General features: G+C 40.5%; 1 protein-coding gene across 1 annotated transcript; it reads left to right on the top strand.

The window, feature by feature from the left end:
* The first annotated feature begins 12,582 nt into the window (after positions 1–12,582).
* sptlc3.S (serine palmitoyltransferase, long chain base subunit 3 S homeolog) lies at positions 12,583–68,718 on the top strand. The gene is given in 12 exon segments (NM_001096459.1): positions 12,583–12,784; positions 33,253–33,444; positions 33,960–34,114; positions 36,679–36,827; positions 40,930–41,054; positions 43,938–44,031; positions 53,010–53,115; positions 57,156–57,375; positions 58,847–58,973; positions 63,074–63,209; positions 64,594–64,723; positions 68,238–68,718. Coding segments are annotated over 12 exon segments (1,653 nt in total). The 5' UTR covers positions 12,583–12,679; the 3' UTR covers positions 68,352–68,718.
* Positions 68,719–72,089: the final 3,371 nt, after the last annotated feature.

Raw genomic sequence — 72,089 nt, 5'->3', positions numbered from 1 at the left:
TTTTAGTGAAAACGTTCGAATTTCACGTTTTTTTTGTGAAAACGGGCAAATGTCACGATTTTTTCGTGAAAAAACTTTCCAATTTCATGATTTTTCCTGAAATTTGCTGTTTTGTGAATTTCCCGCAAAATTTTTTCGGCCAAGCGAACTGGAACGTAGAGGGTGTTATTTATCAAAGTCCGAATTTATCTCAATATTTTCTGAAAAAAACTCCGACCAAATCCGCAAGGGTTTTTTGGGCTTATTTATTAATACTCTTTCCTGAAAATTTTGTTTGCGTATTTTTTGATTTTTTTCATCCGATTTTTTTGGATTTTACACCCGAAAACTCGGAATTTTGCCCAAAAACCCGGAAAACTTCAGGGTATTGCCAAAAACCCAGCGCACGTCAAAAAATCATTGGGACTTCTCCCATTGACATATATGCAACCTTGACAGGTCTGAGATGCCGGATTTTCTGATTTGGACTTTTCCATCCTCGGGGTTTAATAAATTTCCGAAAAATTCGTGATTTTTTTTAAAGTCCGATTTTATAAAAAAAAAAATTCGGAGATTAGTAAATAACCCCCAGAGTGTCAGAAATTGATGGTGTGCTTTATTGTTTGAGTTTGTTTTTGTAAACATTTCATGTAGAGTAAACCTCACATGTACTGTAAATACTGTAAATAGAAGTATTTGTAGTGCCTCGTAGTTCTGATTGTAACATTAATACTGAATAAATCAAGAACAAAGATGTAACTGGAGCTGCAGTGGGTCGGTTACAGAAAACCCGTGACCATATGGACAGTTGAGGGGTACCCTGCAGGACAAACAAACCCCCAAACAAATTCACTAATTTGTTTTTTTTTTTTAAAAAAAACTAGAATTTAAAAGGTCAATGGGAGATGTCCTTGGGAAAATGTAGAGTTTTTTTTTTTAATTTAAACTTTCCGAAGGTTTTTTTGGCTTGTGAACTCACAAATGTATTAAAGTTTTTTTCCATGATTTTATTCCATCCAGTTTTTTATTTTTGGATTTTTTAATAAACACACATTCAAGTTTTTTTTAAAATGTGAGTTTATTTGAAGCTTGAAAAAAATTACACAAATTTAGAATTTTGATGAATAAGCCTCCAAGGAGAGTGCCCCGTAGTGCCCATTCACATAGGTCTTCTGCCCAGGGCCTGGCTCTGCTCTGCACTTTATGCCAAAAAAGGCCAGAGAGGAAGGCAGTGTGTGAAGGTTTATAAAAACAATAAAGTAGATACCAGTTTTTTTGCACTTTGGACACTGCCTTACTAGTTCTAAAAGACTTCCATGAGTGAGTGGAATACCAAGGTTTCCTTTGCATATTGTGTCTATAGACACTTGTAACACCATTTTGGGCTATTTAGACTAAAGAGTAGGGTCGGACTGGGCCAGCGGGACACCGGGAAAAAACCTGGTCTCTGATGAAGTGCAGTTACACGAAACGCGTCAGACCTCAAGCTTTTTACCAATTATCTGACGACCAAGTGATTCCTTGAGTGATCCGAAGAGTGCGCTGTCCAGGATTTTGGTGTGTGCAGTATTTTGACTTGCCCTTTAAGCTGTGAGTCTAACTTCTCCCAAGGGACCTGTTATCTTATATTGTTACAATTACTTATTTGCTTATCTCAAAATTGTTACAAAAGTATCTTATCTGAACCTCATGGCTGTTCTGGGCTCTCTGCCAAAAGCCAATTAAGTTCAAAACAATGTTTCTTTTTTTTTTTAGCTTTTTAGTGCCGAGAAAATCGTGACTTTCCACTACAAACACGGGTCTGCAGGTTGACCTGTCAAAAGCGGGACTGTACCGCTGAAAAGGGGACAGTTGGGAGGTGTGATTTTAACCTCGAACGCCCTTAAAAAAACAGGCTGTCTGGGTCAAAAAAAGGTGGCAACTCTAAGCCGATTGTAGGAAATCTATTGACGGGAGAAATCCTTTGGGGAGACAAGCGATACTTCTTGGTGGAGCCTGTAGATCAGACTCAGCTCAGGGGGTAAATCAAGGGGTAATTTGCGACCTTCTAGGAACAGGAAGTCCATCTGCAGGGAATTCTGGGATACAGGAAGTGACCTGTGCAGCCAGTGTGAGGTAGGTAATGATGACATACATGTTGACAAACAGACAACTATTGTAACAAAGGGTATCCCTAAGCCCAAGGCCCGGATCTAGGGTGGCAGGATTTTAGGGGACGGCATGCTGCCCAACCACACCCACATTTGTTCAGAAATACTGGGAATGCGCAGTAGCTAAAATAGTTTTTTGAAAATTTGATCGAAAAAAAGGGAGGGGACGGGGGTGACGAAGGTCATCGGGCCTAGGGGTGCCCGCTATGTAAATCCAGCCCTGCCTAACACAGAAGTAACTCCAATGTTCTGCTCTAAGACCACTCTTCTGCCTGTAGCAGCCATCTTTGGCTTCGGGTAGAGCCCTCCACTTCTCAGATGCCGCCAAGTCTTAATATGGGAGAACCAGGGAGAGAGTTCTGGGCGAGTGTACTGATAGGACGGGGGAGCAGTTGTGTAGAAAAGAACAGGCCGCATCAAACCAGATGGGCAGGGCAGCCATCAGGGGGTGACAGGGGGGAGAGTTGTAGGGGGCCCCGAGGGTAAGGGGGCCTGGCCACGGCACACTTACTTGATTAGCCGGGCCCCTCATCTTTCTGAGAGCTGCTGACTTCAGAAGGCATGGACGTTTAAGGGGCCCTGGCCACCAATTTTCTTATAATGTGGGGGGAGGGGGGCCCTGGCCACCAATTTTTTTTTCTCATGTGGGGTCCTAGCCACCAATATTTATTAATGGGGGCCCCTGGCCACAAATGTTTTTTTATGGGGGGCCCTGACCACCAATATCTTTTTATTAACATGTGGGAACACTAGCCACCAATATTTGTTTTATTTTTTTACTGTGTGGTGGGGAGGGTGGACCTGTAGGCGGGGCTTGCGGTGGGCGCAGCCCAGGGGGCCCAGGAAATTTTGTCGTACGGGGCCCTGCGATTTCTGATGGCGGTCCTGCAGACGGGTAACGCAGTTCAAAGGCAGGTAACAGTAGCAAGGTCCCAGGCTGAGGTCTTACACAGGAATAATCAGCGCTGTATCAATATCAGGAAACAGAAAACAGGCAGTGGTCAGTACAGGCAGCAGCTGGCAGAATCAGGGACAGGCAAGGGTCGAAACACAAGAATCGGGATCAATAATCAATATTGAGAGCACCCAGGAACTATAGAGAACCTTTACTTTGGGCAGTGAATACTAGCCCCAGGCCCCTTTAAATATTTTGAATTCCGTACCCTTGCGCGATGACATCACATGGGCCTCCGAGTAGGGTTGCCACCTTTTTTAAAAAAAAATTACCGGCCAGTGATGGGGGCGGTAACGCTGTGATGTAAAAAGGGGCGGAGCCACATGTAAATGGGTGGACGTGACATAAAAGGGGCAGAGCCGTGTGTGTCGTGATGCAAAAGGGGTGGGCCCCATGGCGAGAGGGGCATCAGACAAAGGAGAGGTACATTTCTGCCGGAGGTCCAAGGGCTTTTGTTATAGGTATTACAAATTACCGGCAGCTAGTACATTTGTAATACCAGCCCTGGCCCTGGCAGGTATTTTACAAGCTAGGCCGGTAAAATCCCGGCCGGGTGGCAACCCTAGCTCTGAGTAATGCCGAGTTCACCCGAGCCACGCGCAACCCAGAAGCGGCAAAATACAGGTACTTTTATTACATTTAGATACTATCATGAAAGTGGAGATTTGGGAAACCCTTAAAGGTGACACAAATACATCTATAAGGAAGTCTTGGGGAGACAAGTGATGCTTCTTGGTGGAGCCAGTAGCTCAGACTCAGCTCAGGGGGTAAATCAAGGGGTACTTTGCCACCTTCTGGGAACAGGAAGTCCATCTGCAGGGAATTCTGGGATACAGGAAGTGACCTGTGCAGCCAGTGTGAGGTAGGTAATGATGACATACATGCTGACAAACAGACAGCTTTAAAGTGGAGATTAAGGTGACACAAATACATCTATAAGGAAGTTATGTAGAGGATGATTCATAGATTCCAGATTGCCAGTCTAGGCCTGCTCATAAACCATAATGTCACGCCCCTGTCTGGAATGTTAGTTGTTGGTTCCTAGGTCCCTTGCCTGTAGCAACCAGCTAAATAGTCTCAATGTCAAAATACATTATAATTGCAAGGAACATAAGCTTTAAAGAAAACCAAGGACTGTACCTTGAAGATAGCCTGCTTTCTGGTTGCCAGGTTTTAAGACCCTAGCAACCAGATATTGTTTAAAGTTTTTGTTCGGATAGAGTTGCTGCAAAGTTATATATTATGCAAGCCTACCAGATTCAAACGTTTCAACTTTAATCTTCTTGTAACTGCTTGAAAAAAGAGTAGGGATCCACTATTTTGAATTCGGCCGAACCCCCCGAATCCTTCGTGAAAGATTTGGCCGAATACTAAACCAAATCTAAATCCTAATTTGCATATGCAAATCAGGGGAGGGACAACAATATTTTTACTTCCTTGTTTTGTGACCAAAAGTTGAATCCTGCTGAAAAAATCTGAATACTGACCGAATACTGAAACAAAAGTGACTAGTTTCACTTCGTCGGAAAAATTTTGAATTCCCAAAAGGAGAAAATTTCGCAAAACTCTAATTTTGACACCTGCGTCAATTCATTTCAATGTTGACGCTCATGTCAATTTTGACGCCGGCATTAAAGTTAATGGGAGTCCGAATAGTTTTGACGCGCGACGGTTTTGGCACAATCGACTTTTCCGAAATTTTTTTGATGCCGGCAAATTTTCAAAGGAGTTTCGGCGGCAAAACTTGGAAGTTCATTCGCCAATGACTAAAAGTGACACTTTACATCACTCCCCAGATCTATTCTGACCTCCCCAACAAGCCTTTTCTGTCAGTTTACGCACATGACATTTACATTCATGAATGAACTTTCAAGTGTTTGATCATGGCCAGTCGTTCCGCAGAAAACCCACAGCAAGACAAGTCTCCCAAATCCCCTCGGGGGGCCCTAACTGAATTAGACTAATTGCTTTTTGGTTGCTCTGGGTAACTGGACTGCTGCATAATTGAACCGATGTTCACAATCCCAGTGCTTTTATGCATTCATTACAATACACTCACTAAACGGAGGCAAAACAAAAACAACTAAAGGGAAAAAAAAGGAGGGGCAGCTTTCCTTTAAACAAAGCTGCTGGTGGTGACAGGTAAAGGAAAGACTATTAACAGACACTAATCCCTGCCCACAAAATACCAACACTCAAACCTGGGGCATCAGTCATGGCCTCCCTTCCCTGGGATAACAAGAAGTGCAGGTTTTCATTTCACTCGCTAATGACACATAAGAAAACATTCTTGTTCTTTTGGCATTTACTTCTGGCACCCTAAATATTCCCATTTCAATGGAAACTGCAGTTGTACAGGGTAGAATCCTGCGCAGAACCAATTTCTAAGACCAGGACCCGACCCCAACCTGCAGCCCACGACCCGAACCGCAACCCGCATATTTACCCACTTTGATCCGCTACCTGACCCGAACCCGCAACTGCCTTATCTGCAACCCGACCCGCAACCCACCGACCACCATCAAACAGGGAGTGATGTTGCTGCAAACTGGAAGGGACGTCATCAAAAGTGGGCGGGGACAGAAATACTCCTTTTAAATAACTTTAAAAGGAGTAAAATATAGACAATATTACATAAGATAAGAAATTTAGATGAGACCCACAACTAGGGTTGCCACCCAGCTGGTATTTTACCGGCCTAGCCAGTAAAACACCTGTCAAGGCCGGGGCGGTATTACAAATTTACCGGCAATGTAGCAGCCGGTAAATCTGTAATACTCCTTACAAAAGCCCTCGGCCGCCCCCAACCCGCTCAAAATGTAACTTTTTTTTCTGTCCTCAGGCCAAACGTGCGTTTAGGCCCGCCCCTTACGTCACATCACTCCCCTTTCTACATCATGCCCTGCCCCCTTTTACGGCATGGCCCGCCCATTTGCTCCCGCCCCCACCACCAGCCGGTAAGCATAGTTTTAAAAGTGGCAACCCTACCCGCAGACCGCGACCCGCGCCTATACCTGCACCTGAAAATCCTCCCCTCATTCCGCAGGGTACCCGACCCACTTCAGGACTCTAAGGGAGCAACTCCATGGGCAATTTCAGCGCGATCCGACGGGCTGTGCAAAAACACAGGCGTCAAGTCGGATGCAACGGCAATAAGGTAAGCGATAGAAATGTCGGATGAAGTCGCAGGATTCATCCAATGTGGCACGACTGTCAGATGCAGACGCAGCGTGCAACTTCTGCATCCGACAGTTGTGTCGCGTCAGATGAACGATGCAACATCATCCGACATTCCTATTGCTTAACTTACTACCGTCGCATCCGTCTTGACGCCTGCGTTTTTGCGCAGCAAGTCGGATCAGGCCGAAATCGCCCATGGAGTTCCTCCCAAACACAGGAACACCACCAGGAATCATGTGGCTCATGTTACTAAGTTGGCGGAACCTTTTGCCCAAAGGCCCCCGATTATTAGTCCGTTGGTCTCTGGGCCCCTGTGTGTGGCCACTGCACACACAATCACACTGCTGATCAGCCCAGGTCATAGCTATTATGCCGAAATCTAGTAACTATTTGTGAAACGTTAGCAACTTGGTTGAGGTAAAACGAATTACCTGCCTAGATTTCAATTATATAGTGACCCCTTCAGGACCAGTTTATCCTAATAACTGTACAGCGTGTAACTGATTTTAGGTCTATTTAAGCACAAAAGGCTCAATGTCCAGCTATAGGCCTAGAGCTTGTGTTACATTGGACTCTAGCACACCAGGAAGGGCCTTTGATATATGGAAGAAATGAAGGCATGGTGTAGTGCAACTACAACTCCCATCTGCTACTGTGCATGAAAAACAAATACAAGGGCGCCAGAAGGTTCTTGCAACAAAAATAGATCAGTTTATTTGTCCAAGACAAATGATTCACAGGTTTATTACTCATATCATATTCTCAGAGGCCAGTGGTAGAGACAACATCACATTCAGTCATTTCCCCATAGAAGTCTGGATCACCTCAGGGAAATCCTCTTTCCCCGATTCCCTCTCCACTGGGATCCCTACATGACAGGCAATATGACCTGATACCTCCAAAACTGTCACTCCCATGTTGGAGCTCAGAACTGCTCTTTTTAGCTCAACCCTAACTGACTTACACTGAGTTTACTGGTACTGCCACTATCTAATGCCTCATTCATGGGGCCCTGTACCCCGACTTTAACTGGGCCCAGCCCAAAGCAGACATCCACCCTGTTCCTACGATGGAAGGCAAAGAGGAAGTGTCACTCCTTTCCAAGTTCTATAACAAAGTGAGAATCCATATGCAAATGATCTTAGACACATTCCCTTTCACCCAACAACTAAGGGAACTTAAAGGGGAACTATTGTGAAAATTAAAATGGAATATAAGCTTCCTCATACTGAAGTAAGAAACTTTCTAAATACAATCAATTAAATAGTCTGCATTGTTTCTAAAATAATCAAGTTTATCGTCACTATTCCTCTCAGCATCTGTTTCTCTTCATTCTGTCTTCATGCAGCAGTTGGGTGTCAGATATTCATTGACAGTTAGATCCAATATATCTAATAGGGGGGCTTCCTTTCCTAGCAGATGAATTAGAGCTCACTCAAATAACTGATTCCAGTACAAACAAAATCTAACAAAATAACTGCCTTTTGCACAAATCCTGCATGTAGAGAGACATGATGTCTGGTGATTTTAATAGAGTGACCTCTAATACATCTGAATGAAGAGAAACAGAGGCTGAGAGAGGAATAGTGAATATAAACTTGATTATTTCAGAAACAATGCAGAATATTTTATTGATTGTATTTAGAAATGTTCATATTTCAGGATGCTGAAGCTAATATAGAATAAAATAAATAATGTAAAGAATAAGTATACAAAGTGCTTTTCAGAGCAGGCTTGCTACTTATATTAAATGAGAAGTTGAGAACTAAAGCTTAAGGCCAATGGCAGATGGAGCATTGGCTGCATATTATTTTCAGGCTGAGAGAAGCGAATCTGCTCCGTGCCCCAACTCCACTGATTTGAACCATTTCAGCTTGCGTGTAATGACACGCAGAAGAGTGGAAATAGGCCTGAAAATCCTGCTTTTGCATATTTGGGCTGATCTCTGCTCACTGCTTGTGACCTCACACATACGGATCGTATTCAGGCTAATCTTATTCAATGGAGATGGGGCACAAAATAGTTCAGCCTGAAAATGATATACAGGCTGAGTACAGTGGAACCAATGCTCTGTCTGCCATTGGCTTAACAAAGAATTAGGCTGGAGATGCTGCTCCTTATCTATTAGGCTTTTATACCAGCTCCAGGCCACCACAACCCCTTAGCAGTGAAGGACTGTGTCTCTGTAGATGCCTACATAAGCTCCCCAGAACCAGTGTCCATTATATATTATATAAAAGTCACCATATTTTCTGCTTGATGGTCTCAATTGTCCCTAAGCGTAGCATCTTAACAGCAGCCTAGAGCACACTGAGCATGTGCAGAGTCACTGACACTCATGACATGGCCGGTCAAGATTATTGTTATAGGGCTGCTGAAACTGTGGACTGGTATAGAAAGTTAAGTATTTAAAATGTCTTGCCATACTCATTTTTAGGCTTAAGGTCACTTTTAATGTTCTATTTTCAGTAGTTTCTTAATTAGTTTATACTTAGTTAGCTCCAGTGTCGGACTGGCTCATCGGGATACCAGGAAAACTCCTGGTGGGCCCAGATGGCAGTGGGCTCTCTGGCATCTAAACATTTGGCCATTTCTCTATTCCTTTAAAGGAGAAGGAAAGGTTAAAACTAAGTAAGCCTTATCAGAAAGGTCCATCTAAATATACCAGTAAACCCCCAAAGTAATGCTGCTCTGAGTCCTCTGTCAAAAGAAACATCACATTTCTTTCCTTCTATTGTGTACTCATGGGCTTCTGTATCAGACTTCCTGCCTTCAGCTTAAGCCTCATTGCCCTGGGCAAGAGCATGCTCAGTTTGCTCCTCTCCTCCCACCCCTCCCTTCTCTACTGTAATCTGAGCCCAGAGCAGGGAGAGACTCAGGCAGGAAGTGATGTCACACCACATTAATACTGCAGCTCCTATTCTAAACAAACAGAGAGTTTCTAGAGCTTTTTACTCAGGTATGGTAAAGTATTCTACAGAATAAATATAGTATTATAGATTGCAGTATTGTGGCTAATCTATTGGCAATAAACTGCTTTAGTAGCTTTCCTTCTCCTTTAAGGGGCTTAATTATGGAAAAATAGCATATAGTATATAGAGATAAAAGACTAGGAGAATAAAGAAGTTAAACGAGAAGAGGAGGAATAATAGTTTAGAAAGTGGGTCCATTGTCTAAGGCAGGGGTCCCCAACCTTTTTCACCCGTGAGCAACATTCAGTTTTAAAAAGAGTTGGGGAGCAACACAAGCACGAAAAATGTTCCTGGGTGGTGCCAAATAAGGGCTGTGATTGGCTATTGGTAGCCCCTATGTGGACTGGCAGCCTACAGGAAGTTCTATTTGGCAGTACATCTAGTTTTTAAGCAACAAAAACTTGCCTCGAAGCCTGGAATTCAAAAATAAGCACCTGCTTTGAAGCCACTGAGAGCAACATCCAAGGGGTTGGAGAGCAACATGTTACTCATGAGCTACTGGTTGGGGATCTCTGGTCTGTTTTCTGGTTGGGCCCCTGGCATCCCAGTTCGACACTGGTTGGCTCAGTAGCGCCCTTCCAGAATCAGACTGTCAATGACCCTAGGCTTAACTAACAGTGCGCAGTCAGTACCGCCACTCACTCTTAATCTAATTGTTGGCCCTAAGGCCAAATGATTGGATCACAAAAACCAGAATAGAGGCTGTTGGAGCAAGGACTACATAAACGAGGTGAAGCAGTCCTGATTTTTGGCCAGATACCAGTGGGGTAGCCCTGTTTGAGGGCCCCATACACGGGCAACTTGGTCTAAAGCACTCCATAGCTTACATATGCCTGTGTAGGTGCTCTGAAGCACTGACCAAATCAGCCTGCTGTAGACTTTAAAGGAATTGTTCCGTATAAAAATAAAAACTGGGTAAATAGACAGGCCGTGCAAAATAAAAAATGTATCTAATATAGTTAGTTAGGCAAAAATGTAATGTAAAAAGGCTGGAGTGAGTGGATGTGTAACATAATAGCCAGAACACTACTTCCTGCTGTTCAGCTCTCTTGCTTTCCACTGATTGGTTACCAGGCAGTAACCAATCAGAGACTTGAGGAGGCCACATGGGTCATAACTGTTGCGTTTGAATGTGAGCTGAATGCTGAGGATCAATTGCAAACTCACTGAACAGTTATGTCCCATGTGGCCCCCCTTATAGTCACTGACTAACTCAGAGTTAGAGAGCTGAAAAGCAGGAAGTAGTGTTCTGGCTATTATGTTACACATCCAGTCACTCCAGTCTTTATACATTACATTTTTTGCTAACTAACTAAATAAGAAACATGTTTTATTTTGCACACTCTATCTATTTCGCCAGTTTTATTTTTACACTGAACTGTTCCTTTAAAGTAAATTGTCAGACAATATGGCTGGATAAGTGGCAGTAGCCTAATAAAAGCATCAGTAAGTGTTTTAAGACTGCTATCACCTGATCTACACTGACATCAGCACTTGTCAGGTGATTTACATAAAAATCTGAAGCCGCTGCTTCGGGCACTTTGCAATGACATTTTTGTACTGCTGTAACAGGCAGTTTCTGAAGTAGCGCAGTCCAGGGTCAGACTGGGAAAACCTGGTGGGCCCTGGAGACCCAAACACACACCCTGTGAAAATAATAAAGTACATGTAGGGGAGATGGAGGGGGGTTATAGCTGCTGTGGGGCCAGGAGAGGAAGAAGGGGGTTATGGCTGGGTCGGGGGTTGTGCAGGCCCCTGAGGAGGCAGCAGGGTGGGCACCAGACCCCCCAGTCTGACTATGGGGCAAATTTACTAAAGGGCGAATTGACTAACGCTGGCGAAAATTTTCAGTGTGATGTCATTTTGGGACTTAGTCGATTTACTAACGGGTGCTGGCGTAAATTCACTAGCGAAGGAGATAGACTCTAGCGCTACTTTGCACTCTAACGCCAGACAAATATTCGCTCTGGCGAATGGACGTAACTTCGCAAATTCACTAAGATGCGGATTTTACTGAACGTTACCTCTTGCGCCAGACTTGCCTTCGCCACCTCAGACCAGGCGAAGTGCAAAAAACGCTGGCGACTTTTCAGTTTTTCAGGGTGATAGGCTGCAAATCGTAAAAAAATTTTAGGGTACCCGGCTTCCCCCCTACATTTCCTAACATATGGCACATAAACTATACAGTGGGCTCATGTGTAGGGCAATATAACAACTTTATTTTATTTTATTAAGGTTCCCTGGACTTGTGTAATGTAATGTATTTGCTGCAACATATACGTCCATTCAACTTTAACTTCCCGCTGTATGCAAATTAGCCAACGCTAGCGCAACTTTGCTTTCCTTACCGGATTAACGCTAGCAAAACTTCGCCATCGTTCGGCGCCCTGGACGTAACTTTAACATTTAAGTGAATCAGCGTTGTCCTGGCGAATTTTCACCTGGCGAAGTGTAGCGATCGGCGCCCTGGACGCAACTTTGACATTTTAGTGAATTAGCGTTTTCCTGGTGAATTTTCGCCTGGCGAAGTGTAGCGATGTGAGCGAAGACGTTGCTGGCGAATTTCCGGAGGTTAGTGAATTTGCCCCTATGGCCCAGTCTGCCACTGTCCTAAAACCGCTAATATCTCAGGAAGCACTAAAAGCAGAAAATGAATGTAAATTGCAGAAGTGATTAAAAGCAGTGCCCTGAGTTGTTTTTACATTCGTTTTTCTAGTTATTTTAGTTCCCCCTCACCATCTTTGTGAGCAGCAGAAGTTTATTTCCCCTTTCCCTGCACTATAGGGGTGTGACGCAGGCCCGGACTGGCAATCTGTGGGTTCTGGCAAATGCCAGAGGGGCTGCTATAAAGTGCCATAGAAAGTCAGTATTTAATGGGCTGGTGGGGTCTGTTTTGGCCTCTGTGTAGGCTGATTGGGCCTCTTTGTACCTGAAATGCCAGAGCCTATTTTGACTCTCAGTCCAGCCCTGGGTGTGAGACTGCCAGGAGGAAAGAGACAGTAGGAGAAACTTGAATAAACTTGATGGAGACGGTAGAGAAATGTCAGCAGCTCCGGTGGATGGGGGTTAATGGCAGCAGCAGCAGCACAGACAGGGCTAGTTAATGACTTGCGCCTAAACCCCGGCCCGGCTGTGCCATGCATGAGGAGGGGACAGATAAACAGATAAAGGGCTTGGTGCCATTCTAGGCCGGTCCCGTTGCCATGCACTCTGGCTTCCCAAGCGCTTTGCTGTGCAAAGGTGACAGTTGTAGGTGTGTGATGTGTATTATAAGCAAAGTGCAGCCCCATGAGTTCCTCCCTCTCCCCAGGCCGCCCCTCCTTCCCCTGGATAACCTGACAGACTGGTTACTGGATACCTGTGGCTGCTGCTGCACCTACTACTTGATCACCTTGTGCTTCTTATGACTACTCCATCCAGCTAAACTTCCCTGTCGCTTCCCCATGGCCGAGCCCCGGATCTCCCACTGCAATGGAACCCACTCAGGACACAGGGAACCTCTAAAGAACGGACTGCACAAGAAGAACGGGCTCTGCAAGGCAGCGCAGGTAACGTTTCTGCATTTCTACCTTCTTCAGCCTTGGACTTGTCCACTGGGACACTCTCTCTCACTTGCTGTGCTGAACTAAGTGCTTTGTCACAGGGTTCTTGGAGTTGTAGAGCTGCAGCAGGTGGCTGCTTGTGGGAGTTGTAGTTCAGTAAGGTTAGGGTGACTGTAGGATGAGCAAGCTCACCTGTGTTATCATCACATTACTATAATGTCACTGACTAGATGAAGTCTTTCTGCTCTGCATCAGGGATGTTCTTCTCTATCATTTGTATGTACTTAGTAATTCTAGTATTAGTTATGTACAGCCAACTAGAATCATAATCATATACACCGGATGGCCAGGGACGGGTTTATACACAGGGCTAGGGTTGCCACCTTTGCTGATGATTAAACCCGAACACGGGGGGCGGGCAGATAGTTCTGGGGATGGGGCAGTGATGTAGGAATAGACTTGATGACATCAGAAGCGGGCACAATGATGTTGGTGGAGTTCTGACACCGGCGTGAGGCTATTGCATCATTTAGATGAAACTGGCTGGATTCTATCCAGTTTTTGCAATGTTTTAAAGGAGAAGGAAAGCTACTGAAGCAGTTTATTGCCAATAGATTAGCCACAATAGTGCAAGATATAACACTATATTTATTCTGCAGAATGCTTTAACATACACGAGTAAACAGCTCTAGAAGCTCTCACTGTTTGTTTAGGATAGCAGCTGCCATATTGGCTTGCTGTGACATCACTTCCTGCCTGAGTCTCTCCCTGCTCACTCATAGCTCTGGGCTCAGATTACAGCAGAGAAGGGGGAGGGGGAGAGGAACAAACTGAGCATGCTCAAGCCCTAGCCCTGGAGGATTAAGCTGAAAACAGGAAGTCTGATACAGAAGCCCATGAGTACACAATAGAAGGAAAGAAATGTGCTGTTTCTTTTGACAGAGGACTCAGAGCAGCATTACTTTGAGGGGTTACTGGTGTATTTATATAGTTTTAGCCTGTCCTTCTCCTTTAATGTGTTGATGCCCAGTCCAAAACCACACAGGTGGCAACCCTATCTCTATGTGAAGCTATATTCTGCTTCATGAATAAGCCCGGTCCTTTAATTACAGGTATATCACTGCATGCAAAGAGAAGGAGAGTCGCATCAAAGGAACCTGACAGTAAATGAAGGTTGAACAGTGACTTTAATGTCAGAGGCATAAGACATCTCATTCAGGGACAGCAGTCCTATAGGCCTATATATAATTGCAGCTTTACTTACCCTTTAACAGATAAACAGATATATTTAGATACACTGTAAATACTGTATGTGGCTTACTTATGCACATGTTGCTGTGAAATAGCCATATATGCTGGGGGCTGTAGTTTGATGTAAAGTAAGATGTTGCATTACAATATACAAGTATAGGATATGGAAACCCATTATCCAGAAGTATGGGAAGGCCAGCTCCCATAGACACCATTTTAAGCAAGTAATTCAAGTGATTTTCTTTTTCTCTGTAATAATAAAACGCCAACTTGTACATGAACCCAATTAAACTGCATGATGTTAGCACTCTTATTAAGATCTAAATTACAGAAATACCCCTTATCCAGAAAGCCTCAGGCCCCAAGTATTCCGGATAACAGATCCTATACCTGTGTATAGTTTTCATCCACTTACTGTAGTGGAATGGCAGTTGCTCTCTCTTCTATAAGCCCAGGCCTGGGATTGTATCTCTAGTCATAGTAATGTTCTTGTTCTGCCAGGGCAATACCCCACACCTCCCAATCACATTCATTACAATGTCATTTGCCTTCTGTGAAAAAACGAGGAAGTGAATGATTTTCACAATCACACAAGCGCGACATTACGGGGCACATTTATCAAGGGTCGAATTTCGAATTCATTCGATTTTTTTTTTAAACTTCTCGAAATTCGACTGGGGGGTTATTTATTATATGAAAAAAAAATCGAATGTCTAAAACTCGGACGAATTTTAACAACTTGAAAACTCAAACTGAATTCAAATCTAATTCGATTAAACTTGATTTGATTTGAGTTTTCACTTCAAACATGTCCAAATTGGTCCCTATACCTCTCCCATTGCCTTATACAAGAATTCGTCAGGTTTTAGGTGGCGGATAGTCAAATGAGAGTTTTTAAAGGGCCAAAGTATGATAAATCTCGTAATTCGAATTCGAAATTAAAACTCGAATCGAGTATGGATAATTCACAATTCGAATTTGAGAGTTTTGATCATGAAAAAAATTCGAATTCAAATTTTCAATTCGACCCTTAATAAATCTGCCCCTACATGTTGGGGCACATTTACCTAGGGTCGAATATCGAGGGTTAAATAACCCTCGATATTCGACCGTCGAAGTAAAATCCTTCTATTTCGAATATCGAAGTCGAAGTATTTACCGCTATTCCTACGATCAAATGATCGAAGTAATTATCGTTCGATCAAACGATTTTTCGATCAGAAAATTGTTAGGAAGCCTATGAGGACCTCGGTAGGTTTTAGGTGGCGAACTAGGGGGGTCGAAGAATTTTTTAAAGAGACAGTACTTCGACTATCGAATGGTCGAATAGTCGAACGATTATAGTTCTAATCGTTCGATTCAAAGTCGAAGGTCGTAGCTATATTCGACCATTCGAAATTTGAACTATTTTTCCTCTTTTCCTTCACTCGAACTAAGTAAATGGGCCCCCTTGTGTTACTGCATTATCTCATGCTGGCTTTTTCATATGGATTATAATGAAGAAAAAACATTGAGGCCTGGATAATCCAGTGCTTGGAGAGCTGGATCGCAAAGCCGGGGGAAAATCATTTTGACACACGCTCCTATGTTTATTGTTAGTGTTATATTTTATTTCCAGAGTGGATAGATACTGCTATTGCCAAAAAACTAGGGATGAACCAAATCCAGGATCCTAATTTGCATATGCGGGGAGGGAAATTGCGTGACTTTTTGTCACAAAACAAGGAAGTAAAAAATGTTTTCCCACAACTAATTTGCATATGCAAATTAGGATTCGGTTCGGTATTTGGCCGAAGGATTCGGGGGCTCGGCAGAATCCAAAATAGTGAATTCAGTGCATCCCTACAAATTGTTGAACAACCCTTGGCAAGGTTCACTCATCTTATTGGTTCAAAGGCTCGATACGGTGTTCCCCTCACTCTGAACTTGGGGAAGGTGCACAGATCCCCTAGGCTGACAAGTGAGGAATTTCAAGGGCTGATCATAAACGAGAGAATCTTTTTGCCCAATTCGGTGAATGATGGGCCAACAGTATTTTCCAACCTTCCAGACTGTTACCTGAACAAGTCTTGATCAGAGAAGGCATTGCTTTGGCCTAATTCACGGCCAGTAGGTTGTCCAGCTGTAGATGAACATCGCTAGATTTCTACCTGAATTTGGCACTTCACGAACAGCTTAACTGCTAAATTGTGATTTTATTGCCAGGCAACATGTTTCAATCTTGTGAGGCTCTTTGTCAAGTGATCATTGAAGGCTCTGATTGTCCATAAATGCAAATATGGTTGTCAGTGCTTCCTCCTAGGATTAACTGTTTACTTTCCATTTTCCAATTGCATCAAGAGTCATTACTGACCTTTACAAGCCCTATGTTCACTCTGCTTTCTCAACAATTCATGAAAATGATTTCCAACTAAATTAACCAAATGTTGTTCCATTAATTGTCCGTTGGGCTTGTGAAAGCAGTGCCCTTGTTACCCACAATGCACCCAGGCGAGTATCTGCACAGTCCCGTTCAGACAGACCAGCTTGGATACATGTTTTCCAGTGTAAGGAGCACTCACCCTGGTGGTCTAGTGGGCCGGTGGGGACGCCTGCCGCGTGGTACTTCTTCTGCCTAATGCTGGTATCACTAGGGCGTGTGACATCATCACACTGTGTGGCGCCAAATTCAAATATTTAAAGGGGCTTTGAGCTCAAACTCATTGCCCGTTGTTAGGTCTAACTTTTTAGTTCCTGGGTGTGATTCTTGTCCTATTTGATTCCTTTTTTGACCCTTGCCTGCCTGACTATTCTGAACTCTACCAGAATTGACCCTTGCCTGCCTTTCTATCCATTGAACGCTGCCTGTACTGACCCCAGCCTGCCCGACTACGCTTTTCATCTATTCCCTGAACTGTTACCTTCCATCCAAAACCTCAGTAACGACCATGCCTTCTCTTATTAAGACCCGGCGGCATTTGAGTAGCTGAGGGCTCCTCCCGAGGCCAAAGGTGGCTGCTACAGGCAGAAGATTGAGCCAAGACCGGAAGCCTAGCACTTGTTCTGGATTTAGGATGCCGATCGTGACACCCGGCTTTGTGGGGCTTCATTGTAAAGGAACAGATTACTCCATTCTAAAAGGGGACCTGATTTATATAGTGTGAGTAAAGTTTATTTTGCTTGACTAACATCATAAAATAGGATTTGGAATAATTTCTTAGGGTAACAGGTCCCCTTTAAGGTGGCCATAGACGTAACAATTACGATCTTTGCAGGAAAGATTGTTCGTTTCAATACACACGTGTAGAGCTGAATGGTCAGATATACATATAGAAACAATAGAATTCTACCTGTATCTGATGATTCAGCTCTAACAATGGCCGATGTTTGGGTGCCTTCAAAGGCGCCCGTTCAAAATTTTGACGAGCTGAACAATATCCAAATCTTCTGTCAATATCTCCCACCATACACGCACTGACTGTCGTACTGAAATTTGTTTTGTACGATATTATCGGTGCATCTATGGCGCCTTTAGTATGAGGATTTTAGAGGGTTCCATTACCAGCACTAAGCATTGTCCTTTTATACGGTCATGGGATTTCTCAGTGATGTCAGAATTAGGGATGAGCGATATTTTGGCGTCTTTCGTCAGGAAAAAGCGCCCGTAGACTCAAGACTCTGTTGCGAATTTTCATAGGAAGTGAAATGGATCAGATTCGCCCATCACTAGTGCATTATTCCCTATACATATGCTGCTTGTATTATACAAAATCTAGTAAAGGCCCTCGGCCTGGTGCAGGCCCGGACTGGCAATCTGTGGGTTCTGGCAAATGCCAGAGGGGCTGCTATAAGATGCCATAGAAAGTCAGTATTTAGTGGGCTGGTGGAGGCTTTTTGGGCCTCTGTGTGGGCTGATTGGGCCTCTGTGTATCTGAAATGCCAGGGCCTATTTTAATTCTCAGTCCGGACCTGGCCTGGTGTACCGATAGTTAACCATTAAATGCAGCTTGTAAATAAATACTCGGTTGACATTTTAGCTTTTTGCCTATGGTGCAGCAGGGGTTAGATTTGTCCCTTATTGCTGGTGGCACTGAATTGCTGTGGGACTTGCCTTAAACTGCTCTGGGGTCCTCATGAGTGTCGCCGCATTCCCTTCCATTTCTTGATGGCGCTGGGTTATTTTAGCTGCCGTTTGCTGTATGGAGTAACCAGACATATTGCTGCACTACCTGAGAATCTACAATTCACAGGTTTAAGAATTGCTTTTATATGTATTTAAATGAGATGCATCTGATCCAGTCAGGGCCGTCATTAGAAATCACGGGGCCCCGTGGCTTCAGGACTTCAACTTCGGCTCCTTTTGTAACTTCGGGTCTTTTTACGGCTTCAGGACTTCAGTGGCTTAGGAATGGCTTTGCTGCTGTCAAGGGGGGCCTGGCTATTTCGAAAGGTGCAGCACAGCCAAGCCCCCCTTTAGGCCCGGGCCTGGTACAACAGTACCCCCTGTGCCTCCCTGGATCCAGTTCTGGCACTGCTTCTAGTAAGGGCACACGCTCAGATTCGGGGAGTCTAGTCGCCCAGCAGCAAATCTCCTCTTCTTCGGGGCAAACTGCCTCCCACCAGCTAGAATGTAAATCGCTGATGGGATGGCACTCAGTCGCCCGAAATTTCCTCGTCAGACAACTGCAGGCGACTGTAAAACGAAGTGTCCGAGTGCCATCCTGCTGGCGATTTACATTGTAGCCGGTGGGAGGCAGTTTGGGGAGATTAGTCGCCCCGAAGAAGAGATTTATCGCCGGGCGACTATTCTCCCCAAGTCTGAGCGTGTGCCCTGACCCTTAAAAGGGGAAATGGTCAGATGAAAGTAATGTTGCATGATGGGATATGACTGATCTTGGTTTTTATCCTGCATTTGCACATTATTATCTAATGGCTTTGGAAGTTAAAGGAAGTAATCTTTTACTGATTAACTTCATTGTATCCTAATGTTGATATTGATCTTACCCATCTGGTTTCTGGTTAACTAAGTGCTATAAAAAATAGAACTACCTTATAATACTCCAGCAATGTTAGTTATTAAAACTTAATGTAAATGTGAGAGGAATCTATCAAATTGTAGATATTTTCCTGATAAGTTGCTTTAATTATTAGTCTCGTACAAAAATATCTGTTAATTTATAGCAAAATACTATGGCAAATAAAGCAATGTATTCTGTATCTTGTATATGTTTAACATACGACAGAAACATCTTGTAAGAGAAATGTATTTTATTAAACAGCGCAGGACAGTGATATTGAAAGCACTTTCAGTTTAAAGCTTCTTCAACAAAATTGTGGGAGAATTCTTTTTGTTAAAAGGGAATAATCGTGAGCATGCGCTGAATAGTACATGTAAGTGCCGACAATTGCACAGAATACGGGAACAGCTGCCAAGGCAGAGTCAGTCGGGGGGGCCCATTAGGGCCGCTGCATCAGGGCCCCTTCCATCAACAGTGCACAACAATTCTGACGCGCGACAAATTTGTTTTCTCGCAGCAAATTTTTCCCACGATGAATTTTCGCAGACGTTTTGCAAAAACATTCACGGGCGGGGAAGTGTGGAATGATAGACTGGAATATGAATAGGAAAAGGCAAGTGATTAAAAGGAACAATAAAATTGCAGCCCCAGCTTTTTGGTTGCTGGGGTCAGTGACCCCCTCCATTAAAACGCAATTGAAAAAGACATTCTATAACAGAGGTCCCCAACCTTTTTTTACTCGTGAGCCACATTCAAATGTAAAAAGAGTTGAGAAATAGTAATGGGTGAATTTGTCGCTCCGCCAAGAAATTTGCGAAATGGGAGGAAAATTTGGGAAACATGCCGGCAACTTTTTACGCACATTAAAGTCAATGGGAGCCCAGCAGCTAAACTGACGCCAGCATCGGAATTGTCGTCGGCGTCAAAAAACTTTCTGGAATTCGCTGTGAATTCGCGCCTGTAGATTAAATTTACCCATCACTATTGAGGAGCAACACAAGCATGAAAAACTTCACTGGGGTACCAAATAAGGACTTGGCTATTTAGTAGCCCTTATGTGGACTGGCAGCCTACAGGAGGCTCTTTTTGGCACTAAACCTAGATTTATGCAATTAAAACTTGCCTCTAAGCCTGGAATTTAAAAATAAGCAACTGATTTAAGGCCACTGGGAGCAACATCCAAGGGGTCGGGGTCGGAGAGCAACATGTTCGTAGTCAGAGATTACTGTTCTATAGTGATGGGCAAATTTATTCGCCAGGCATGGACTTGGGTCGAATTTCCACATTTCCCCGACAGCAAATGTTTTCGCGAAACTGCAGCTACAGTTCGTAGACGAAAAACTCACCGCAACAAAAACAAATTGTGGCACTTAAAATTGTGACGCATCAAGATTATTCGCCCATTGCATTTGGACAAAATAGTCACTCTTATAAAAATTGTCGGACGTATAGAAATTGTCGCACATATAAAAATTTCCGAATTTCATTACATTTCTTTATTCAAAGCACTGTTTTTGGGCGGGGTCCAGCCTGTAACCAAAGTAGAGCTACTAATAATGGTAAGTTTTACTAACACATTCTAAGATCAGATCCAAATCCAAATGCAGAGCCCTGTTCTCACATTTCTTATTGAAAGTGAAATTGTATTGAGTTAACAATGTTTGTTGTTCTTCGCTTGAGACCTTTGTCAAGATAAACGTTATAGAAGTGGAACATTTATGAGATGCCTGTATATCTGTTTATAAGGATATGCGTTTTAATATCCCTGTCAAACAACGTGATGTTTCAGGAGATTGTTTGAAACCTGGTTTCGTTGGTATCGGATAAGCTGAGATTTATGGCCTGAGAGCAAACAGACTGAGGTGCCAGATACATAACAAGCACAGCGCAGACAGAATGACACCTGGAGGCAGATTTATCAAGGGTCGAATTGTAAATTCAAATTTTTTTAGGTTTTTTTTAAAAAAAAATTAACTTTTTTTAAAAAATCTGAGATTTATCATACTCTGGCCCTTTAAGAACTCAAATTCGACTATTCGCCAAAAAAAACCTGACGAATTGCTGTTTAAGTCAATGGGAGACGTCCTGGGATCCATTTGGATTTGTTGGCAGCTTTCCTGACTTTCGAGTTTTTCCGGAGAATTCGATTCGAGTTTTCACCCGAGTTGAATTCGGTTTTTTAATACATTTCGATTGGTCAAGTTTTGAGTTTATGGGAGTTTTTACAAACTCACATAAATTTGAAATCCGGTCCAAGGTTTAGTTCAGCATTATCCGTGTTTTATAAAACCAAGATTTCTCCCTGTTTGTAAATAAAGTAGAAATGATTCATTGCAGATAATCATGGTGCCAAGCCCTGCGTCCACTGATTTGCTTTGTCCAACTATCTGAGCATTTATGGGCTCTAGAGAAGGCAAAGCAAAAAGCTGGGAATACATGCGTTGATTTGGCACGGCCGGATCAGGGGGAGCTGCTCCCATGAGGCAAGAAACTCGCAAGTTTCCAGGTTCGGCACATATTTAAAGGAAAACTATACCCCTGAACAATGTAGGTCTCTATAAAAAGATATTGCATATAACAGCTCATATGTAAAACCCTGCTTCATGTAAATAAACCATTTTCATAATAATATACTTTTTTAGCAGTATGTACCATTGGGTAATCATAAATAGAAAATTGCCATTTTAAAAAATAAGGGCCGCCCCCTGGGATCATAGGATTCATTGTTTACACAAAAAAACATACATGTAAGGTCACATGAGCCAATTAACAGAGTTGTGTCTTTTGCTTCCACACTTCTTCCTGTTACAGTTAGAGCTGCAGTATTTCTGGTCAGGTGGTCATTTCCTGTTACAGTTAGAGCTGCAGTATTTCTGGTCATGTGATCTCTTCCTGTTACAGTTAGAGCTGCAGTATTTCTGGTCAGGTGATCTCTTCCTGTTACAGTTAGAGCTGCAGTATTTCTGGTCATGTGATCTCTTCCTGTTACAGTTAGAGCTGCAGTATTTCTGGTCAGGTGATCTCTTCCTGTTACAGTTAGAGCTGCAGTATTTCTGGTCAGGTGATCTCTTCCTGTTACAGTTAGAGCTGCAGTATTTCTGGTCAGGTGGTCATTTCCTGTTACAGTTAGAGCTGCAGTATTTCTGGTCATGTGATCTCTTCCTGTTACAGTTAGAGCTGCAGTATTTCTGGTCAGGTGATCTCTTCCTGTTACAGTTAGAGCTGCAGTATTTCTGGTCAGGTGATCTCTCCCTGTTACAGTTAGAGCTGCAGTATTTCTGGTCAGGTGATCTCTTCCCATTACAGTTAGAGCTGCAGTATTTCTGGTCAGGTGATCTCTTCCTGTTACAGTTAGAGCTGCAGTATTTCTGGTCAGGTGATCACATCCTGTTACAGTTAGAGCTGCAGTATTTCTGGTCAGGTGATGTCTTCCTGTTACAGTTAGAGCTGCAGTATTTCTGGTCAGGTGATCTCTTCCTGTTACAGTTAGAGCTGCAGTATTTCTGGTCAGGTGATCTCTTCCTGTTACAGTTAGAGCTGCAGTATTTCTGGTCAGGTGATCGCTTCCTGTTACAGTTAGAGCTGCAGTATTTCTGGTCAGGTGGTCTCTTCCTGTTACAGTTAGAGCTGCAGTATTTCTGGTCAGGTGATGTCTTCCTGTTACAGTTAGAGCTGCAGTATTTCTGGTCAGGTGATCTCTTCCCGTTACAGTTAGAGCTGCAGTATTTCTGGTCAGGTGATCAATTCCTGTTACAGTTAGAGCAGCAGTATTTCTGGTCAGGTGATCTCTTCCTATTACAGTTAGAGCTGCAGTATTTCTGGTCAGGTGATCTCTGAGGCAGCAGACAGACAATCACGAAATGGTGGTTTAATGCAAGAGATGTAAAAGGGCAAAATTTACTTAAATACTGTATATATATATATATACCAGTTTGGTAAGATTCTTTAATATGTCACTTAGGGGCAGATTTATCAATGGTTGAGGTGAAATTTTGAATGAAACAAATTCGAATTTCAAGCTATTTTTTGTGTACTTCGACTAGGGAATAGTCCAAATTCAATTTGAATTTGAAAAAAATTCAAAAATTCGAATATTGAAATTTATCATGTACTATCTCTCTAAAAAGTCGACTTCGACCATTCGCCATCTAAAACCTGCAGAATTGCTGTTTTAGCCTATGGGGGACCTCCTAGAACATATTTGGAGTCAATTGGGGAAAAACTTCTAATCAAATTTGAATTTGGCCGAATACGGACCTATTCGATCGAAAACTGACCTATTTCACCAAAAAAAACTTGGACTCAATTTCAGTTGGTCTTTTTTAATTCGAATATCGAAGTTTTTTCAATTCGAAATTCGACCCTTGATAAATATGCCCCTTAATATGATATAAACTATCTGTTGCTCAAGTATTAATCTTGGGGGTATAGTTTTCCTTTAAATCAGAATTTTGTGTTCTTTGCCTGAATGAATGGGACAATAGAAAGGCAGCCACCCTTTTTGGTTTATTGTATAGCCTGAATCTAGGCCTGCAAGTGGTTTCCTTATCCTGGGGGGTTGGCATCCTCCAAAAAAGAGACCGACTGACGTACATTAACATTCCTCCCAACATTATGGCAATAGAAATAGGGACAAAAAATTTGTGACCACGCCGATTTGTGTGGCCACACTACCTTATTACCATATTCATTTCACAAAATTTGGCAGGTTATGAAAGTTTGAACACATTTCTGTGGTTTTTACAGTTTTACTAATGAAGGTGAATTGCCCTTTAAGCTGTGAGTCTCAGTTTCCCTAAGAGACCTGCTTATCTTAAATTGTTACAATTGTATCTTTGTTGATCTTAAATTGTTACAAAAGTATCTAAGTATCTATTCTGGGCTTTCTTCCAAAAACCAGAGGTTTAAGAAACTTTGTATCTTTTTCTGTCTGTTCAGTGCAGGAGATCAAAGAGAAAGTCGGGACATTTCAGTAACAAACCTGGGACTGTATTGCTGAGCTGGTAACTGTTAGTTTCATTAGTATTTAATTGTCCCTTGTGCTTTCATGAAATCACCTTATTGATTTGTTAGTTAATGAAGTCCTGTTGAGATTCCATACTTCACTATAGCGCATGTTCAGCGGTCCGGTTAAAAGTTGCCTGCTGTTTTTAAGTTCTTTTTAAAATTATTTGAAACTTTTTCAGGTTTTGAAAAGTGCCCACAGAAGGTACTCTTTGTGCCCAAATACACAACCATCACAGTACAAGTATAGGACCCCTTATCCAGAAAACCCCTTATCCAGAAAGCTCCAAATTACAGAAAGGCTGTCTCCCACAGACTCCCATTTTATTAAAATAATCCAAAATTTTAAAAATGATTTCCTTTTTCTTTTAGGGATGCACCGAATCCAGAATTCGGCCGAGTCCCCAAATCCTTTGTTAAAGATTTGGCCTAATACCGAACCGAATCCTAATTTGCATATGCAGGAAAGGAAAAAGTGGAAAAAATTATTCTTTTGTGACAAAAAGTCACGTGATTTCCCTACCCCCCCCCCTAATTTATATATGCAAATTCTGATTTGGTTTGGCCATGCACAAGGATGAGGCCAAATCCTGCTGAAAAAGGCCAAATCCTGGCTGGATCCAAAACCGAATCCTGGATTTGGTGCATCCCGATTTTCTTTATAATAATAAAACAGTATCTTATATATAGGGATGCATTGAATCCAGGATTCGGTTCGGGATTCGGGCTTTTTTAGCAGGATTCAGATTCGGTCGAACCAAATCTGAATCCTAATTTGCATATGTAAATTAGGGGTGGGTAGCGAAATCATATGATTTTTCATCAGAAAATAAGAATTTTTTCCACTTTTTCCTTTCCTGCCCGGATTTGGTTCAGTATTCGGTCCAATCTACCACAAAAATATCACCCTTATGTGTAATATATCCTTCATATTTGATAATCTGTCATTCAATCTTTTTAGCACACAGCGTTTTATCCACTGCCTTCTATAAATTGGTCTCGCTTTTTTGTACCAAAGCTTATGGGTACATGGATTTCCTGTTGTCTTTTTCTTACAGAAAAATAAGAAAAAACTTCATCATACAGGTATGGGATCCGTTATCCAGAAACCAGTTATCCAGAAAGCTCAGAATTACTTAATGGATGTCTGCCATAGACTCCATTTTACCCAAATAATCCATATATTTTAAATTTTTTCTGTAATAATAAAACAGTATCTTGTACTTGATCCCAACTAAGATATAATTAATCCTTATTGGAAGCAAAACCAGCCTATTGGTTTTTTTTAATGTTTAAAGGATTTTCTAGTAGACTTAAGGTAGGAAGATCCAAATTACAGAAATATCCATTATCCAGGAGACCCCAGGTCGTGAACATTCTGGATAACAGACCCCGTACCTGTATACATAGTTTCAAACATTTTGACACAAAAGCCTATGTTCACTTGAGCCACAGTGAATGGATCTGTATGAGAGTGCTCTTCCCCAGGATATTGATAATATTGATCATTTCTTATCGAGGAACATTCCATTTGTAGGCAACATTGTCACAAGCTTTGTTTTAGTGCTGCTACTTCTTGTCTTTGTACAATGCTTTGGTTGGAGCACGTATAGCCAAGCTTTAGACCAGGCCAAACCAGTTTTCTAAATGTCATAAATGCATTTGTCATTAAAAAATCGTTGGGTACTTTCAATCCTGTTGGTCTAATTCTCTTTTCCCAACTCTCAGAGTAGCACCACAAGGATTTGGCACCTAAGACAAGGTTGGTGATATGTGGCTCGTCCTCCGCCCCATATGATTATCCATTGTAGACCCAGAACAGAAAGGCAAGGAGAGACAAGGAGCTGCAATATAAGACCTGTTTGGGAATGTCTATTTTTAGTAAATAAATGACCTGCTCTGTTCCTACCAGTTCATACTAAATCCACAAAGCTGTAGCTAGAGAAAACAGAAATGTCTCACACTTCACATACTAACAGGTCATAGACATATTTTCTCCCAAGTATAATGTGGCCAAATAGTGCAACCAAGCTTTCCTTCTGTGGTTTTTATGTCCAGTACTGTTCATTTCTGTACTTAACATCTGCCTTATGTACACAGTAACTACAGGGCTCTTGATGTGCCTGGTTCTTTCTAGCTCATGTAGAATGGCCTGCTAGTAGGGGCCATGTATCAGGACATCTCTGGGCCACCCATGCACAGCCTCTCTCTCACGGTAAGTGCAACTAATTTGCACTGCACAAATCTTTGCACCATGAACCAGACAGCAATGGGCACAAATATAAGCACAAGGTGCATTGTGGGCAACATTTTGGTCCCTCGTCACCTTTTAGTAAATGATCCCTACTGATATGCAAATAAGTGGAAGAAAGGCAGACATAAAAGTTTGATTAACCTGCAAACGACCATGTTAAGGTACAAAATTCTGAATTGCTTTGTAGCACAAAAGGACATTCAAGCTTGAAGATCAGTTCAAGAAAATATGGGATAAACACTCATTTATTATCCAAAATATTCTCTGGACAATGGCAATATGAGCAGTGTCGGACTGGCCCACAGGGATACCAGGAAAACTCCCGGTGGGCCCAGGTGTCAGTGGGTCCTCCTGCTTCTAAACATTTGGCCTATTTTATGGCCATTCCCTATTTCTATTAGAATAAAGAGGTTAAATAGATGGAATAATAGATTATAGTATGTAAAGAAAAGAGAATAGGAGAATAGAGGTTGAGTGAGGAGAGGAAGAAAATAATAATTTGAGTGGGCCCCTGGTTTAAAGGTTTTTGGGTGGGCCCCTGGTCTAAGGGTTTTTGGTGGGCCCCTGGTGTCCCAGTCCGACACTGAATATGAGAGCCACAACAATGATTATATATATGTGTAAGTGTCTTATGAGGAAAGGGTCTGACCAGAGTGTGCTTCTATCTAAAAGAAGTGGCTACAGCAGCGATCCCCAAACAGTGGCTCATGGGCAACATGTTCCTCACCAACCCCTTGGATGTTGCTTTCTGTTGCCTCAACGGAGGTGCTTATTTTTGAATTCCAGTCTTGGAGACAAGGTTTGGTGCATAAAAACCAGGTGTACTGCCAAACAAAGTCTCCTGTAGGCTCTTAGTCCACACAGCGGCTACCAAGTAGCCAATCACAGCCCTTATTTGGCATCCCCCGGGACTGTCTTCATGCTTGTGTTGTTCCCCATTTTTTGTACATTTCAATGTGGCTCAAGGATAAAAAAAAGTTGGTTAGCCCTGAGGTAGAGGCTCAGGGTGAGGTTTGGTAGAACCTTAATTGTTCTTCTGGAAGCCCTGTCTGAAGGTCAATTAGGGGGTAATTTAGGGTAGATGTGGATTTTCTGTCCTAGATATTCATAGAAGCAATATCTGAAACCTTGTTAATGGGCGAGGGAAATCTCCCTTTAAATTCCCAGTTCTTTGTAATTAAATATTTTAGTCACAATCTGCCTGTAAAGCATTAGACAGTTGTGTTGTGTAAGCCATTATTGTGACAGCTCTGCTGAAGACATCGCATTAAACAGCTTCTGAAATGAACTGAATATTCAGTGCTATGGAAATCAGTTCTGTGTTGTGGATCCTTGTCAGGCTTTCTTTGTACCTTCCAATGCTAAAAACTCCTTGTCCTGTAAGCACATACAGTAATAATGCTGAAGCTGAAACTAGAGGAAAGTGCACCGACTAGCCAAACGGCTGAAAAATACTCCCTCGTTAAAGTGTCAAGTAACAACTGGAGGGGAAAAGGAAAACATCCAAATGACAGAACTCTTCCTTGAGGCATTTACTATTTAATCAAGCAAAATGGATCCACACGTGATTGTACAACACATGGTGCACCAATAACAGTGTGTCTGGCTTTTGCACCTTGTAACATATAATTGCACCTTGACGCAGCAATAGGCAAAGCGTAAGGGTTATAGAACACCAGGCAATTTCCAGGTTTATTAACTAGCTAATCTCATTAGTTAAACCCATTACTAACCGTCCTGGTGAAGTTACTTTTATTTGTGAATTTATGATGAAAACTGATTTACAGCAGTGGTTGTTGGATTTTTTTTAATTCAAGCCCCCAAGGTCCAACCTTTGGACATAAGAAAATTGCAGATGTAGGGAAACCCACTGGTAACAATTGCTCGCAATATCCAACCAGGTTGGTAACACAGACCACCACCATTCAGGTGACCAAAAAGCAGTACCGGCAACCATGCATGCTCAGATGTTTGGGTTATCAGTTTGATCAGCATATTGGGCAAACAATTATGTCTTAAAGACCCCCAGTACTACGAAAAAGCAAATCTCTTTAACAAAAAGGAAAACAATTAAAATCTTAAATAAAGATAAAGGTTTTACAATCAGATTGATATGAGTAAAGTTGGCCATACACTCCAAGAACCATTTAGCAGATCAAAGCCCAGTTTGGCCAATCACACATTGGACGTAATTGGGCTGATTTGTTTGTTGGCCGAGGGGGGATAGATAGCGGTCAGGTAGGCCCTTCTGTGGGCCAATAAGCTGTCAATTTAAGGTGGCCATAGACTCAAAGATCCGCTCGTTTGGCGACATCGACAAACGAGCGGATCTTTCCCCGATATGCCACTAACGGCATGGCTATATCGGGGGTAATTCGAACGTTCGGCCATATGGACAAATGATCGAATTACGATGCGCCAAGGGGCTCCGACGGGTCGGTCAGTTAAAAATCCAACCTTCCCGATCGATATCGTGGCCAGATATAGATCGGGAAGACCCGTCGGAAGCCCCCATACACGGGCAGATAAGCTGTCAAATTGGTCCAAACGACCGATATCGGCAGCTTTATCTGCCCGTGTATGGCCACCATTAGTCTGAGAGGTCCATGTCAGCAGCTTTTATTGTGTATGGGCCCTTATAATAGAATTGAAGGTAAAAATGTCTATGTACACCAGTGTTTCTGTTATTCCATGGCATTGTCGCTTTATCTGAAATGTTATGCGTTGTACCTGTTGCTCGCTGCTGTCATGCGACTGCAAACTTTACAAAGCTTTCTGCGCTGTGTTTGAATATAAATATTTGGAAACATATGACAGACTCGCTCACCCCTTGCTTTGAGAGTGGTGTTTCCCTCTCATTGTGTAAGTACATTACACAATGAAGTAGTGTGTTTGTCATTCTCTTCATTCCAGAGATTAGGGGAGGTGGCTCCTTCTAACTGTAAATCCATTACCACTAACAATAATGCCTGGTGAACCCTTGTGGTAATTCTTCTGTCTTGACTATACTGATTTCTATATAGAAACCTATATGGGAGGCCCTAAGCCAATCAGAATACTGCTAGTTATCTTCAATAACCTGAAAGAAGCATTGTTCATATATAGTGAATAGTGTATAGGGGTCGGTGTCCAATTCTGGTTGGCAATGTCCAAATCGTGCGCACCGGCGTTCAATTTGAACGCAGCGGCGTCAGATTCGGAAGCGCTGCGTCAAATTCGGACGTGCTGCATCAAATTCGGACGTGCCGCATCAAATTCAAACGCGCCGCATCAAATTCGTTATAAACTCGTCACAACGCGCCATTTATAAGGTTATAATTTACAGTCTGGTCCCATAGGGAAATGTAGATTATAATTTTATTAATGTAGGTTAACTATGTCAGAAAAAGTTAGTGATATTATTGTCCATGTTGCTTGTTTTAGATAAGGGAAAGTTAGGGTGAGATGTCCATTTTCTCTCCTAGATACACCTGAAAGCCCAACTAGAAGGTCAGTTAGGTTGAAGTTGAAGAGTTGAAGTAAAAACATATTTGCTGTCCAAGATATTTTTGGAACTATGTCTGAAAGACAGATATGCTGCACTTTCTCTATATCTGTAATCTAATTATGAGCCCTGACAAAAGGTTGGACCTCCAAAAGGGGTGTGTGAGGCCTTGTTAAAACCTCCTCCTGATATTAAGACTCAGAGGTGATCACTATTTATTACTTTTGTTCCCAGGGGACTTTTAGGCCAGGGGTGATATGGAACCTTCAGGTTTGGAGTGATGCAGTCAACTATTTATTACTTTTGTTTACTAGAACTTTTGGATTAGGAGTCATGCTGTCAACTATTCGTTAATTTTGTTTACTTGAACCTTTGGGTTGGGAGTGATGCTGTCAACTCTTTGTTACTTTTGTTTATTTGAACCTTTGGATTGGGAATAATGCAGTCAACTATTCATTACTTTTGTTTACTTGAACCTTTGGGTTGGGAGTGATGCAGTCAACTATTTATTACTTTTGTTTACTGGAACCTTTGGATTAGGAGTCATGCTATCAACTATTCGTTAATTTTGTTTACTTGAACCTTTGGGTTGGGAGTGATGCTGTCAACTCTTTGTTACTTTTGTTTATTTGAACCTTTGGATTGGGAATAATGCAGTCAACTATTTATTACTTTTGTTTACTGGAACCTTTGGATTAGGAGTGATGCTGTCAACTATTTGTTAATTTTGTTTACTTGAACCTTTGGGTTGGGAGTGATGCTTGTCACTCTTGTTCTTTTGTTTATTTGAACCTTTGGATTGGGAATAATGCAGTCAACTATTCATTACTTTTGTTTACTTGAACCTTTGGGTTGGGAGTGATGCAGTCAACTATTCGTTACTTTTGTTTACTTGAACCTTTGGGTTGGGAGTGATGCTGTCAACTATTTGTTACTTTTGTTTACTTGAACCTTTGGATTGGGAATGATGCAGTCAACTATTCTGTACTTTTGTTGCTTGAACCTTTGGGTTGGGAGTGATGCTGTCAACTACTTGTTACTTTTGTTCAATTGAACCTTTGGGTTGGGAGTGAGGAAGTCAACTATTCGTTACTTTTGTTTACTTGAACCTTTGGCTTGGGAGTGATGCAGTCAACTATTTGTTACTTTTGTTCACTTGAACCTTTGGGTTGGGAGTGATGCAGTCAACTATTTGTTACTTTTGTTTACTTGAACCTTTGGGTTGGGAGTGATGCAGTCAACTATTTGTTACTTTTGTTTACTTGAACCTTTGGGTTGGGAGTGATGCAGTCAACTATTCATTACTTTTGTTTACTTGAACCTTTGGGTTGGGAGTGATGCAGTCAACTATTCGTTACTTTTGTTTACTTGAACCTTTGGGTTGGGAGTGATGCAGTCAACTATTCGTTACTTTTGTTTACTTGAACCTTTGGGTTGGGAGTGATGCAGTCAACTATTCGTTACTTATGTTTACTTGAACCTTTGGGTTGGGAGTAATGCAGTCAACTATTCTTTTACTTTTGTTTACTTGAACCTTTGGGTTGGGAGTGATTGCAGTCAACTATTCGTTATTTTGTTTACTTGAACCTTTGGGTGGGAGTAATGCAGTCAACTATTCGTTACTTTTGTTTACTTGAACCTTTGGGTTGGGAGTGATGCAGTCAACTATTCTTACTTTTGTTTACTTGAACCTTTGGGTTGGGAGTGATGCAGTCAACTATTCGTTACTTTTGTTTACTTGAACCTTTGGGTTGGGAGTGATGCAGTCAACTATTCGTTACTTTTGTTTACTTGAACCTTTGGGTTGGGAGTGATGCAGTCAACTATTCTTTACTTTTGTTCACTTGAACCTTTGGGTTGGGAGTAATGCAGTCAACTATTCGTTACTTTTGTTTACTTTAACCTTTGGGTTGGGAGTAATGCAGTCAACGATTCGTTACTTTTGTTCACTTGAACCTTTGGGTTGGGAGTAATGCAGTCAACTATTCATTACTTTTGTTCACTTGAACCTTTGGGTTGGGAGTGATGCTGTCAGCATTTGTTACTTTTGTTCCCTTGACAACTTTTTCACCTCTTTAATGATAATGAGTCATAGGATTGTTGGTTTGATGTGTTTTGTCTAGTGGCTTTACCAACCAGACTTTCTAGTTCTACAAGTAACAGACCTACAGTAGCTCATGAATGGTTACAAATTAGATTTATATTTCCCACCTGGTAAGATTAACTGTCATCACCATTGGAACGTCTTAAAGAAATCAGGTTGTTTTTATAGTCATTTTAAAAGGAATTATGTTACTTTTTGAAGTTGGTGGCTACCTGGTCCTGCATGATATTTGTTAAAAATCATACTTTTAATCCTAGTTCCTAGGATTGGTTTACTATAACCTGTATTCAAGTGCCTTTTATAGTAGGAGGACATATGAATATATGAACTTTCCTTTTAATTTAATATGCCAGTTTTGAACCAGTGTCTTAAACCCAATACATTTGCTATCAGTTACATTATATCCTGCTACCCTAGGGCCCAAGTGGATCTAGACAGAGGGATTATACATCTACAATATTCATTTTTGAAAACCCAGAAGACACTTCACACACACGTAGCAGAATATCTAAGGAAAAAGTAGTGTGTCCTCATGGTCAAACAGATCACTTGACCAAGAGGAGATTCAGCTTTTATGGAACATTATTCCTGTTCACCTAAAATTTACAGAAGGGTAGTGGACATGGCACTGCTGGTTTTAGTAACGAATGCCAATTTGGTAGCTGCCTACAGTTTAATTCAGTTGTTAATAACAATAGATAATTTAGCTTATAATGAATTTGATATTAATGCTCTAAACTGCAGATCTCACTTAATCACTGATTCATTAAAGGGATACTGTCATGGGGGAAAAAAAATTCAAAACGCATCAGTTAATAGCGCTGCTCCAGCAGAATTCTGCACTGAAATCCATTTCTCAAAAGAGCAAACACATTTTTTTATATTTAATTTTGAAATCTGACATGGGGCTAAACATATAGTCAGTTTCCCAGCTGCCCCCAATCATGTGACTGGTGCTCTGATAAACGTCAGTCACTCTTTACTACTGTACTACTACTACTCACCCCCTCCCTTTCCCCCCCAGCAGCCTAACAACAGAACAATGGGAAGGTAACCAGATAGCAGCTCCCTAACACAAGATAACAGCTGCCTGGTAGATCTAAGAACAGCACTCAATAGTAAAATCCAGGTCCCACTAAGACACATTCAGTTACATTGAGTAGGAGAAACAACAGCCTGCCAGAAAGCAGTTCCATTCTAAAGTGCTGGCTCTTTCTGAAAGCACATGACCAGGCAAAATGACCTGAGATGCACCTACACACCAATATTACAAATAAAAAATACGCTTGTTGGTTCAGGAATGACATTTTATATTGTAGAGTGAATTATTTGCAGTGTAATGACAGAATCCCTTTGTTTGAACCATTTTTCCGCTTGCAGCACAATGGAACAGCAAATGACACCCTATACAAGAAGCCATTTTTGGAATCGTTTGAAGAAGCCCCAATGTATGTTGCTGTGCTCACCTATATAGGATTTGGAGTTGTGACGTTGTTTGGCTACCTGCGAGACTTTATGAGAGCGTGGGGTCTCGAAAAATGTCACATGGCTGAAGAAAGAAAAGAGCAAAAAGTAAGGATTCATTGTTGCTTTTAACTACTTTGATAGTCATGTTTTCACATTCAACATATGTTATAATTTGTGTAGAGGGTTGATGTTTTTAGGAGAACGCTATTGAGTCTGACCAAAGGGTCATCCGTTACTGCACATATTGCTTATAGATATCGTGATATATTTACAGTATTTCTTTTATTTGGTAGCAGAGATATATGTAGAAGTATTGAGATGAAGAAAGCTATTCTGGCCTTTTAGGGTTCAGTATATAGTGATAGAGTGTATATTAAGGAGAGAGGCTAGAGAAGCCTCATGCATCAGCCTGGGGTTCTTTTTGTATAATTTTCCAGTGTCCTAGGCATCCTGGGCTGGTGCATTTTTTGAAGAAGAGGAGAACAACTTACGTGTCCTATTCTATCAGTTTGTCTGTAAGCCATTTGTTATGTACCCTTTTGTACAGTGCTATAAACACGTTGGCCATGCTAATGTTCCTTTCATATGCCTTTTTAATAAGAATTTTCTCTGTAATGTAGGACTTTGTGCCTCTGTATCAAGATTTTGAAAACTTTTATACAAGAAACCTTTATATGCGGGTGCGAGATAGCTGGAACCGTCCCATCTGCAGTGTCCCTGGACCTCAGTTTGACCTAATGGAGCGCGTGACAGACGACTATAACTGGACGTACAGGTGAATGATAATAATGATCAGAAAAAAATATTTGTTCAGTATAGCTATGCTTGTGCTTATATGATATGTTAGCACCTGAATTGATGTGTAAATTATGTGTAAATATGTATAGAATATGTGTATATGACTATGTAAACTTGTTTGTAACTTGTTGTAATATAAGCTTTGTCACTGGATATACAGGTATGAAACCCGTTTTCCAGAAAGCTCCGAATTATGGAAAGGCCGTCTCCCATAGACTCCATTTTTTTAAAATAATCTAAATTTTAAAAAAAATATTTCCTTTTTCTCTGTAACAGTAGCTTGTACTTGATCCAGACTAAGATATAATTAATCCTTATTGGAGGCAAAACCAGCCTATTGGGTTTATTTAATGTTTTTATGATTTTCTAGTAGACTTAAAGGGGACCCGGCACCCCAAAAAATTATTCAGAATCCTATTTTAACAAATTAGTCAAGCAAAATGAACTTTCATTACACTATATAGTTTATTTGAATCTTGTTTTCTTCAGTCTGGGAACTCATAATTATAACAAGCAGGCAGCAGCCATTTTGTGGACACTGTATTAATTGTATTATCTCAGAATCTTGTTTGTGCACCAGAATGGGGGACCTGATGTCCATCCCCATGTCCTGGTTACACAATTAAATGGTGAAGAGAACGGGGGAATGTGGGGAGAGCAGTGACATGTAGGAAGTGCTGAATGGAAAGTGAAAGTAATTGCCTAAGGCATAGAGGAGGGGCAGGCAATATTTGATTGACAGCTGAGATTTTTAAATGAGCTTACAACAGCTATGAATGCTTTAATAAAAAATAGAAATTGGATTTAACGTTTAATTTGAAAAGGACTTTTATTATACAGATTTTTGTGTCTGGGTGACAGGTCCACTTTAAGGTATAAAGAGCCAAATTACGGGAAGATACGTTATCTGGAAAGTCCCAGGCATTCTGGACAACAGGTCCCATGCCTGTAGTTCCTTTAAATTCTGTGTATTACTTTTCTGTCATTAGCCCAAGACTAAAGGCCCCACTAAATGCCCCATGTAGGCACAAACACGTAAGGATTTTTCTTGCACTACGGGTGCTATAACATTTTAATAAATAATTAAGCAGCAGAACTTGACTCTGGTCCATTTTGTGCCGGCTGAATTTTCATGGTTTGAGCAAGAAAAAAAAACTGGTGTCAACCTTACCAGTAAAATATATTCTCAGATAAAGCCGAAACCACTGATTTAAGCTTCCATTTGAGAAACATATAGAATTCTACAATTCTCTAATGCAAAGCTGCACATATTGATCAGCACTGAAGCCATTTTATTAAAGGTTCTGGAGGCCCAATGAATAAACAGCATGTTCCTATTTTGTTATAGTTATTCTGTCCCCTGGTAGAACACAGACACACCCTGCTGATATCAAAAAGCCTGACATTTCCACATGGGAGTTGCCGCAAATAAAAACCCCACTGACCGTACAGTCAGCATAAGTGTTTGTATCAGGAGGAAACACGTTTTTTTATAACCTGCTGTACGATTTGGCCTCCTACCTGGAAAGAAGAAAGAAGCTTAAAGGGGAACTCCACACAAACATAACTTTAGCTTTGTGAAAAGTAAACATAATTTCAAGCAACATTGCAATATACATCAGTTAAAAAACATTAAACATTTTCATGATTTGTAATGGTTTCTGACAGTTGCCTAAGCCCAGCCCCCTGCTCTCCTGCTGAGCTGTCTGACTACTTTGCTGAGCTGTCTGACTACTGTTACTTTGTATCAACAGCCATCTGTCCTCAGCCTGCATCCTCCAAACCCCACAATTCCCTGTACATGTGATTTCAATAAGGAAAGGATCGTCCCAGTGCAATGCATTGTGGGTTATGTAGTTCCTGCATGCTGTCTGTAAGCTGTGGAGAAGTTGTTACAATTTGTAACATCAGTGTTTAGTCCCTCCTTCCCTGCCAGGATTTCAAATGATGCAGAAAGAGAAGAAATGTTAAACAGTTGGATTTTTAGCAGAGAAAATGCCATTTATTCAGACTTTTTGAAGAAACTGGTAACTGTGATGGGTATATTAGGGGTTTCTGTGCCTCTTTATCAAATTTTGGTTAGGAAGCCGGAGTTCCCCTTTAAGTAAAATACCAAAGCTAATGAAATGTTGTGAAGGATATTGCTGTTCCCATGCATGTTTCTCTGAGCTAAGATAAGTTCTATGATCACACTTGGTTTTATCACAGAGAAGCAGATCTCATGCCCATGACGTGGTATTACCACTTTGTATGGCAAAGATGTTGACTTCTAAAGACGAGATAAGTAATACCAATGGCTTGGGCTTGTGTAGAGAAGTTCAGCCTTTGGGGGTTCAGTAGCAATGAAGATACCCGTACAACCATGTCCTAACTTGAAGAACGCTTGAAAACTGATATGAGTAATTCCGCTGGTACAATATAGCACCTGTGTTGTTCAAAATACATCATGGTGTGTGCCTGGATGTGTTTTTTATTCTGTCCCTTCAATTACAGACTAAATGTGTAATAAAATGTATTTATTTCCACCTATGCCCTATTTAGGTTCACAGGAAGAGTAATTAAAGACGTCGTGAACATGGGCTCTTATAACTACCTTGGCTTTGCCGAGAATGACCCCGAGTCTCTAGTTCTGGTGAAGGATACGATACAAAGTTATGGAGTTGGAGTCTGTAGCACCAGACAAGAGATGGGTATGAAGACTTCTCTCTAGTAATTACCATGGTCTCTGTATTATTATTTCATTAGAGTGGTTAATATAACAGAGAACTGATGCATAGAAACAAATGTACTAATATCTGTGTGTACAGGAGCATATAATAGAGGCATAGAATAAACAGACACACCATTCATATATACATGTCTACAGATTCAGTTTTTACATCATGTGATAAATATACTTGCTATAATATTACATAAGGAGAAAAACTCTGTGGTATTCCAGCAATTTCCCAATAACCAATTTACAGATATGCATTAGGGATGGGCGAATTTATTCACCAGGTGCGAATTTGCAGCGAATTTCCACTTTTCGCCGCCGGCAAATAAATTTGCGAATTTGGTGCGGAAATTCAAAGTGTTTTGATGCCGGCTACAGATTCGGCACCGCCGACAATTCAGACGCCGGCAACAATTAACGACGCCCATTGACTTTAATTGACGCCGGCATCAAAATCATCGTTTTGTGAATTTTCCGCCCCGTTTCGTGAATTTTGCGGGAAATTTGCGAAATTCAGGGCGAAATTCGAGGCAAAACGGGACAAATTAGCCCATCACTAATATACATACTAATACATAGAGAGAGACAATCAACTTGCAGTGATACAGACAGGTCATAACTAGTGATGCGCGAATTTTGCAAGAAAATTTTTGAATCTTGAAAATTGATGCCCACGTCAATTTTGACGCCACGTTAAAGTCAATGGGCTTCCAAATAGTGTTGACGCGCAGCGATTTTGATGTGAGTGACTTTTTTGGACACGCATACAAAATTTTTTGACAGATTTTCACAAAAGTTAAGCGTATTTATTTGCCCGTGGCGAAACGTGGACATTCACTGCAAATTCGCACCAGGCAAATTTATTTGCCCATTACTGTTCATAACAGTGTTTTTTTAGTTTATAAGAAACATTTATTATTGCTACTGATAAAACACTGCCCTGACCCGTCTGCATCATCCCAGGCTGAGGATATCGGAATAGTTATCTATGGTGGGGGTGTTTGTGAATGGCTTAATGATTGTCACATTACTACATAAATCTGCTTATCTCTTAGGGGTTATTTATCAAAATCTGATAAATAATATTTTTGAATTTTCCTGATTATTTTTTTAAAAAAAGTCAGAACAAACTAGAATCCATGATTTGACCTTATTTATTATAAAATCAATTTAATCAGATCAGGTAAAAAGTCAATAAAATCGAGAGAAAATCTGAATTTTTTCCCGAATCACTAAATTTTTCAGACTTTTTACTAAAAAGTCCAAATTTTTTTGATTTTTTGCCCTAAAAAAGTCTGAAATAGATGGATTTTGGGCTAATTCTAGTGCAGAACACAGAAACTTCCAAATAGGATAAGGACCTCTCCCATTGACTTATATACAACCGCAGCAGGTCTGAGATGGAGTATTATCTGATTCGGACTTTTTCCATCCTCTGGGTATAATATATATCGAAAAATTTGAGTTGTTTTCTACTAAAAATTAGAATTTTATAGAAAAAAAACTATACTTTGTTTTTTGGATTCGGATTTTAAAAAATAACCCCCTTATTGTTTATACACATACACAAAGCACAGCATTTTTTATCTGGAATGTTGGGACCTGGGATTTTCTAAATAAAGGATATTTCTTTTTTATCAAGGGTCGAATTTCGAAGTACAAATAACTTCGAAATTCGACCATCGAATTAAAAAACTTTGAATTCAAATATCGAATTCGAAGTTTTTTCAACAAATTTGGCAATCCTGCGGTCGAATAAAAATGGTTCGATCAACCAATTTTTAGCGATCGATCAAAGGATTTCTATTCGACCAAAAAAGTGCTCTGGACGGTCCCCATAGGCTAACATTGCACTTCAGTAGCTTTTATTTGGCGAAGTGTGAAGTCAAAGTTTTTTTTAAAGAGACAATACTTCGATTATCGAATGGTCGAATAGTCGAACGTTTTTTATCGAAGTCGAATGGTCGAATATAGCCAAAAATTTACTTTGAAATTCAAACCATTCACTCGAGCTTAGTAAATCTGCCCCTAAAAATCTAATAGTATTGTTTGCCATATGAATAATTTTTATGCTATTTTCTATGTTACCTTCCTAGTATCCTAGTAGTTAGATATTTTCATAATTTAAAACCAGTGATCGGTTGATTTTGTCCCGTTGTCCCCGATTTTATATTTACTTTATGGGTAACGGGATTCCAGATACTAGATCCCATCCCTTAACTTCCTGTTATTAGTGATGGGCGAATTTATTCGCCAGGCGCGATTTTAATTCGCCGGCATAAAAAACGGGTGCCGAAAAAACGGACGCCGGCGTCAAAAACGAGACGCCGGCGCCGTTTCGCGAAACGGCGCAAATTCGCCCATCACTACTTGTTATGTAAACAGCTGTGATTTAAAGAGATAATAAAAGAAATAAACATATTTTAGAATACAGATGATTTTCTTAACTTAAATCAGCAGAATACATGGCTGACCTTTGGGAGAAAAAGTAGGTTTAGATTTGTCTTCCTCAAGTTACTTTTCTGCTAAAATGAAGCCGTCCTGCACAATTTTCTCAATTAATGGTTAAAGGTCTGTTTTCCTCTAAATAGTAAATGGAGTTTTAAATGACTACAATATGCCTGATTTTCAGGGAGAAAATATAAACAAGGTTAAATTTTAACATTACTCCCTTAAGGCATCGACATACCTGTTTCACTGGGTAATTCTGGATGAACTTAGCCTGTTTGTAATACTTTAGCTAAACTCTGTGACCTACAAAACCAATTTCATCATGTGAGTATAGTTCATGGGCTCCTAGGAGCACTTCTTAAAGGGGAACGATCGTGAAAATTAAAATTAAATAATAAGCTTCGGCATACTGAAATAAGAAACTTTGTAAATACAATCATTTAAATATTCTACATCGTTTCTGAAATAATCAAGTTTATCACTGATTCCAGTACAAACAAAAACTAACAAAATAACTGCCTTTTGCATAAATTCTGCATGTAGAGAGACATGATGTCTGGTGATTTTAATAGAGTGAGCTCTAAAACATCTTCTAGGCAAAAGGAGTCCCCCTATAAGATATATTGGATCTAACTGTCAATTATTATCTGACACCCAACTGCTGAATGAAGACAGAATGAAGAGAAACAGATGCTGAGAGAGGAATAGTGAAGATAAACTTGATTATTTAAGAAATGGTACAGAAGATGTATTAGAGCTCACTCAAATAACTGATTCCAGTACAAACAAGATCTATCAAATTAACTGCCTTTTGTACAAATCCTGCATGTAGAGAGACATGATGTCTGGTGATTTTAATAGAGTGACCTCTAATACATCTTCTAGGCAAAAGGAGCCCCCCCTATAAGATATATTGGATCTACAGTAACTGTCAGTGAATATCTGACACCCAACTGCTGAATGAAGACAGAATGAAGAGAAACAGATGCTGAGAAAGGAATAGTGAAGATAAACTTGATTATTTAAGAAATGGTACAGAAGATGTATAAGAGCTCACTCAAATAACTGATTCCAGTACAAACAAAATCTAACAAAATAACTGCCTTTTGTACAAATTCTGCATGTAGAGAGACATGATGTCTGGTGATTTTAATAGAGTGAGCTCTAATACATCTTCTAGGCAAAAGGAGCCCCTATATTGGATCTAACTGTCAATTATTATCTGACACCCAACTGCTGAATGAAGACAGAATTAAGGGAATGCTGAGAAAGGAATAGTGAAGATAAACTAGATTATTTAAGAAATGGTATAGCATATTTAATTGATGCGTGATCGCTCCTCTTTAAATAATGGCTGCCTTTATACTGAGAGGACATTGTCACATGTTTGAAGTCTATCGAAAGCCAGGCATAGAAACATTTACAAAATTGATGTTTCAAGGACAACAGCACGGTTTTGGGAATCAATGCCTTAGGCCAATTGCAAATGAAAATATACTGTATGTAGCCAATTTTTTTTATGGAAAAGCCACTATGGAAAAAATTGCAGTGACAAGTAGTTGTTTTAAAGATGACTGATATTGGAGAGTTGTCTGATAATGTCTGAGCTCTTTCCATTGTTTCAGGTCACTTGGATAATCACAAAGAACTTGAAGACTTGGTGGCTGAGTTCCTTGGTGTAGAAGAAGCGATGGTTTTCAGCATGGGTTTTGCCACCAACTCCATGAATATCCCTGCGTTAGTTGGAAAGGTTTGTTGTCACAAGTCTTTTCTTGTAGAAATAAAAGTGCTTAATATATATAATATTATATATATATATATAATATTATATATATATATATATATATATATATATATATATATATATATATATATATATATATATATATATAATGGATTGCAACACAGATTTTCCACAGATATTCATAATTGTTCTTAATACATTTATGCATGTCCCCTTCTCAATCAGTTGAGTTTTTTTTAAAGTACAGGTATGGGACCTGTTAATACAAATGGGGGGGGGTTGAGGGAGCACTCCTGAGGATAAGTTGAATCAAAGTTTATGGGGACCATTTACTTAGCTCGAGTGAAGGAATAGAGGAAAAATACTTTGGATTTCGAATGGTTATTTTGGCTATTTCGACCATCGAATGGGCTACTTCGACCTTCGACTTCGACCTTCGAATCGAACGATTCGAACTAAAAATCGTTCCACTATTCGACCATTCAATAGTAGAATTACTGTCTCTTTAAGAAAAAACTTCGACCCCCTAGTTCGCCACCTAAAAGCTACCGAAGTCAATGTTAGCCTATGGGGAAGGTCCCCATAGGCTTGGCTGTCTTTTTTTGGTCGAACAAAAATCGTTTCGATCGATGGATTAAATTCCATCGAACGAATATCGCTAAATCCTTCGACTTCGATATTCGAAGTCGAAGGATTTAACTTCGACAGTCGAATATCGAGGGTTAACCCTCAATATTCGACCTTAAGTAAATTTGCCCCTACGCGCATTCGATCGAATTCGAATCAAAGTATTTGCCCCAAAAAACTTAGATTTTTCAAAGTCCAAAAAATGGTTGAAGTCAAATGGTTGAAGGCGAATTTTTAAAGAGACAGTACATGATAAATGTCCATATTCTAATTTTTTTCAAATTCAAAACGAATTTGGATTATTCTTTAGTCGAGGTACACCGAAATAGCTCGAAATCCGAATTTTTTTAATTAGAAATTTCACCTCGACCTTTGATATATCTGCCCCCTGGTGTAAAGGTGGCCATAGACATAACAATTACGACCTTTCTTGGAAAAGATGTTTCCAGGAAAGATCATTCGTTTCAATACATACGTGCAGAGCTGAAAGGTCAGATATACATATAGAAACAATAGAATTCTGCGTATTTGCGTGTATGGCCCCCTTAAGTTCAAGCAGTTGTACAGCTGTGTTTTATTCACAGCAAGGTTTTCTACAAAACATGGAATTTACCCACAAAATATTCCCCCATTTCACAGGTGGTAACAAATCAAACCCAACAGTTGCCCTGACTTTTCAGCCCCTAAATCTGTTTTTTTGTGGACTTTGTAAGCTCTTCCAGCTCATGCAAATGGTGTGTCATTTCTGACAGAAAGTTATGGCAGTTGGAAGATGGTTCATTGCTGGCATTGCCTGATCTCACCTATGGGTCAACCATAAACCATAAAGCAGTCATCACACAACGCAATTGCCCTATCACTTTGCTACTTAGTTATGTGTTCCATTCCTTAGTATGATACTCAATGACCCTATCTTTTTATACTGTGCAAACTATCAATGGAGCATGGCAACACAATACAGTGTGACTCATTTGTCTGTGATTATATATATATATATATGGAATATGACACTGGAGGAAAACTATCAGCCTTACAAATTATGCAATAAATCAGGTTCTGTCCACACCCTTTGCTTTATAATAAAGGGATACTGTCATGGGAAAACGTGTTTTTTTCAAAACACATCAGTTAATAGTGCTGCTCCAGCAGAATTCTGCACTGAAATCCATTTCTCAAAAGAGCAAATAGATTTTTTTTTATTTAATTTTGAAATCTGACATGGGGCTAGACATATTGTCAATTTCCCAGCTGCCCCCAGTCATGTGACTTGTGCTCTGATAAACTTCAGTCATTCATTACTGCTGTACTGCAAGTTGGAGTGATATCATCCCCCCCAGCAGCCTAACAACAGAACAATGGGAAGGTAACCAGATAGCAGCTCCCTAACACAAGATAACAGCTGCCTGGTAGATCTAAGAACAACACTCAATAGTAAAAACCCATGTCCCACTGAGACTCCTTCAGTTACATTGAGTATGAGAAACAACAGCCTGCCAGAAAGCAGTTCCATCCTAAAGTGCAGGCACAAGTCACATGACATGGGGCAGCTGGGAAATTGACAAAATGTCTAGCCACATGTCAGATTTCAAAATTGAATATAAAAAAATCTGTTTCCTCTTTTGAGAAACGGATTTCAGTGCAGAATTCTGCTGGAGCAGCTCTATTAACTGATGCGTTTTGAAAAAAACATGTTTTCCGATGACAGGATCCCTTTAAAATCATGTGACTTTTCATTGGACAAAGGGCAGCTCTCCCTGACCCTTAGTTTGGGATTCGGCCAAATCTTTAATGAAGAATTAAGGATTCGGATGAATCGCTTTAAAAAAACTTGAATGTATAGTAGTTGGTTCTTTTTCTGGGGGCTAAGCCCTATATAATTGTTATCATCTGCCTATCCTAAAAACCGGTCCCTTATTGATGAAACTAACCCTAGTGTGCCTCCAATGGGGATGATGAACAGTCAACAGTTGAATATGTCAATGAGCGTTTACACAACAATAGTGGGGTATGAGGGAACAAGAAACGTGGCTTTTTACCCATAGTTCAGTGCAATGTGTTGCCCATCATAAGATGGTATGTTGGGGTTTTTTTTTTATTATTATTATTTCTACGTGTTATTTTTATCCATTGAAGCTGTTGAGGTACAACCAGTTGTTGTTATTTTCCGGTTTCCTATTTCAAGGATGTTTTTTTTGTTATAAATTGTAATATGAAACGAGGTCTATGCATTAATCATCTACACCTTGCTGCCTCCCATTGCAGGGCTGCCTTATATTAAGCGATGAGCTGAACCACACCTCTTTGATACTTGGTGCAAGACTCTCCGGGGCAACAATACGAATTTTCAAACACAACAGTGAGTGCCATTATCCGGCCACTATAATAATAAAATCTAACCACTAAGTGCTTGGGGTTGTTTATCTTTAAATTAACTTTTATTTTGTTGTAGAGAGTGATATTTTGAGACAATTTGCATTTTTTTTTAATTTTTTTGTGTTTTTTGAGTTATTTCGCTTTTTATTCAGCAGCTCTCCAGTTTGCGATATCAGCAATCTAGTTGCTAGGGAATATGGTTGCCACCTGTCTGGTTTTGACCCAGACAGCCCAGTTTTTGAAGAGCTGTCCGGGTCAAAACTGCCTGCCTGGTTTTCCTAATTTGAAAAACTGGGCAGGATTCCCTCAGATTAATGTGGCGATTGGCCAATCACCACATCATAGCCCCACCCCTCTTCATCACATCACACCCCCTCTATATCACGCCCCATCCCGCTACGTTACAGCCTCATCCCCCCATCCAGAGTTAGTCAGGAGGAAAGTTGGCAACCCTAGAGGTGTTAGTGACCCCCCATTTAAAAGCTGGAAAGAGCCAGAAGGAAAAAAACAAACTATAAAAAAAGAAAAAATAAGTTCCAAATTAGCCATTCTATAACATGATAAAAGTTAATCTAAAGGTGAACCGCCCCTTTAAGAATTTAGTGATCACACAATACCTACCTGCTTTATTTTCCTGGTGTGCATGTTATTTTTGTCAATGCTATGTCAAGCATTGTTTAATACTCACTGGATCAAGCCTTAATGGGGATGTAAAGTCAAAAAATAAAATCCCATTTTTACTTTCTTTAATGAAATAGAAACCTAACTCCAATATACTTTAATTAAAAAATGTCTACCGTTTTTATAAGAAACCTGACTGTATGCAGTGAAATTCCCCCTTCATTTACTTACTCTGACTGCTGTAGATGGGAAAGTTCAGATGGTCCCTAACTGCTCTGCAGGGAACAATCATACTTACGAACAGCAGGGGGAGCATTCCCACCTTACTTCCCAGAACTTGAGCAGTTTTGTTTGTTTCCCTATAAAGCAGCCGGCGACTGTGTAGAGATTTGTATCCGCAAGACCCAGTGCAGTCTGTATATTCTGATTATTAATCAGTCTTGCTGTATTGGCTTCTGGCAGATATTATTTGACTTGTGCTGTTTTGATCATTGATAATGATCCCTAAGCTTAACCTCCCAACTGAAGCCCAGACCACACTGAGCATGTGCACAGTCTTGGTCTTGCAAAGATGTATAACAAAGTTACAAGACCCCATGCGGCCAACTTTGAAAACATAAATCATTTGTTTAATTAGGCTTGTGGTGCAGTAAGTTCATGTTTATATTTAGTATACAAAATACAGCATTTCTAGCCTTAGACTTTTAGTTAGAGGCTACATTTTTTGGATTTGCCCATTATTTTGAATTTTGGGGGAACTCTTCCGTATGCCACATTCATTCTGTCTCTTGCACTCTACAAAAGTGACATGGAAAGAACTCCCTTGCTGTTGATGATTCACTTGAGACATTTATTAGAGTGCATTCACCAAATTCCTTAAAGTTAAATAGTGAAATCATAATGAGGCCGCGTCCTAAGCAAATGGCAGGCTCTTCCGCATTGGCTGTACAAATACTGGAGGTGATTGGCTGGAGAGGTGAGCTTTGTGCTTGAGTGGAATTGATTTGTAATACTTTGCTGTGTACTCTTACGTGGAACTGGGCAACGCTTCTTGGCTTTAATGGGCCTTCAAGTTAATCCCAAATCTGGCTGCATTAACCATTTCTAAGCCCTCCAAGGGGAAATGCCTCACGAGGAAACTTCGAGCGACTTTGGAAAGCCAAAGCGATCCGAGTGCCATCCTACCGGCAATTTACACTATAGCCAGTGGGAAAGCAGTTTGGGGAGATTAGTCGCCCTAAGAAGGGCGCTGGGCGACTAATCTCCCGAAATAGCAGCGAGTGTCTCTGCCCTAACTGTAACAGGAAGAAGTGTGGAAGCAAAAGACAGAACTCTGACTGTTAATTGGCTCATGTGACCTAACATGTATGGTTTGTTTGTGTGCACCGTGAATCATATGATCCCAAGGGGGCAGGCCTTATTTTTTAAAATGCCAGTTTTCTATTTAAAAAAAGTATATTATTATGAAAATGGTTTATTTACATGAAGCAGGGTTTTACATATGAGCTGTTTTATGCAATATCTTTTTATAGAGACCTACATTGTTTGAGGGGTATAGTTTTCCTTTAAGCAAGATTTCAATAGAAGTCCAGTGTTGGACTGTTAAGCAAATATATGCAGTTTAGGGTGTTTATGGCATGGAAAAGTAGCACGTTCCAAACAATAGGTGGCGACACCATCTAAACTGTTTTTAGACTAAGTTGAGTAAGAAAACTAAATGAAACCAAACCTAACAACACTGAGCAAATAATAATCAAGAAAAGTTCAGTTGTACAGAGATATGTTGGACCAGTTAGATAATTGTAAAAAATAGTACATATGGAATTAACCTTTACAGAACAAGTTAAAGTTGTAGCAATCCAAGTGAACGGGATTTGCAACTAGAGTCAATTAGATCCCAATAGACATAGACCTAGCGGCAGATTAGGTCAAATTTCGAATTTGAATTTTTAAATTCAAATTCGACTAGGGAATTGTTCAAATTCGATTCAAGTTTTTTAAAAAAAAAAGTCTAAATTGATTATCGAGATTTATCATACACTGGCCCTTTAAAGGGAAACTATAACCCCCGAATAATGTAGGTCTCTATAAAAAGATATCGCATAAAACAGCTCATATGTAAAACCCTGCTTCATGTAAATACACAATTTTCATAATAATATACTTCTTTAGTAGTATGTGCCATTGGGTAATCATAAATAGAAAATTGCCATTTTAAAAAATAAGGGCCACCCCCTGGGATCGTAGGAACACGGGGCACACAAACAAACCATACATGTTAGGTCACATGAGCCAATTAACAGACAGAGTTCTGGCTTTTGCTTCCACACTTCTTCCTGTTACAGTTAGAGTTGTAGTATTTCTGGTCAGGTGATCTCTTCCTGTTACAGTTAGAGCTAGTGATGGGCGAATTTATTCGCCAGGAGCGAATTCGCGCGATTCGCCGCCAGCGAATAAATTCGCAAAACGCCCGCAAAAATTTGCGGCAAAAATTCGCCAGTGTCAAAAAATTTTTTTACGAAAAGACGGACGCCGGCGTCAAAAACTAGACGTAGGCGCCGTTTTGCAAATTCGCCCATCACTAGTTAGAGCTGCAGTATTTCTGGTCAGGTGATCTCTTCCTGTTACAGTTAGAGCTGCAGTATTTCTCGTCAGGTGATCTCTTCCTGTTACAGTTAGAGCTGCAGTATTTCTGGTCAGGTGATCTCTTCCTGTTACAGTTAGAGCTGCAGTATTTCTGGTCAGGTGATCTCTTCCTGTTACAGTTAGAGCTGCAGTATTTCTGGTCAGGTGATCTCTCCTGTTACAGTTAGAGCTTTGACAAGTGATTTCTGGTCAGGTGATCTCTTCCTGTTACAGTTAGAGCTGCAGTATTTCTGGTCAGGTGATCTCTTCCTGTTACAGTTAGAGCTGCAGTATTTCTGGTCAGGTGATCTCTTCCTGTTACAGTTAGAGCTGCAGTATTTCTGGTCAGTGATCTCTTCCTGTTACAGTTAGAGCTGCAGTATTCTGGTAGTATCTCTTCCTGTTACAGTTGTGAGTATTTTCTGTCAGCTGATTTTCCGTACAGTTAGAGCTGCAGTATTTTGTCAGTATCTCTTCCTGTTACAGTTAGAGCTGCGTATTCTGGTCAGGTGATCTCTTCCTGTTACAGTTAGAGCTAGTGATGGGTGAATTTATTCGCCAGGAGCGAATTTGCGCGATTCGCCACCAGCGAATAAATTTGCAAAACGCCCGCAAAAATTTGCGGCAAAAATTCGCCAACGTCAAAAAAATTTTTTTCTAAATAACGGGCGCCGGCGTCAAAAACGAGACGCCGGTGCCGTTTTGTAAATTCGCCTATCACTAGTTAGAGCTGCAGTATTTCTGGTCAGGTGATCTCTTCCTGTTACAATTAGAGCTGCAGTATTTCTGGTCAGATGATCTCTTCCTGTTACAGTTAGAGCTGCAGTATTTCTGGTCAGGTGATCTCTTCCTGTTACAGTTAGAGCTGCAGTATTTCTGGTCAGGTGATCTCTTCCTGTTACAGTTAGAGCTGCAGTATTTCTGGTCAGATGATCTCTTCCTGTTACAGTTAGAGCTGCAGTATTTCTGGTCAGGTGATCTCTTCCTGTTACAGTTAGAGCTGCAGTATTTCTGGTCAGGTGATCTCTTTCTGTTACAGTTAGAGCTGCAGTATTTCTGGTCAGGTGATCTCTTCCTGTTACAGTTAGAGCTGCAGTATTTCTGGTCAGGTGATCTCTTCCTGTTACAGTTAGAGCTGCAGTATTTCTGATCAGGTGATCTCTTCCTGTTACAGTTAGAGCTGCAGTATTTCTGGTCAGGTGATCTCTTCCTGTTACAGTTAGAGCTGCAGTATTTCTGATCAGGGGATCTCTTCCTGTTACAGTTAGAGCTGCAGTATTTCTGGTCAGGTGATCTCTTCCTGTTACAGTTAGAGCTGCAGTATTTCTGATCAGGGGATCTCTTCCTGTTACAGTTAGAGCTGCAGTATTTCTGGTCAGGTGATCTCTTCCTGTTACAGTTAGAGCTGCAGTATTTCTGGTCCGGCAGTAAAGCAGAAATCACCAGGGCTGTAAATGACCTAGACACGCCATGGTTTAGTTGAACAGTCTCAGGAGAATGCCTGTATGTGTTTTTAAAGATGCTTGGAAATAAAGACATTTTTTTATTCTAACATCCCGTAGTTATGGCTCTAGTCTATCCAGTGCTGTCTGTAAATGACCCAGACTTAAGTAATTACATGTGTTTCAGATGATCCCGGCCAACTATGAGCCTTTTATATGACCTGAAGTTATTTTAGTAGCAGTACATGTGTAATGTTATTGATGAGATATTCAGAGTAGTGTTGAGAAGTACTATAAGCTGTCTGTGACCTTTTCATTGAATGGATAATATGTTTACATTACTTTCGTTCTGAGTTTTATTTTCCACTTAATGTTTTGCATTTTACACCTTCCCCTTCTCTCTCTCTCTCTTATGCCCTTCTGGTTCCTGTTGCCTTTGTGTTTTTGACAGATTGTAATTTAACAATCATTACTCCACCTGTTTTTCATCTCTTCCACTCTGTAAACCACTGATGTGTTCTTCCTTTTCTGCTGTACTTTACTTCTCTGTTGTATTGTATGTATACATACCTCCCACATTTTTCACGGGTCAGTCCCGATTTTGATAAGTATACACACAGCTTACTGTATATAATGGCTAACATACAGGCACAAATTGGAGGGGAAAAGTGCACAAGGTAAAAGCATTGTCCAATAGGTGCCAGGACGAGACTCATGTTCTAGTGCTTCAAAAGGTAGACTCTTATTTCTTGAACAGATTAAGGGGCATATTTATCAAGGGTCGAATTTCAAAATTGAAAAAACTTTGAAATTCAAATTCAAAAAGACCAACAGAAATTAAGTCGAAGGTATTTTTTTGGTCATAGGTCAGTTTTCGATCGGATAGGTCCGTATTTGGTCGAGTTTGATTTATATGTTTTGATTATAATACTTTGTCCCATGTAATGAGGCAGGTTACTCTCTTTTTCTTATAAGGGATTGTTTTATTCTGTTGTGCTTCATCCTGATCAAAGAGCTGCTTGTGCTAATTACATACAGATGACGATGATGGGAGGGGGCCCAAATCATCCCCAAATAAAAAAGACTTCCCAAGTCAGTATTATGTCTCTGTCTAACCAGATATTAAACAAATCAAGTTAATGCCCTGAAATGAGCATGTTATTTACATTCATCATATCACAGATATTAAGTTTGTATATTCTTGGTGGCTAAAAATGTCTTTTCTAAGATAGATTTGATGGCACTTGCAAATAGAAGTACACGGAACTGACAGCGGGTGGAGTTGAATGGAGAGTGCACAGGCCTCGTTATTTGTTTCTAGGGATTTAATACATACCTCCCAACATTTTGGAAGTAAAAAGAGAGAAAAAAATTTTTCCCGCACGTAGCGCAGCAATTTTTCGACCACACCCCTTTCTGTGGCCACACCCCCTAATTACCATATTTGTTTTACAAAATTTGGCAGGTTATGAAAGTTTGAAAATATTTCTCCTTATCTAAACTGTTTTTGTGTCTCAAAATTGTTACAAAGTATCTTATTTGCACCTGTTAGCTGTTCTGGGCTCTCTGCTAAAAGCCAATTAAGTGAGAAACTTTGTTTCTTTTTCTGGCTGTTCAGTGCAGAGAAAAGAGGGACTTTCCAGTACAAATGAGGGACTGCGGGTTGAGCTGTCAAAAGAGGGACTGTCCCTCCGAAAAAAAGGGACAGTTGGGAGGTATGTTAATACAATGTCCCTTCCTAGTTGCAAAGGAGAATAGGGACACTTTATTTTATTTTTTTCAGCAGCCCAACCTGACGCACTTATAAATAGGAACATTATAAATATGTAAATAGGTCCTGTTAAAGGGATTTTAGATATGCGGGAGGGCTGCTGTACACGAGAAACTTTCTCCTGGGCCTTTCAAGTGGAAATATTGAGAGATAAATGTGCAATTATTTACTTTTAGCTTTGTTTTCTCTTGCTTTTGTAAAATTAACAATTTTTTCAGCGGAACGAGAGAAATTCGCCCATCACTAGTGAAATTTCTTTTTTACATAGGGGGGAATTCACAAAATTGTCGGGAACGAAAAAATGTCTTTAAAATGTCGTAGAAAGTGTCGTAGCAACAGCGAAAAATTCACAGAGCATTTCTCCGCCAATTTTCCGACTTGTATGACACTTTTGAATTAGTGTCGTTACTAGTGTCGCCACTTTTCCCGACATTTTTATGAATCACTCGAAAACTCATTTTTTTTGACCGACGATTTTTCAGACACTTTAGGCTCTCCAAAATGAAAATGTCGGTCAAATTGTCTTTTGAAAAGTCTTGGTAAATGTCGTTTGTACGATGAAAAGATATACGAGATTTTAGACAATTGTCGGACTTACGAGACATTCAGAGACGGTAACATCTGCCTTTGTGAATTTGCCGTTCGTACGACATTTTACAAATTTGTCGACCGCCACTTCTGGGGTGACTTATTTTACCGCCACTTTTGTGAATTCCCCCCATAGACTTTTCCACTGGACATTGAACTGATATTATAATATCCTATATACTAATCGAAGGCCTATCTATGTCCCGAGTGGAGGGGAGGCAGATGCGCACGCAACTTTGGTTAGGATCTATGAGATGCGCGCGCAACTTCAGCCGAAAGACATAGATGCGGCCTTCGATTAGCAGATGTGCTGGAAGGTTAGGATCAGAACAGGTTAGGATCGGGGAGGCAGATGCGCTGGAAGGTTAGGATCTAGGGAGGCAGATGCGCTCACCGTCTCCTTCTGCCTCCCGCCGCCTCTTCTTTCCTGCTCACTCAGGCGGCGACCGCTGGAAGGTTAGGATCTAGGGAGGCAGATGCGCTCACCGTCACACTAGGGGAACCGGTTGCGTACCTGCACGAAAGTCTGTATAAGCGTCGGCCATCTTGCTACTCCTCTGCGACTTTGTCATCCGCCCACTGCCAAATCCGCCCACTAAAGTCTGTATAAGCGTTGGCCATCTTGCTACTCCTCTGCGAGTTTGTCATCCGCCCACTAAAGTCTGTATAAGCATCGGCCATCTTGCTACTCCTTTCCAAGTTTGTCTAATGGCGGCGCTAGCGTCACTCTAGGAGGGGAACCGGTTGCGTACCTGCGTGGGTGGCCATTTTTAGCAAAACGGGCTATATTATCTCCAAAAAATATTGATGTTGACATGATAAACAACCAAGTGATTGCATTACTTCCTGGACAAAGCTGTGTCTTTCTGAGTACTGACTGTATTGATTCTGAAGACGAAAGTGAGAAACTTAATTTCCCATTAGAATATTTAAACATCAACCCTGCTGGATTACCACAACACAATCTTATACTCAAAGTAGGAACAATAGTCATGCTGTTAAGAAACCTTAACACTAAGCAAGGTTTATGTAACGGTACACGGTTGGTTGTGAAGAGCATGAGACAAAATGTTATCAAGGCAGAAGTGCTTACAGGATCCCATAGCGGTGATACTGTTTTGATTCCCAGAATTGACCTTACCAGTTCTGACCAGGAATTACCTTTTAAACTTAAACGACGACAATTCCCCATTAAGGCTGCATTTGCCATGACAATCAACAAATCACAAGGACAAACATTGGATAAAGTCGGCATTTACCTATCTGAGCCTGTGTTTGGTCATGGTCAACTTTATGTTGCATTTTCAAGAGTGCAGCGTTCATCTGATGTTAAAGTCAAGATTTTAAGTACAGCTCACCAGGGAAAACTCATTCAAGGACAGGAGAACATTTTTCTTACAAAAAATGTTGTTTATAAAGAAATTTTTCAGTAACACTTTACTACCAATAAACTCAAAATTTAAGAATTCTAATAGCAGATAGGTAATAACAAGCAATAGGCACAGATTCACTCTACATCCCCACAAATTAACGTCGCCAGTTGCTGCCTGGGGATGGAGAGTGAATCAGCACCCATCGCATTTTGCTGCCTCACTGTTGTTACCATTCTTCCATTAACGATTCTTTAGAGAATCGGGGGTTTACTGGTATATTAGATTATATAAGAATATTCAGATTAAGATATCAGTCGCCAGTAGGTACAGCTACGAATATCTGAAAACGCTTTGTGACATTGCTCATTCTTTTTCCTCTTTTTTTTGGGGGGTGATGTGTATTACAACAGCAGCACTCGGTCGGTAAAATCGAACTGCTTGATATCGATTTAGTCGATTTGTATCATCTCTCTTTCGTTATTGTTTAATGTCCTCTGCTCAGAAAAGCAATTGATATTGTTTCTTCTTGCTGAATCGTCAGATATGCAGAACCTGGAGAAGTTATTACGAGACGCAGTGGTGAACGGGCAGCCTCGGACCCACAGGGCCTGGAAAAAAATCCTCATCCTTGTGGAAGGCATTTACAGGTAAATCAAAGTCCTTCTTGCCTATATTCTGTTGGTAAAGCACCACAGAGTCCAATGTTTCTAATGATTTCATGCAGCAAATGAGTAGGGCAGCCATCATATTACTGAATAAACATTATGGGACAGAGCCGGAACTAGAGTGCGCCTGGCCCCCCTGCTAAAAATCCTTCAGAGGGGGCGGTCCCCATCCTCCCGCCCACGTCCCACCCCCACGACCTGATCCAACTCCGCCCACATCCTGACTCCGCTCATGTGCCGCCCTGACTTGCTTCCCCTTCCTTACAGGTAAGAGAGCGGCTGGGGAGTATGGGGGAAGCAGACCCCACAATCCGGGTCCCCCTGCAACTGCGGGGTCTGCTTCTTCTATAGTTACCCACTGTCTATGGAGATTCTCATTCATCCAGATCATCATATATGGGGGCAGATTTACTAAAGGGCGAATAGACTAACACTGGCGAAGGTTCGCCAGCGTTGCCGTTTTCAGGGACTTCACTAACGGGCTCAAGCGTAACTTCGCTAGCGAAGGAGATAGACGCTAGCAGTGATTCGAACTCTATCGCCAGTCGAATTTTCGCTCTGGCGAATGGAAGTTACTCCGCAAATTCACTAAGATGCGCATTTTACTGAACGTTACCTCTTTCGCCAGACTTGCCTTCACCCTGGACTTGTGTAATGTAATGTATTTGCTGTAACATATAAATCCATTCAATTTTAAATTTCCCACCGTATGCAAATTAGCCTGAGCGAAGACCTCTAACGAAGTTGCGCGAGGCAGAATTGAACGCTAGTGCATCTTCGCTTTGCATTGCTCGCATTGCCGAAGTAACGCTGGCGAAAATTCGCCAGCGTTCGGCACCCTGGACGCAACTTCGCATTTTAGTAAAAAAGGAAGAATATCTTACAGAGGGGCGATTTGAAATATCACCAAGGGGAGTTATTTATCAAAATCCGAATGTAACTCATTTATTTCTGAAATATACTCCGTCCAAATCCGCACATTATTTCCCCTTATTTATCAATACATTTTCCTGAAAATTTCATGTGCAGGAAAAAACTAAAAAATCTTGAAACAATTGGATCGTACAAATTTTTAGAATTTTCCGCCCGAAAACTCAGATTTTTTCAGATTTTTTCCCGAAAACCACGAAATCTTCGGATTATTGCACGAAACCCAGCACAGATCAGGATATCTTTGGGGCTTCTCCCGTTGACCTCGGCAGGTCTGATAAGCCAGATTTTCAGATTCTGACTTTTTCTATCCTCAGGGTATAATAAATCAAAAAAAAATTTGAGGGTTTTTTTTCACTAAAAATTGGATTTTATAGTTAAAAAAACTATCATTTTTTGAGTTTTTGGCATTTGGACCCCCTGTAGAGAGTGATATTCTGAGACAATTTTTAATTGGTTTTCATTTTTTATTATTTGTGGTTTTTGAGTTATTTAGCTTTTTATTCAGCCGCTCTCCAGTTTGCAATTTCAGCAATCTGGTTGCTAGGGTCCAAATTCCCCTAGCAACCATGCATTGATTTGGATAAGGGTCTGCAATATGAATAGGAGAGGCCTGAATAGAAAGATAAATAATATAAAATACCAATAACAGTAAATGTGTAGCCTTACAGAGCATTTGTTTTTAGATGGGGTCAGTGACCCCCATTTAAAAGGTGGAAAAAGTCAGAAGAAGATGGCAAATTATAAAAAAAAACTATACAAAATAAATTTTGAATAATAAATAATGAAGCCATTCTATAACATATTAGCCATTCTATAACATACTAAAAGTTAACTTGAAGGTGAACCACTCTTTTAAACTTGAAAAATGATTATGCATTTTGCATAATTGCTGCCCATAAAAGATTTCATATATGAGTCAGGAAATAGACTCAATGCTTAGCACAAGCCCTGCTCACTGGACTAATGTTGAAAAAGAAGGTCTACTGCCCCTTTAATTGTGGTTGTGATAGAACAGTACGACCCCTTTTATAATATACTGTAAGCCTACTGAATAGGGTTTGTTCTGAACAACCTTTATATAATGTGCTGCTCCCTATCTCAAAGTCCAACTAATGCTGCAGCTTAGGGGGGAGGTTGTTTATGCAGAGGTTATTATACCAATTTCCAGGGTGAAAGAATGGGAGGTAGGACAGGGTGAAAATGAAATGTGTGCTTCATTCAGTATAATGTAATATTCTGAGAATAAGGGGCACATTTACTATTGGTCAATATCGAGGGTTAATTAACCCTCGATATTCGACCCTCAAAGTTAAATCCTTCGACTTCGAATATCGAAGTCGAAGGATTTAGCGCTATTCCTGCGATTCCTTCATTTGGGATCGAAGGAAAATTAGAAAATCGAACGATTCGAGGGATTTTAATCCATCGATCGAACGATTTTCCTTCGATCCCAAATTGCCTAGAAAGCCTCCCCATAGGCTAACATTGGTGCTCGGTAGGTTTTAGGTGGCGAGGTAGGTGGTCGAAGTTTTTTTAAAAAGACAGTACTTCGACTATCGAATGGTTGAATAGTCGAACGATTTTTAGTTTGAATCGTTCGATTCAAAGTCGTAGTCAAAGGTCGTAGTAGCCAATTCGATGGTCGAAGTAGCCAAAAAAATACTTCAAAATTCAAAGTATTTTTTCCTTCTAATCCTTCACTCGAGCTAAGTAAATGTGCCCCTAAAAGTCTGTTAGTGATGGGCGAATTTGTCCTGTTTCGAAAAAATCAGCAAAATTCTCGAAACGGCGAAAAATTTGCAAAACCCATTGAAGTCAATGGGCATCAAAATTATTTTGACGCGTGTCAATTTCGACGCACGGGACTATTTTGTCCAACTGCATTCAAGTCAATGAGCGACCAAATAATTTTGGGGCGCAACTATTCTGACGCACGCCCACATTTTTTTGACGTGCCGAAAATTCGCCACGAGTTTGCGCCTGGCGAATTGATTGACTCATCACTAGAGTCTGTGCAGAGCAAGGGAGACCTACTGTAACACATCCGTCCTCTATAAAGGATTTTTTTTAAGCTGAAAATAAAAAAATAACTGACCAAGATGAGAACTGGTTAGAGGTTGTCATTAACGGGAAACACTACAATGTTACTAATCAATATAAAAACATTCAAAAATAATTATCAAAAAGCAAATCTTTTGGGGGCATTAGTTGACAACCCCTCTTCTTGCACAGATCAGGATATCTTTGGGGCTTCTCCCATTGACCTCGGCAGGTCTGATAAGCCAGATTTTCAGATTCTGACTTTTTCCATCCTCAGGGTATAATAAATCAAAAAAAAATTTGAGGGTTTTTTTCACTAAAAATTCGGATTTTATAGTTAAAAAAACTTTAATTTTTTGAGTTTTTTGCATTTGGACCCCCTGTAGAGAGGGATATTCTGAGACAATTTTTAATTGGTTTTAATTTTTTATTATTTGTGGTTTTTGAGTTATTTCGCTTTTTATTCAGCCGCTCTCCAGTTTGCAATTTCAGCAATCTGGTTGCTAGGGTCAAAATTCCCCTAGCAACCATGCACTCATTTGGATAAGGGTCTGCAATATGAATAGGAGAGGCCTGAATAGAAAGATAAATAATATAAAATACCAATAACAGTAAATGTGTAGCCTTACAGAGCATTTGTTTTTAGATGGGGTCAGTGACCCCCATTTGAAAGTTGGAAAAAGTCAGAAGAAGAAGTCAAATTATAAAAAAAAAACCTATACAAAATAAATCTTGAATAATAAATCATGAAGACCATTTGAAAAGTTGTTAAGAATTAGCCATTCTATAACATAATAAAAGTAAACTTGAAGGTGAACCACTCGTTTAAACATGAAAAATGTTTCTTTCAGCAGTCGGGAGTATATTATATGAGGGATTACTTGGTCTTGTCTGGCTCTGTTTAAAGCCTCTTTAGCTCTAATTCATTCCACATTGAAGCCCTTTGTCTCAGCTGATAAAGACTTTTGATGATAAACATTTCAAGGACCTTATCAAGATTGACCAAGCTGTTTGCGGTCTTTTTTTCTCCTCTCTCTGTCTCTTTTTAGCATGGAAGGTTCTATAGCTCGTCTTCCAGAGATCGTAGCTTTAAAGCAGAAATACAAAGCCTACTTGTATTTGGATGAAGCACACAGTATCGGTGCCGTGGGAGCAACAGGTCGAGGAGTGGTGGAATATTTTGGGATGGAGCCGACAGATATTGATGTATTGATGGGCACCTTCACCAAAAGCTTTGGAGCGGCTGGAGGATATATTGCTGGTCGAAAGGTAACCATTTATAGCTTGGCAGTTCTAGTTGCCCCATACTATACTATACTATATGGGTCATTATACATAAGTAAGGGCTATGCCTATGAAGGACTATGGAAAGCAGAATCAACTACACTATGGGACCTGTTATCTAGGATGTTTGGCACCCGAAGATAAGCATCTTTCAATAATGTGGATATTCATACCTTAAAGGGCATGTAAAGGCAAAAAAATAAAATCCCATTTTTACTTTCTTTAATGAAAAAGAAACCTATCTCCAATATACTTTAATTAAAAAATGTGTACTGTTTTTATAAGAAACCTGACTGTATGCAGTGAAATTCTCCCTTCATTTACTGCTGTGGATAGGAATTGTCAGACGGTCCCTAACTGCTCTGCAGGGAAACAATCATACTTATGAACAGCAGGGGGAGCCCCCGCCTTACTTCCCAGCCATGCAGAACTCAAGCAGCTTTGTTTATGATGATCCCTAAGCAGCTCAGACCACACTGAGCATGTGCACAGTCTTGGTCTTGCAAAGATGTATAACAAAGTTACAAGATGGTGACCCCCTGTGGCCAACTTTGAAAGCATAAATTATTTGTTTGATTAGGCTTGTGGTGCAGTAAGTTCATATTTCATTCATAGTTCATGTTTAGTATACAAAATACAGCAACCTCTTTATTTCACTAATAATAACATTCATAGAGGGGAAAAAAAGCAGTTTTTTTGGAACATCAGGACAAAATTTTAATGTAAAATCTGGGAAAACCTTACTTAAAATCAGGGAAATGCACCCATTGAAATGCATTATAAATTGGTGGGACCACAAATAAAAAAATGTAAAATGCAGGAAAACTTAAAATCAGGCGACTTAAAATTGAGGTTTCACTGTATGAACCTTAAAGGGAAACTTCGGCTTCTGAACCAAAATCTGATAAAGAGGCCACATAACACAGAAACCCCTAATATTCCCATCACAGTTACCTGTTCCTTCAAAAAGTATAAATAAATGGCATTTTCTATGCTGAAATCCAGCTGTGTAACAGTTCTTCTCTTTCTGCATCATTTGAAATCCTGGCAGGGAAGGAGGGACTAAACACTGTTGTTACAAATTGTAACAACTTCTCCACAGCTTACAGACAGCATGCAGGAACTACATAACCCACAATGCATTGCACTGGGATGTTCCTTTCCTTATTGAAATCACATGTGCAGGGAATTGTGGGGTTTGGAGGATGCAGGCTGAGGACAGATGGGATACAAAGTAACAGTTGTCAGACAGCTCAGCAAAGTAGTCAGACAGATCAGCAGGAGAGCAGGGGGCTGGGCTTAGGGAACTGTCAGAAACCATTAAAAATCATGGAAAGTCTGAGTATTTTTTAATTGATGTATATTGCAAAGTTGCTTGAAATTAGGTTTACTTTTCAAAAAGCTTAGGTTGTTTTTGTTTAGTTCCCCTTTAACGTTGACTTGCCTTCTTGTGCAGACCCTAGTGGACTACCTGAGAACCCATTCCCACAATGCTGTTTATGCAGCGTCTATGCCTCCGCCTGTGACTGAACAAATCATCAGGGTCCTGAAGTGCATTATGGGACTGGATGGGACATTGATTGGTAAGATTTCTTGATTCAAGGCCATTTCTGCAGCTGAACTGTGACAACCGTTATTTGTGTTTTAAGGTTCCTCGACTTTTACACAGGAAGGGCAGCCATATTTTGATAGTTATCATTTTTAGGCATCTTTTATTACTTTTTAAAAATCAGTGGCTGTCTACTTATACATCTACATTTACATCTACTTGTACAAAGTAATCTATTTAAATGTATTGCAAGACATGTGTGAATGACTGAACAGGATACACAGTAAATAACAGATACGTACTACTATAGTTTATATAAACAAGCTGCTGTGTAGCCATGGGGGCAGCCATTCAAGCACAGGATACACAGTAGATAACAGATAAGTACTACTATACTTTATATAAACAAGCTGCTGTGTAGCCATGGGGGCAGCCATTCAAGCACAGGATACACAGTAGATAACAGATAAGTACTACTATAGTTTATATAAACAAGCTGCTGTGTAGCCATGGGGGCAGCCATTCAAGCACAGGATACACAGTAGATAACAGATAAGTACTACTATAGTTTATATAAACAAGCTGCTGCGTAGCCATGGGGGCAGCCATTCAAGCACAGGATACACAGTAGATAACAGATAAGTACTACTATAGTTTATATAAACAAGCTGCTGTGTAGCCATGGGGGGCAGCCATTCAAGCACAGGATACACAGTAGATAACAGATAAGTACTACTATAGTTTATATAAACAAGCTGCTGTGTAGCCATGGGGGGCAGCCATTCAAGCACAGGATACACAGTAGATAACAGATAAGTACTACTATAGTTTATATAAACAAGCTGCTGTGTAGCCATGGGGGCAGCCATTCAAGCACAGGATACACAGTAGATAAAAGATAAGTACTACTATAGTTTATATAAACAAACTGCTGTGTAGCCATGGGGGCAACCATTTTTTCTGTAATAATAAAACAGTCGCTTGTACTCACCATTATTGCTAAACTATTAAAAAATTCATACAGGCAAAGACGAGAGATCCTGTGCATGAAACATCATTTAAAGTTTGATTTATTTGATTAAAATTAAGTCTATCGGAAATGGCGTCCCATAATTCCAATAAACAAATACAAGAATCCTCTGCACTCAACCCATTATCAATATATTTAGGACATTGGGACATTTTTGCCTTAAAGGGCATGTAAAGTCTAAAATAGAATAAGGCTAGAAATGCTGTATTTTGTATACTAAACATAAACATGAACTTACTGCACCACAAGCCTAATCAAACAAATGATTTATGCTTTCAAAGCTGGCTACAGGGGGTCACCATCTTGTAACTTTGTTAAACATCTTTGCAAGACTAAGACTGTGCACATGCTCAGTGTGGTCTGGGCTGCTTAGGGATCGTCATAAACAAAGCTGCTTGAGTTCTGCATGGCTGGGAAGTAAGGCGGGGGCTCCCCCTGCTGTTCATAAGTATGATTGTTTCCCTGCAGAGCAGTTAGGGACCGTCTGACAATTCCTATCCACAGCAGTAAATAAAGGGAGAATTTCACTGCATACAGTCAGGTTTCTTATAAAAACGGTACACATTTTTTAATTAAAGTATATTGGAGATAGGTTTCTTTTTCATTAAAGAAAGTAAAAATGGGATTTTATTTTTTTGACTTTACATGCCCTTTAAGCTACTAAAAAATGCCTTACCCTTTAAACAAAACAGGGATTGTCTGTCCATATATTACAATATATTTAAGCTGAACAACTACGTCACAGTCATCCCATATCTGGCCAGTCCTACGCTTAATTTTCATCTGATCAGAAGAACAGGACCATCAATGACCCCATTTAATGCTCCATCACTGAATCACTTGTGCTCTATAGCAGTTATTGAACCTTGTTTTTACTTTTTCTTTGCTCTGAAATATCTAATGTGTTATTATTTGTCCAACTGAGGAGGTGCATTTTGTTTGTGGCTAATGAGTGTATGTTACTTTGGTTGACCGAATGATGTTCTTGGGGCCCTCAGAGAGACTCCTAAGCTTCTGCTCGATCCTGAAGGTTTCTTGAAACAGCTTCACAGTATGACGTTCTGCTCTTGCGCCCATGGATAAAAGCATCATGTATGAGAGGAAGGGAAATCTAATGACTGTTCAGTTGGAGAGGTCTTGTTACACACTAAAAAGTCGCCAACGTGCTGGAACATCCTAGAGGAACTGCCTGGGACATCCCTTTTGTGCTTTTAGTGATACAAAACAAAACCATTGTTACTTTCCTCATTGGGTTCTATGATCCACGCAGGGTCAGACTGGATGGTCAGGGCCCATCGGGAATGCTACATCAGGGCCCCCTCCCCAGTTGCATGGCCCCCTCTCCCCACCCCAACATGTACCGGCTTCACATCTTCTTTATACAATCGGGGAGGGGAGGTCAGGAGTGCCGGCTCTGTGTAGCCCCACCGGGGGTTTTCACTGTTGACCCCAGCCCTCGCTGGATCCATGAACAACAAAATACTAACATGAACTGGTAGACATCTACGGGCACTTTTTAAGCTTGGCAGAAGCTGGGAATGAAAATTTTCATTTTTTATTGTAAGTTTTTTTAAAATGATTTAAATGTTGGTTCTTCTGCTCTAAAACGGGTAGTATAAAGGACAGGGAAAACTCTAATTTATATATTGGACACCCCCAGGAAATCCTGTCACTATTTATTTCCCCAGGCCAGCGCTCCTTTGAATTTAAATTGACCTTTTTCCAGGTTTTTCTAGTGAAAACTTAGACTTGTGTATGCCCAGTAGTCTGTGTTTGGCTTCTGGAGCTCCCACTCCCAATAACCAGACAGCATGCAGGCTGGAATGAGCCAGAATAGGAAGGTTATTCATATAAAAACCATATAAATAGTGATGAGGAAAAATTTCACAAAATGCATTGAAGTCAATGGGCATTTTTACGTGTGACAATTTTTACACACTCCAAATGCATTAAAGTCAATAGGTGTTTTTTCTCATGGCGACTTTTTTCTCAAATGCATTAAAGTCAATAGGCATTTTTTTTATGGCGACTTTTTTCTCCAAATGCATTAAAGTCAATGGGCTTTTTTTCTTATGGCGACTTTTTTCTCCAAATGCGTTAAAGTCGATGGGCGTTTTTTCTTATGGCAACATTTTTGTCCTAATGCATTAAAGTCAATGGGAATTTTTTCTTATGGTGACTTTTTTCTCCGAATGCATTAAAGTCAATGAGCGTTTTTTCTTATGGCAACTTTTTTCTCCAAATGCATTAAAGTCAATGGGCGTTTTTTCTTATGGTGACATTTTTGTCCTAATTCATTAAAATCAATGGGCGTTTTTTATTATGGCGACATTTTTTTCGAAATGCATTAAAGTCAGTGGACGTTTTTTCTTATGGGCGTTTTATCACGGTAAATTTTTCTGCTGCAAATTTTTGCCACAGTTTTTTGAAAAAAAATTTGCACATGGCGAAATTCGGAAATTTGCAGCAAATCCATGGCTGGTGAATAAATTCGCTCATCACTACATATAAAGCAAATAATGAAGTCTAACTTAAAAATGACTTAGAATAATTGGCTGTATAAGAAACTAAAAACTAAACGTAAGGCTAATTCCACACTGGGCTGATTCTCAGTCGCAGGTCCAACATCAGCCCCAAACTTTCTTCCTTGTCTGTTCCCAAAACCTCTGCATCAGTCTGGGCACAGACACACTCAGCGGATATTGATGTTGAACTGTAAACTCATTATATGAATATATTAGCCTGAAGGAGAACTTCACTAAATTGGAGCTCCCAGTCCCTCCTCTTCTTTAAGAATTTATATTTTCTTTTAAACGAATTAGATCGTTGTGTTTTGTTCTCTTATTACCTTGACCTCTCACCTGCCTGGAAGTTATCCTGCATTAAATAGTCCACCCCTTCCCCCAGCTGCTGCCTGGGTCTCAGTCAGGTTTACAGATAAGAAGAGTTTATTATACAAGGACATATAACCGTCAGTCCATTAAATAACATAAAGAAACAATATACAGAATATTTGCTCAATGCCAGCTCTTTATATTCGGATCACCAATAACACAGGTGGATCTTTTAATATTAATATGTGGATTTTTATTGTTACTTCTCAGGGCTGAAGAGGGTACAACAGCTTGGAGCAAACACCAGATACTTTAGGCAGAGGTTGCGTGACATGGGATTCATCACTTATGGGAATGAGGATTCGCCCGTCATCCCAGTTTTATTGTATATGCCAGGTAAAGTAGGGTAAGTATTACTGGATAAAGGCTTATATGTAAATAACAGGCACAGGTGTTTTCCTCTGTCGGGAATAGTATCTCACGGCCCTCCACTGTCGGATGAACTGTAATGCTGGGAGATTTAGTTTAGCAACAGGCTCGGTGTCACATTCTGTAATGGGAGCTGAATCCCGGAATAAACCTTCTGGTGTCATTTCTTTGTTTTGTTCCATATCCATTAATTCTGGAGGGCACCTGAAGAGTTTAAATACCTTCCTCTTTCATTTTGGTTTTTGTGAAAAAGGTGTCAAAATACAGTAAGAACTGCCAACACTTCGGGCGACTTTGGAAAACGAAGTACTCTGAGTGCCATCCCACCAGCGATTTAGATTATAGCGGGTGGCAGTTCTGGGAGATTAGTGGCCCAGAAGAAGATGCAATTTATTGACTGGCGACTAAATCTCCCCGAATCTTTACGTAAGCCCTTACCCTTAGGCTGCAAAGTTGTGCAACATCTCCCTCACCTTGCTCCATGTTGAAGTGATGGATTTTGGGACTTGAAGCCCCTCTGAATTCCATGGTGGCCATTCTCTATAGACCATAGGAGTGTCTGTAATCCCTTTTAGAATCATTACCATCCTTCTTGCTGTAATAGATTAGAAATCCAGCCATACAAACCCATCTCCATGCAACGTGACCAACATCTGGTGGAATAAGTCAACACAAAGGGTGTGCTTTGTCTTTATGAGGGTGCACAGGAGGTGGGAAGTAGTGCAGACCCTAGGTCAGATTATGACTTTTCATATATGCTTGATTTTCAGGCCCAACTTGTCACCTGTCAAGTTTTGACCCGGATAGCCCGATTTTTTTGAAGGGCTGTTCGGGTCAAAATTGGCTGCCCGGTTTTCCAAATCCAGGATTTCCTGGGATTGGCCCCGATGTCACAGTCACGCCCCCTCAACACAGTGGCCCTGCCCCATTATTTCACTGGCCGCCCTCCGCTGCATCACGACCCCACCTCCACCGGAGTTCATCGGGGGGAAAGATGGCAACCCTAGGACCAACAGACCGACAGTTTTTCAATAATATGACATTCAGAGAGTTTGTTGGGCAGCTTGGTCTAAGAAACAACCAGATCTCACCCAAAAAACATTTCATTATTCTGCGCTTAAAAAAAAGCACCTTTGTCGGTAAAGAAACCCCCCTTTAGACAAAACAGCATCAAATAATTTTGGTTACTTTTTTAGTATACAAAAGATTTGAAGGACAATGGTTTTAGTAGTTTAATATCAACATGAATCGTCACATACTTCATTTTACAGTGTATTTAAGAGGTTACTAGACTCCATATTCCAATGTTTATTTTTATTTGTATTTATTTGCTGTAAAATGTGTTCTTGCTGTTTTCTTAGGGCCTTTGCACGGCACATGCTTGAGAAGAAAATTGGAGTCGTTGTAGTTGGGTTTCCAGCAACCCCGATCACTGAAGCCAGAGCCAGATTTTGCATTTCAGCTGCACATACAAAGGAAATGTTGGACAAAGTAAGTTATTTCATCCGTTCTTTTTCAACAAAATATTCAAAGTCATAATTACTGAGATCAGGGCAGTCTCTTTTTGTTTAAATATAAAGGCTCAATGTGTTCTGTATTTTGGTTCCCTAGGCTCCTTGTAAGGTGATACATATACATATACGGTTTCAGAGTATAATCGTTTTATCTAGATTAGCATCATCAAAACTACAGTATCAGAGTTCATCTGTTTGAAAGACTGGGATTTCGAATTACTCAGCAATATTACAGGGTTATTTAAAAAAGAATAACAGGTAATTATATAATGGTTTTACCCTGAGCCTACCTGAAGCTGGCCAGAATCGTGAATAGTTTGGTCTGACCTCAGTTTATAATTCTGGACTTCCAAAAATGACTGATTTTGCAGATCAGAGTCTCTTATACACAAACTTGGGTTGACAAGTCAGATCCAAAAACAAGACCAACTAATGACCATGGATAGGACTGAAACACTTGGATGCATATCAATATCATAAGTCCACCAAGAAAATCCCAACTTGATAAGCATGGCAGTCTGGCGCCATAAAGAATTCCAAAAAGCATTTACTCATATGATTTATATATTTTTTTTTCAGAGAACATAAAAATCTATATATCCATATATCTATAGCAGTGATCCCCAACCAGTAGCTCGTGAGTAACATGTTGCTCTCCAACCCCTTTGATGTTGCTCCCAGTGGCCTCAAAGCAGGTGATTATTTTTGGATTCCAGGCTTGGAGGCAAGTTTTGGTTGTATAAAAACCAGGAGTGCTGCCAAACAGAACCTCAATGTAGGTTTCCAATCCACATAGGGGCTACCAAATGGCCAATCACAGCACTTATTTGGCACCCCAAGAACATTTTTCATGTGTTGCTCCCCAACTCCTTTTACTTCTGAATGTTGCTCATGAATTCAAAAGGTTTTAGATCCCTGATCTATATAATATGTTCTGTATAGTTAAGAATGATAATGCAAATGCACTTGCCATTGATTCCCACACACCTGTTTCACCTCTAAAAGTACCTTAACTGTGATATGCACCAATGATAATCCACAAGCTTTTCTAAGACATTATTTGGAATAATGTTTCTTAAAAGGAAAAAGTTTAAAGTTAAATAGTTGACATCGCATTCCTCTGGCCCCATGTCAGATCTTTATGTCCTCCAGTGTTGTACTTTCCTGGGTTTAAAATGGGGAGATGAAAAAGAGTGAAACGAGGGAGCCCTCGGTGTATTTGTCAGCAACTGTGTGTATAATAGACTTTTAATGAGCTGTAAGTGTTTAGCACATGATGAAAGCTCCCTGAGTGGTTTCATTTAGCAGGATATATTTTCATCTCACGTCACAGAACTCATATGTTCTCTATTTTTTTTCTAATAAAATCAAAACATTCAGAAATATAATATGACCCTCATTAGCACTTCTGCATATGAACATATTGAATATATTGAACATTATTTTTTTAATGTTATTAAACTTGAAACACTGTAAAGAAGAATAAACCAGAATGAGGAGATGTAGCGATAGAGTGGGAAAAGATTCCCCATTCAGTAAAAAGCACATTTTAATGCCTGGAAGACAACTGCAGATTAGCTTCTCTCCTGCTGGTTTCCACCTGGGTTTTAAAGGAGAAGGAAAGGCAACGTACACTTGGGGGTGCCAAATGTTAGGCACCCCAAGTGATTGTATTGACTTACCTGAAACCCCGGGCCGGTGCTCCTATCAGCAGAAAACTGCACCGGCCCGGGGTTATACCAGTGAGCACCACGGAGCGATCCTCTTCCAGCTTCTTCTTTCTTCGAATTTCCCGGGGCAAACGCATGCGCAGTTGAATGAAATAGACGACTTTTTAGTTAAAGTTCGGTTTGTTGGTTTGTTATTCTACTGCGCATGCTCAGCCGCTCGAAGGAAACAGGAAGATGGAAGAGGATGGCTCCATGGTGCTCGCTGGTATAACCCCCGGGCCGGTGCAGTTTTCTGCGGAGCACTGGGGTTTCAGGTAAGACAATACAATCACTTAGGGTGCCTAACATATGCACCCCCAAGTGTACGATGCCTTTCCTTCTCCTTTAAAGCTATGGAAGGCATGAAGAGAATGTCAGTGTAGGGTGAAGAAGAAAGGAGGGAGTAATTTAGAAAATAGGCATTCAACCAAAAAATGTTTTTTGGTGGTCAAATACATATAATCAAGATACAGAATAACAGGAACAGATGCACTAGGCTCAGAAACCACTTAGAAACAAAGTTCTATCACGGGCAAGGGGCTGAACACAGAATGGCCCTTAAATAGATTAAAATTTCGCACCAAACATGCGCCAAAAACGTACTGGCGCAAATGCGCCAGCGTGCCTGCGCCTTTAAGAGGCGCGCCGCGCGCACCCTAGAATCCAAGATGGCACCAGCGCCGGCTCACGGACCATGCGGCGGGCGACCCCGCCGCACAGGTAACCCCATACCCCTCACACTATTGTAGCGCTATAGTAAACTGCTTTGTATTTAGCCGTTATAGCTACTTTCCTTTGTGGGCTGAGACCACAGATGAGCTCTCTTTCTCAGGGGTAAGCCCTCGTCGCGGGGTGGATTCAGGGTGTAGTGTAACTGCAACTAGGTGCAATAGCACAATGATGGGCGCCAGTAGTTCTTTAACGGTTCAACATAGAACTGTATTTATTACATCATTCAGCACATTGATCCACAATGGAGCATAGAATAACACAGCAGCATAAAGGAAGCATATACTCACAGCACGTATAGGCTGAATCCCCACAGGCTAGGGAATACACAGCAGAGAGTAAGTTGGCAGCGTGTGATGGGTATTGCCCAGTTTTCAGGATATCTTCCAGTGGCAGACTAGGGGAACTCCTATCATCCCTAATCTCAACACTTTAGTCCTTACACCGGGTCAGTAATACCCTGGGATCTTAATCCCTCTAATGTCCTCGGCGGAGCCTTGAGCTGCTCAACTAAATAACCTCTCTATCACTCCTAGAGCGATCTATAATTGAGTATAGCTGTCTAATTACTAGGGCCAAAGCGCCTAGGGTCGACACTACCCATTCCCTTCCAGCCTGCTTGGTTGGGCTAAAGCAATGGACCCAGACCTCATGGTTCCTAAACCTTTTTATACTCTGGCACAGTGCCATCTGGTGTACACTGTGTGAACTGCAGGGGTTACATAAGCACAAGGTCCCCATAAGGACCCACTGAGGTGTACATATTACTAGGGATGTGCCTGTCTGTAATGAGTAAGGGTTTCTAAGATTTTCACATCCCTACACTATAATGATGACTGCCTCCTCTGAGAGGTGATGGGTCTCCAGGTTTGGTCAGGGACCTCAATGATCAGGAACATGAAATGTTTGTACGGTTTATCTGTCTGTCCAGATGAGTTGAAATGAGTCAAGTGAATTGATTTAATACAGCCTATATATTCAATTGATGAATTGATTTGATAGATAGGATGTATAGGTAATACTAGGTAGTAATTGTTTGTATTTCTCCCTCAGGTCATTGATGCCCTTGATGAAATGGGTGAGTTCCTGCAGTTAAAGTATTCGCGGCTTTCCCGATCAGCTCGCTCTGCTGCAGATGAAAAGACTAACCTCGATCTTGACGCCTGAGTCATGGCCGCCCGAATTTCCTCCAATGTTTGTGCACAAAAACAATGTTGCCACTCTTAGATCACTATCCTTTGACTATAACCATGACTTTTCAGCTTCCAGGTTTTTTTTTTTTTTTGATTTCAATTGTTTTCTCGTGTTTTTTTTATTTCTATTTATCCAAGTGTTCATTTGTTTATGTGATGCCATGCACTGAAAACTGGATGTACTGTGCTACTGTCCTTCCTTTATAAGGAAACAAATTCCATATGAACTCATCTGTCATAAGAATTGGCTGCTGTACCTCAGAAGTATTAATGCAGCCTCCTTATTGTTAATGGCGTGTAAGAAAATATTTTTTAAAGAAATTACATACTGACAAAATAAACTGTGATTTTTTTTTTTATTCATTATTAAAGCTACTGATTTGCCTTTGGGCACGTTCCATTTTGCATATGGGAATTCCATGTTGAAGAGCCATCAGTACTGTTGGGTTTCCTTTTCAGCATTCCTATGAAGGCCTAGAAAGCCGGATTGGGAATACAGTTGTCTTTGTGTAGTGTGGGCCTAGAAGCAGTGGCGTAACTAGATATTACTGGGCCCCACAGCAAATTATTTTTCAGGCCCCCAAAATTTTTAGCAGTTGACTTGTTTTACCAATATTTATTGAAACTGTATTATGAATTAGGGCCTCGTGGGGCCCCTATACCTCCTGGGCCCCCCTGCAGGCGCAGGGTCTGCTTCCTCCATAGCTACGCCCCTGCCTAGAAGGTCTTGTCTAGTCTACTTTTCTGGACAGAGACTTTCAGCTAATGCGCATACAGCAGCACAATGATCCGAATCTAGAAGGGGCTCCTGACTATGCAAAAAGCTTTGGGCTCCTGCACAAGAATGGGAAAAAAAATGACATAAATCAGAGGTATAAAACCTGAAGCCCTCCAGATAACTTTCAGTATTTCGGAGGATGCTGAGAGTTTTATTATTACATTTTACACAATGTGTTCTTTATACTTTTATCTAGAAATCTCGATCCTACCCAATGATTCCCAATGATTGTTGAGCTGCTGGCATTTATCCCTGACATGAGTTTGATATAATGGAACTGTTTTAACAGCAGAATAAACCAAACGTAAAACATCCAGGGGACAGGGACCCATCCTCTGTCCAACTATGTTGTACTTTTAAAACGTTTTTGGAAGTAAATGAGAATATATATTTAATTGAAAAACTGGCTTTATAATGACGGTTGTATGGAGAGGGTATCATTGAATGCATTTGTCTGGCAGTAAGAGAGGCTGCATTTGGCAATATGAAATGGGACCACTGGGGAACTATTGCAGAAATTTAATATAAGCTTCCTTTATACCGAAATAGGAAACTTTTTAAATACAATCAATTAAATATTCTGCATTGTTTCTGAAATAATCAAGTTTATGTTCACTATCCCTCTCTCAGCATCTGTTTCTCTTCATTCTGTCTTCATTCAGCAGTTGGGTGTCAGATATTCACTGACAGTTAGATCCAACATATATTATAGGGGGGCTCCTTTTGCCTAGAAGATGTATTAGAGGTCACTCTATTAAACTCACCAGACATCATGTCTCTCTACATGCAGAATTTGTACAAAAGGCAGTTATTTTGTTAGATCTTGTTTGTACTGGAATCAGTTATTTGAGTGAGCTCTAATTCATCTTCTGTACCATTTCTTAAATAATCAAGTTTATCTTCACTATTCCTCTCTCAGCATCTTTCTCTTCATTCTCTCTTCATGCAGCAGTTGGGTGTCAGATAATCACTGACAGTTAGATCCAATGTGTCTTATAGGGGGGCTCCTTTTGCCTAGAAGATGTATTAGAGCTCACTCTATTAAACTCAACAGAAATCCTGTCTCTCTACATACAGACTTTGTGCAAAGGCAGTTATCTGGTTTGGGGGGGGGGGCTCCTTTTGCCTAGAAGATGTATTAGAGCTCACCCAAATAACTGATTCCAGCACAAACAAAATCTAACAAAATAACTGCCTTTTGCACAAATTCTGCATGTAGAGAGACATGATGTCTGGTGATTTTAATAGCGTGAGCTCTAATACATCTTCTAGGTAAAATGACCCTCCCTATAAGATATATTGGTTTTAACTGTCAATAGTGATGGGCAAATTCGCTGCGAATTTGCGCGATTCGCCGCCAGTGAATAATTTTTCGAAAAAAACGGACGCCGGCGTCAAAAACGGGCGCCGGCATCAAAAACGTGCGCTGGCGAAAGAAAAACGGGCGCCGGAGTCAATAACGAGACGCTGGCACCGTAAACGGCGCAAATTCGCCCATCACTAACTGTCAATGATTATCTGACACCCAACTGCTGAATGAAGAGAAACAAGCTGAGAGAGGAATAGTGAAGATGAACTTGATTATTTCAGAAACGTTTCAGAATTTTTAATCGATCGCATTTACAGTATGCTGAAGCTTATATTACATTTTCACAATAGTTCCCCTTTATATCCAAACAAAGTCTCAAGTTGGCCATAGACACAAAGATTTGCTCATATGAATCTTCATTTCATACGATGTCCCGACATTTTTTATGCCATGGCAATCGGTCGTTTAGTCGATACAGATTAGAAGATTCCTGTCGGCTACCGATATCTCTGCGTGTATTGCCCGACGATATCAGTGGGAGACTGTCACCAGCTTTTGTCGGACATAAACCTTCGTACGATTGTTGTTAGAGGCAGAACATCCTCTGATTTGTTCTTTTACTACTTTATTTGATCTGATTGGTCAGTGGCAGGTTTGGAGATTGCACTTCACGATTGTTTTTGAAGGTTTATCTGCAAGTCTATGATTTATAAATACAAGAAAACAAGCTTTCTGTGTCCTCCATGCTTCTTCTAGTTTAAGCCTCAATATTGTTAGTGAGACATTTTCAGACTGATAACAATGTGCCATGTTTAAGAAATGGAGTGATTTAGATTCATTGATGACTATAGTAAATGTTTTTAGTTTCCAACAAGATCCCTTATCGTTCATTCATTATGTGTCAGGGTGATGGATATGGACTAAAAAGGGGCTTGATGGTTGCTAATCAAAAGAAGCAAACTATAGGGAATGCATTACAAAGGACTTCATTTGTCCAGCTGTAGTAACCTACGGCCACCAATCAGATATGGTTTTCAGTCTGCAGTAGGTCAGTAAATTCTTAGGGGCACATTTACTTAGCTCGAGTGAAGAAATAGAATAAAAAATACTTTGAATTTCAAAGTATTTTTTTTGGCTACTTCGACCTTCGACTACGACTTCGAATCGAACTTTTCGAACTAAAAATCGGAGTACTGTCTCTTTAAAAAAAAACTTCAACCCCCTACTTCGCCACCTAAAACCTACCGAGCAGGTAGGTCCCCATAGGCTTTCTAGCCAATTTCTGATAGAAGGAAAATCGTTCGATCGATGGATTAAAATACGAAACCGAATAGCGCTAAACCTGAAAACGAATAGCGCTAAATTCTTTCGACTTCGACATTCGAAGGATTTTACTTAGACGGTCGAATATGGAGGGTTAATTAACCCTCCACATTCAACCCTAAGTAAATGTGCCCCTTAGTGTTCATTGGTTGCTGTGGTCACTAAACCTTCATGAATGTTGACATAAAATGTATTTTTTCTAGTTGTTTATCGTTTTTTGTAATGGTTTTGCTATGAACAATTTTAAAAGCATAATGAGAGTGCACCGTATTTACTATGCATATTGAAACCCTCTAGTTCAA

The sequence above is a fragment of the Xenopus laevis genome, chromosome 5S (assembly GCF_017654675.1).
Source record: "Xenopus laevis strain J_2021 chromosome 5S, Xenopus_laevis_v10.1, whole genome shotgun sequence".
In the NCBI taxonomy this organism is placed as follows: domain Eukaryota; kingdom Metazoa; phylum Chordata; class Amphibia; order Anura; family Pipidae; genus Xenopus; species Xenopus laevis.
The sequence above is the reverse complement of the archived record's forward strand: the minus strand, read 5'-3'. Positions and strand labels throughout refer to the sequence as shown.